A 51,265-nucleotide genomic window follows, 5' to 3' on the forward strand; every position below is an offset into this window, starting at 1 on the left:
TGGTCTAGGGGAGCTCTACCCCTGCCTGGGTGCCGCCAAACAGCCGATCGTCGCTGTTTTTGGCTGCTCTACTGAGAGGCAGGGCTGACAGCCGAAATGGCTGCCGTCAACGGAGCCTTGCCACCCGGAAGTCCATCCTTCCTCTACATCTTTATTTGTCCATATTGCTGGTGCTTTTTGGAAAAGTGCTTTCAAATCCTTCAAGCTCTCTTCTTGCAGAGGTTTCACCCAACTAGGTAACACCTAGTTCAGGGGTCGGCAACCTCGGCTCTTTTATGACTCGTGGACTTCAACTCCCAGAATTCCTGAGCCAGCTATGCTGGCTCAGGAATTCTGGGAGTTGAAGTCCACGAGTCATAAAAGAGCCGAGGTTGCCGACCCCTGACCTAGTTGGATTACCTCGGGGACCACCTGCTGCCGGCATCAACTCCCCTCCGCCCTGTGCGTGCCCACAGAGAGGGCCTCCTCAGGGTGCCTCCAGTCAGGGAATGCCGACTGGTGGCCCCCAGGGGGAGAGCCTTCTCTGTGGGCGCTCCGGCATTATGGAACCAACTGCCGGTGGAGCTCCGGATGGCATCAGACCTCCGAACTTTCCGTCGTGGCCTGAAGACCCACCTATTTGAATTAGCTGGTCTGGCCTGACGGGGGATTATGGGTTTTAAATTGTTGTTTTAGAATTGTATTATTGTTTTTAACTGGGCATTGGTTTAATCTTTTTTAACTTTTGTAGTGGTATTTATATATGCCCTGTGAACCGCCCTGAGTCCCTACCAAGGAGTAGGGCGGTATACAAATTAAATAAAACTTGAAACTTGAATTATTTGCAAGAAAACAACCGAACTCGGAGAGCACCAAAGACTAAACAGCTCAACCTTGAGCTACAAATAAATTCTTTTCTGCTAGACCAGTGCTTTTCAACCGAGGCAACTTTAAGATCTGTGGACTTCAACTCCCAGAATTCCGCAACCGGCTGGTTTAGGCCGATTGTTAATCTCTTATTACGATGAAACGCTGTGAACAATCACAACCGGATTCCAGCAGCCCAATTGAAATATGAGGCTTGGGCCCCTGATCTTGAAGTCGGTTCTCAACTGTGCTGCTCCATTCCCGGGCAAGTTCATTTTTGAGAGGAAAGCCGACGGCTTCAGCAGCCGGAAGCTAGAGAAACAGCCCGCCGACGTCAACCCACAGCCTTGAAGCGCGAGGATGACGGGAATGCAGCGCCTCGGAGGCGGCGAGTGCGCATGCTCGAGGGGCGGACCACGTGGCCGTGCGCCTGCCTGCTGGGAGCAGAGAGGGCCGGGCCTGCAGCGAGCGCCATGGCGGCGGCGGCAGCAGGAGGACGAGGAGGAGGAGGAGGAGAAGGCGCTTCGGCGGGCGAGCGGGACCAGGCGGCGGCCTTCGAGAGCCCCATCTACGTGACAGGAAGCCCCTGCGCCTTTTCTCCCCACGAGCGGCGCTTGTTAGCCCTCTCTGGGCCAGACGGGCGGCTTCGCGTGTGGGAGACGGCCAGCAGCCGCCTCCACCACGAGTACGTCCCCTCTGCCCACCTCAGCGCCGCTTGTACCTGCCTGGCCTGGGCACCGCCGGGCTTCGGAGGAGGCCGACCGCCTCCTAGCAAGGTATTGAAAGGGTGGACTCGCCAAGCGCGGACATTCTGGCTCGCGTTTTAAGGGCCTGGGCCTCCGTTCCCGGCCATGTGGATGCGCCCGTGCCCAGCAGCGAGGCGGGGCTTGTCACTAGGGCAGGGGTCTTCAAACTTGGCCCTTTTATGACTTGTGGACTTCAACTCCCAGAATTCCTCAGCCAGCTTTGCTGGCTGAGGAATTCTGGGAGTTGAAGTCCACAAGTCATAAAAGGGCCAAGTTTGAAGACCCCTGCACTAGGGGGGTGGGGGCGAGAGGGAAGGAAGTTTGTGGGGAAGGGGGGGGAAAAGCGAAGCCTCTTCTCCTAATTGGGATTAAATCACAGCAAATCCGTGCGGGCTTTCCCCCCCTCCCCTCCCTTCGCGTGCAGTTGGAGCCACGTGCAATTTGGGGCCTCCTGCTTTTCCTTAAGGACGGAGAAGCGCGTGAGGACGGAGCTGCCCAGCTACTCTTTCCCCCCCCCTCCCCGATGGCCTCGCCTTTCTGCAGGCGCCTCCGTTTAGCAGCCCCCCCCCCCCGTCCCCACCGGGATTCTTCAGGGCCGAAGCAAGCACGTGTGTGCGCTCGCTCGCTCGCTCTCCCGGCTCCGCCTCTCCCCGTCACATGGAGGCCGAAGAAGAGAAAAGGAAGACGCTGCTGCTTTCAAACGTGCCTCCGGGTTCACGCCACTCGTTGACTTGGTGGCCTCGGCGCTCTCTTTCTTAAAAAAAAGGGATTTTAATTCTCCCCCTTCCCCAGCCGGGGTTGCTTCGTGCAAAATTAAGCAGATAAGAGCATCGATCTTAAGAAAAAAAGAAAGCCACGTCGAAACCTGCCGTGGGCCTAGTTATTTGCGCGTTCCCAAGGACAAGCTGCGCTTCCGATCTAGTGGCCACCTCTGTTCTTTCCCACTTTGTTTATAACTTTGGCATCCAGACTCTGATTGATGTGGCACGTAGGTGCTCACAACAAAGCTCCATTTTGCAGTATTTGCAGTTTTAGTGCTGACCACTAGAAGTGGGTTTTGTTTTTAGACGAGTTCCTAAAGGCATCTTTAGGCTCCATTCCAGCTGCAACCCTAAGTGACCTCTTCAGTTACTCCAATTTAGGGGGAGGGATTTAGAGTGTAAAGCCTATATATCATTCTGAGTTGGCTACCTGACTCTTTGTGATGCGGAAGCGCATGCACGCACCCATATTCAGATCTACTTCAGTTGTGCTCTTTTTATTTTTTCATAAAATATATGGTACTTTGAAAAGTATTTTACATTTCTCCACTCTTATCAGACTTGAAAAGTCTATAGAGTTAATTAGAGTATTTAGAAGTAATGTATAACATCTGTTTATAAATTCAGACAAAATGCTTTTGAATATTTGTTAAGCTTATTAATCACAGGTACTCTTTAGTTATTCAAGATCCTTATGCATCTGTTTTTATTTCAATAGATATAAAGTGGCAAAATAAAGTATTTCTTAAAGTGAGATTGTGGGAGTACTGCTGTTATGTTGAGATTGCAATCCTGTATGTGTTGCTTGAAAGTGAATGAAAATGTGTAGATTGTTACTGATGAGAGAAAAGCTTGCTAGTTTATCAAAGGGGACTTAAACATGTTAATAAAAAGGAGCATTTGCTCAGTAAACATTCCTGAAAAGGAAAGGATTGTAATGAAAAGAGTGCATGTTCCTGCATTGTATCCCAATTTTTGTCACTTGAACTTTACCTATGTATTACCACTTTTTTTTTTTTTAAAAGTGTTGCAGATCTTAAAAGTTTATCCAATTACTGTGTCATTTCAGGCGTGCAGTTTGTTACTTGTGAAAAAACCTTCATGTGCAAATATTAAAATCCAGTGTTCATGTTCACAACTTAATACAATTTTCATTATATTTAAGTCTCAAACAGTCAATATGTTGCCCTCCATTTACTGTTGGATTGTACTTCTTACAGCTATCAAAACTAGGAGATACTGTAAAATGTATCATTTTAATGGAGAAAGACCCAAGAAAATTCTGTGGAAATGATGTCAAACATCTAGATAGGGTGCCCAACGATAGACAAGAGGAATCCCAATTGCTGAGGCAGCCACTGCAGAAACATGTCTGCATTGTTCAGAGATACATCGGGTAGCCACGTGGAACATCAGAGGAGTGAGTCAGTAAATTAGATGTCAAATGTGAAATGATCAGATTGAAGATTGATCTCCTTGGTGTTAATGAGCTACACTGACATAATATCAGGAAAACAAATGGAGAGGCATTTATTGTAAGTAGAAAATTTGCTAGAGCAGTGAAAAGCATCTCACCTGTCAGTAACACAATTATGACCATCAGAATTTGTGCTTAGCCCCTCAACTTCACAATTGTCCAAATCTATGCCCCAACAGCAACTGCAGCAGAGCTTGAAACGGCTTTTATGCCATGGTCCAAGAAACTACAAAACAAGTGCCCAAAAAAGACATTGTTTACATCCAGGTTGACTTTAATGCAAAAATTGGCAAACAGATGGACACAGGCATCACTGGTTGGTTTGGACTAGGTGAAAGAATTGTCAAATTTAGGATCTTGAATACATGGTTCAAACAGCACAATCACCACTTAAGTATTTGGACCTCACCAAATGGACTTCACCAAAATCAGGTTGACTATGACCCATGCCATATCCAAGTGTTGATTGCGGTTCAAATTAGCTATTGATGGTAAAGATTAAAGTAAAATTATGCAGCATCAAAAAGGCAGTGCCTCCAAAGAAGTTTGATGTCTCCAAAATCTGTACTACGTATATAGTTGAGGTGAAAAGGAGGTTTGATCTATTGGACACTGTTGAGAAGACACCTGATGAACTGTGGCAGGAAATTCAATCAACCATTATTGGAATTGCAGAAGAACACATACCACACAAAAAGCCAGAGGAGAAATGCAAGTTTTCTCCCAAATAAAACCATCAAGAGAAAGTAAAGAAAACCAACCAAGGTGGCAGGCAAATGGGAAGAAGTAAAAGACTAGTCAAAAATAGCCAAGCACCATTTATTGCCCATAAAATCTTAATTAAAAACAAGGGAAAGAACTGTTGTACCAACAAGGCATCAAGAACAGAGGGCAAAAATACACCGAAGAGCTGTACACAGGTAGCAAAGAGGCCTTCCCTCCAGACGATGAGGAAAGAGAAGTAGACGTAAACCCGCCATCCTTGAAGAGATAGGGTCTACCTATGGTTGTGAAACAACATTTTGGGCATTATTTAAAATCAGAATTGAAAATTTATTTCAAATTGTGGTTTCCAGTTTTGATATGGAGGTAAACTAAAGTAGAAAAGCCATTGAAATGAGCAAGATGTGGAATCAGGAGACCCTGAATTACTTGTGTAACAGTCAAACTGAGTTTGGGAGATATGTTTGAAACAGATTCATGTTATGCCTTTTAGCTTAGAGGTAAAGTTTTGAGAGATTTGAAGTGTTGGTATGTTTGAAGCAATGAACATGTTGATCTAAGATCTTTGAAATGTAGGGTTTTTTTTGCCGAGATGGTTTGGAGAAATTACAAAGTATAATTCTTGTGGTTTCCATAGTTTTTAATTCCAAATGTATAGTAAACTATATAGGAGCTCAAGAGTTGGAACTGCAAGTCAGAGATAGAAGTAATTTTAATTTAAAACATATAGGAGATGAGAAATATATTTGCAGTGATCAGTGCAGAGGGAGATGGAAATAAAGGGGGCTGGCAGACCTGTTGTGAACAGTAGTAGGAAGAAGTATTGTCTACAAAAGATACACTTGGAGAATTAATAGGTTCCGAAAGAGAAGTGATGATTCAGTTAGATACAGAAGAAAAAGGAAGTTTTCTAACAACTCATTAGACTGCTATTGTTGCAGAAAGAGGTTACTGTTACTAGAGCAAGGCACCTTAGCTGGAAAAAAATGATTTTGAGTATTTTGAACTGTGCCTAAGTACTATTAATAAGGCTATTATATCAGATTAAATCAATACTTATGGTCACTGATCATCATGCGTGATGAATGTTCATGTTTGCTCAGCAGATTTGAAGGTTCTTTATATTAGCTGGATTTTAACAAGATAAAGATGACTATTGAGCTTGGATTATGTTGATAGAGCAATTCAGCACTCTTTTCAAAGCATACAAAGGCATGAGGATTCTATGTTTATACTCCTGACAATTTTGAATATACTTTTGTAAAATTCTTATTTAATATCCAGACTATTTTAACTCTTACAGGAAGGTCCTCAAAGGAAGAAGAGGAAATCTGAAGTTGTAGACACAGCTGAACAGTTAGATCTTTTGGCTATTGGTACTGCTGTTGGCGGGATTTTATTGTACAGCACAGTGAAAGGAGAATTACAAAGTAAACTGGTAAGTATGACATAGTGTTATTTTTCTGTTAAGAGATATTTGACTTAAAGTTGTTAAAGTAAAGCTGAGATGTGCAAAGTTCTTTCAGTTTGGGGATAGTGTGATTTTTTTAAATTGTCTGACGTTACAGAGTGATGGTAACACTAGCAAAGTGGTTGAAGTTACTTATTTCAGTTTTTATAGTCCTCAATGTGCTAGGAGTATTGCAGTGTAAAAAAGACACTCAAGATATTTTTCTGTCTTGAGTTAGGAGACGTAAGATATAAAATTGGTGCTTTCAGAAATAAAGCATCTAAAGATGGTGACTTTGCCTCTTAAAACCTACCTACAGTTGCAAGAAAAAGTATGTGAACCCTTTGGGATTACGTGGAGTTTTGCATGAATTATTTTATTTATTTGGCCATAAAATGCGCTCTAAACGTCATGTAAGTCACAACAATAGAAAAACACAGTCTGCTTAAAATAATACTACACAAACATTAGCTGTTGTCATGTTTTAATTGAACATAAGATGGAAACATTCACAGTGCAGGGTGGAAAAAGTATGTGAACCTTTGGACTTAATAACTGGTTGACCCTCCTTTGGCAGCAATAACCTCAACCAAACGTTTCCTGTAGTTGCAGATCAGACCTGCACAACGATCTGGAGTAATTTTGGACCACTCCTCTTCACAAAACCGTTTCAGTGTAGCAGTATTCTTGGGATGTCTGGTGTGAATCACTCTCTTAAGGTCATGCCACAGCATTTCAATCGGGTTGAGGTCAGGACTCTGGGCCACTCCAGAAGGCGTATTCTGTTCTGTTGAAGCCATTGTTTTGTTGAATTACTTGTGTGCTTTGGGTCATTGTCCTGTTGCATCACCCATCCTCTGCGGAGCTTCAGTTGGCAGACAGATGGTCGTACGTTTTCCTGCAAAATGTCCTGATAAACTCTGGAATTCATTTTCCCATGAATGACAACAATCTGTCCAGGCCCTGAGGCAGCAAAGGAGCCCCAAACCATGATGCTCCCTCAGCCATGTTTTACAGTGGGGATGAGGTTTTGATGTTGGTGTGCTGTGCCTTTTTTTCTCTCCACACATAGTGTTGTGTGTTTTTCCCAAACAACTCAATTTTGGTTTCATCTGTCCACAGTATATTTTGCCAGTAGTGCTGTGGAACATCCAGGTGCTCTTCTGCAAACTTCAAACGTGTTGCAATATTTTTTTTGGACAGCAATGGCTTCCTCCGTGGTGTCCTCCCATGTACTCCATTCTTGTTTAATGTTTTCCTTATTGTAGGTGTGTCAACAAAAATGTTAGCATGTGCCAGAGATTTCTGTAGGTCTTTAGCTGACACTCTAGGATTCTTCTTTACCTCATTAACCTTTATGCGCTGTGCTCTTGCAGTCATTTTTACAGAATGACCACGCCTAGGGAGAGTAGCAACAGTGCTAAACTTTCTCCATTTGTAGACAGTCTGTCTTACCGTGGACACATGAACATCAAGGCTTTTGGAGATACTTTTGTAACCCTTTCCAGCTTCATGCAAGTCAACAATTCTTGATCGTAGGTCTTCTGAGAGCTCTTTTCTGCGAGGCATGGTTCACATCAGACAGTGCTTCTTGAGACCAGTAAACCCAAAACAGGTGTGTGTTTTTAAAGGGCAGGACAGCTGTCAGCAACACATCCAATATCATCACACTGATTGGAGTCAAGGTTGGCTCACTCCTGGCTCCAATTAGCTCTTGGAGAAGTCATTAGGCTAGGGCTTCACATACTTTTTCCACCCTGCACTGTGAATGTTTACATGTTATGTTCAATTAACACATGACAACAGCTAATGTTTGTGTAGTATTATTTTAAGCAGACTGTGTTTTTCTATTGTTGTGACTTGCATGACGTTTAGAGCGCATTTTATGGCCAATTCATGCAAAACTCCACGTAATCCCAAAGGGTTCACATACTTTTTCTTGCAACTGTATGTGGTAAAAATGGGCTAGTTTGGGAGGGCAATTTTAGGGGATTTAAAGATGGTTGTAAGTCGAGGACTACCTGTAAAGCATTTTGGTCAATAACTTTTCTTTTTACCTAGAATGGGCATGACAGTAAAATAAACTGCATACGGTGGCATCAGGACAATGGTTGTTTATATAGCTGTTCAGATGACAAACATATTGTGGAATGGAACGGGCAGACATGTAAAGTGAAGTGGTGAGTCTGGCCGAATATATAAGTGTCTCAGAATTTCTGTTTTGCTATCATCAGATCAGTGTAGGTAGAATTGAGTAATGTAAAGAATGAGTAAGATGTTTCATCTCCAAACATTAAAATGAATATTATTTGCTTATAAATAATATTTAAATTTACAAAAACAATGGGAAAATAACATTACGGATATTATTAAGAAACATTGTCTCAAACATAACAGCAATCCCATTAAGAGACTGCCTCTCAGTCTAACCCAAGGTTAAGAATCAGGTTTTAAGGGCTCATTTGAACAAGGCCAGGTTAGGGGTAGTACAGACTTCGGTGGGGGGGGGCTGCGGTCATAGAGGCAGGTGTTGTGACAGAGAAAATCTGCTTCCTAAGTCCCATCAGGTGATAAAGCTTAATTGAAGAGAAGCATGCCAACTCGGTTGGATAAACTGGATCAGCGTATATTACAGGTACTGTAGTCCCTCAGAATTGTTGAAATAGATTAAATCAGGAAAGAAATAATTCATGACATTTGCCACCAACAAAGAAAATTCCTATATACTTCCATTTTCAGAGAAATAACCATTCGTTGTGATTAATCCCATATATATGGATGTTTTTGAATTAGTAAAATTTGATTGCTTTGTCATTTAAAGTGCTTGAATCCTAACAATTTTTATTCAGCAGCCTAATTCCTTTATTTAAATTTAGATATGTTTTCAACCCAGTGGAACAATTAACTAAGCTAGCATTATAATATAATGAATATGCAAATATCATCCAGTGAGCTTCATGAATATATCTAATGCTTTAAATCAAGGTGTAATAAATATTTGCTCATAGTTTACCTTGTAAGGGGAAAATACCTTAAAGTTGTAAGAGACAAAAGCCACATTGCAGATAACATCTTACTGAGATGTAATATAAAATCCAGTACTAAAACCTGAACCCATTGTTAGGTATATAAACCTCATCTGTTTATGATCTTTACTTTTTGTTAGCAGTAAAGGAAGGAAATTGTATAGAAACTATCGTATAGAAACTATTCTTCGAACTACTGGTTATTTATGAGGAATAAAACAGTAAACAAAAAAATTGCATAAACAAACTGGCCTATTTCATTTATTAATTTCAAAAGATCAGTCTCCAAGTACTTTCAAACAAAAAACAAATAACCTGCTGTGATGATATCCAATTGGTTTCATTCACTTCTGATACCTAGTGAGGATAATTTTCTCTTGGCTGTCTGAGCAGGCTGTCTTCAAATCATAATTTAATAATCTGAGTACGAGTTAAAGGTTATAAAATAGCACGGCAAGTACACATTTGAAAAAGTCCAGAATTACACACATTTTTCTTTAATTTCTCAAATGTTAAAATAAGAGTTGGTTGGACAGAATATCTTTTAAAGGTAGTGAAAGTAGACACATCATAATATTTTCCAAACCTCTGGACATAAACTATAACACAAAGTGAATTAAAATGTTAAATAAGAATCTAGATGTTAGGAATCCAATTAAAAGACTTTGGTATTCCATGTATTTTCAGAAATGTCTTAAGGCTCTACAAAGTTCACATTGAGAACACTAACCTTTAGTTAAATGGAGTGGGTGTTTATAAGAGTAATTTTATGAATAAGCATAATTTCTAAAACAGTGATATTGTGTACATGCTGCCAAAATTATAAATGTCCTTCTTACCGAAACATAATGGAAAAGCAGCTTAACACGTACCTTCATTCTTTGGTTGAATTTTTCTGGCTGCTCAGAAGTTACCAATTCAAGGAATATTTTGGGTTTAGATTCTAAATCAAAATCTTAGTGATTTAAGACATTCAAGTGCTATTTTCCAACTTATAGATATATATTTATATATTATTTCTTTTAGCCTTTATTAAATAAGCCTTCATTACAGTAATTTTTAATTTATTTTTTAAAATTCCTTAGTAAATGGAAAGGAGATAACAGCAGTGTGAGCGCATTGTGCATCAGTCCAGATGGAAAAGTACTACTTTCAGCAGGTCGAACTATCAAACTGTGGGACTTGGAGACCAAAGAAGTCTATAGAGTAAGTATTCAGAGGCACAGTGAACCTAAATGATCCTAACTCCTTAATGAATTGCTTTATTTCATAATATTAGCATAGTTGGAGACTGCTGGTCAGTTTGCTGTGATGATACTTTTAAAATGTGGTTTCAGCTGGCTGACAGTTGAATGAGGACATGAAATTCCTTGGCTGTGTCTGAGCACTGCCCAAAGCAGTACTTGACAACCTTAATCTATACTATTGCTGTATATATCACAGGAATGATATCTGACTTGCTGTTTGTTAATAATAAAAGAATTACTAATTCTTGAGCCCACTACTTTAGAAAAGATAATTATTTTTACCATTACAGTATTTTATGTTAACAATGATTATGAATATACAGTAGTGGCCAAAATTGTGGAAACCTTTTGGGAAAAGTGTACATTTGAGGTTTGATGGCTAATAACACCACTTTTTTTGGAGTAGTACCAAAAAATTATATATCAGTGGAAAGATAATTTAAGAATGTAATGCAACAAGGTTTGTTCAATTATCTGTATTCTATGAAAAGTTATAGCCAAATAACCAGAAAAAGGAAGCACATCTCATTTTTTCTATGGTGATAATTTTTGTATCTTATTTTTTCTACATGTTTCACTTTTCTTTATAACTGCTATTCTAATAGCAAATCCTTCATAAAGGTTATTGCATTACATTCTTGATTAAATTATCTTTCCATTGATATATAATTTTATGGAACTACCCAAAAAAGTGTGATTGGCCATCAAACCTCAAATGTACACTTTTCCCAAAAGGTTTTCACAATTTTGGTCACTACTGTAATGCTTTCTGCATATACCATATCATTGGGTAAAAATGTTTACCAGTTTCTTGTTATTGTGAGACATTTGGTGAATTTTTAAACCCAAATCCTGCTTAATGTTAACTTCCATGGAAATCTGAAAGAATAATTGGTAGAATCAATTTATCACATTATTGACTTAGTCTAATGGAAATCAGTGTTCAAAAGTCTTGTTGCAGCCCAGTAGAAGTAATTGCCTTTTTTTGTGGTAGAAAATAAATTATCAATTTCACTCTTCATTTAGCTCAACAGAAAACTTAAATTCCTGGTTGTGATTATATTTAAAAAGAGTTCCCTTCCATCCATGCTGCTTTTTTATTCTGAAACTCATTCCTTAAAATGAGTTTCTTGTGTGACTCTATTTGGGGGCTAATGGATTCTTGTCAGGATATAGAATCTCAACTTTGGATTTTTCTATGCATTTTAAACACTATGTCTTCCTGATCAGTTTAAATGACATTTCCTCTTCAGCATTTCACAGGACATGCTACAGCAGTTTCAGTGCTTAGGTTCATTACAATGTGGCCTCCAGCTGAAAATCAACCGTTTGATGGAATTACAGGCCTCTATTTCTTGTCTGGAGCAATGCATGACCGGTTACTCAGTGTGTGGTATGTATTTTTTTCAAACTCTTAACAATCACTGTTTGATAATAATCTTTAGTCCCAAAGTAGGAAATAAAAATATGATATAAATGAGGTTTGTGGATCATTGCAGTGCATACGTATAATATAAAATTAACCCACAGACTTGCATATTTATTTATTTTATTTATTTATTTTATTGGATTTGTATACCGCCCTATTCCCGTAGGGCGGTTTACAGGGCAGTTAAAACTATGAATACAAAAAATTAAAAACAATTAAAACAATTAAATTCAAGCCCCAAGAGTAAATCTAAAACCCAGTTAAATTAACAACCCCACAGTCTGGACCAAACAGATAGAAGAGCCAAGTTTTCAGGTCCCAGTGAAATGAGCGAAGGTCGGGGGCAGTCCTGAGTTCTGTGGGTAGTTGGTTCAATAGGGCAGGCGCACCCACAGAGAATGCCCTTCCCCTGGGAATAACCCGCCGGCATTCATTAACCGGCGGTACCCTGAGAAGGCCCTCCCTGTGGGGGCGCACAGGACGATGGGAAGATGATGCTGGCAGCAGGTGTTCCCTTAGATAGTCCGGACCCAAGCCATTTAGGGCTTTATAGGTCATTACCAGCACCTTGAATCTCACCTGGAGGGCAACCGGAAGCCAATGCAGCTCGCAGAGAAGAAGTGTTACACGGAAATATCGGGAAACTCCCATCACAACTCGCGCGGCTGCATTCTGCACCAGTTGAAGCCTTCGGGTGGTCCTCAAGGGCAGCCCCATGTAGAGGGCATTGCAGTAGTCTAACCGGGAGGTCACGAGCGCATGAGTGACTGTACGTAGAGCATCTCGGTCCAGATAGGGCCGCAACTGGCGCACCAGGCGAATCTGGGCAAAGCCCCCCTGGTCACGGCTCCTATATGATCTTCCAAACTGAGCCGTGAATCCAGGAGGATGCCCATATCATTGTAGAAGAGAATTTCTTGGTTATTCTGTGAATATTCTGTAAAAATGCAGTGCCATGCAGTAACAATAGCAGATATATATTATTATTTTATTTTATTTTATTATTTTATTATTTTATTTTTTATTTTTTATTATTTTATTTTATTTTATTATTATTTTATTTTTGTTTTGTTTTATTTTATTTATTTATGGGATTTTTATGCCACCCTATCTCCCAAAGGACTCAGGGTGGCTAACAACGATAAAAACACAAAATACAAACATTAAAAGGTATTAAATCAAATTATCCCATAAATAGTCCAATTAAAAACACAATAAAACAAAATTAAGAAAACCTCCCTTCCATCAGTCCAGGTCGGCCTGTTGAAAAAGCCATGTTTTAAGGTCGCGACAAAAGGAACGGAGATCCGGGGCCATCCGGAGTTCCAAGGGGAGTTGATTCCAAAGGGCAGGTGCCCCCACAGAGAAGGCCCTCCCCCTGGGGGTTGCCAGTCGACATTGTCTGGCCGACGGCACCCTGAGGAGGCCCTCCCTGTGTGAGCGCACAGGGCGATGGGCAGTCGTTCCTGGTAGCAGATGGTCCTGCAAATTATTACTTTAGCATAACAATACCTCATGGCAGTCTTAAAAAATATGGTGAAATAAAAACAGTTTACCAACCTGAAGGTCCTGCCTCTTCAAACATGGTCCTTTCATCACAGCACTTCTCATGATGTTGTTTCATTGGGCCACCAAGCCTTGCATCTCTTTGTTGCATTGTTTGCATTTTGCACGCATATACCTGCTTTACCCGTAGGTAGAGGAACTTCATTAAAATATTCCCAAACTGGGTCTTATACCATTTTGCTCTTCAAGGGAGGAATAAAGCACTTCAGGCTATATGGAGAAAGATCACGAGGTTTATAAGCTGCATAGAAGGTTTCACTTTCATTTTTACTGCTTGCCCTTCCTTCTCACACTTAGAGCCTGGTACATATTCATTTTTCTTCAAACAATCATGCAGTTTGTATTGTGCATAGATTTGCAAAACAATGGGATAAAGGAATGTTCCTGAACTTTGTTTTATGATTTATTTCATGGTCATTGTGAAATTTTGTGAATGCATCAATGCAGCGCATGTTATCTCAGCTTGCAGAGATTGGATTCATTGAATGAGTTTACAAAAAATGTAAATATTGCAGAATATACAGCCTCATGCTTCATAACTAAGCTCCATTTCATGCTGAATGAGCTAAATTATTAATGTATCTTAAATAGAAACCTATCATTGGATAGATTTTTACTCCAAAAGCATTTTATTAAAATAAATTTGATAAAAATAAAAAAAAATCTGATTTAAATAAAAAAAACTGATTTTTAAAAAAAATCATCGATTATTATCCACCCTGACCAGTGCACTTTTTGTGCAGTTGGTTGGCCACTGTGGAATAGACTGCTGTAGTAGATTGGCTAGAGGTCCAATCCAACAGGGGATTACTTACGTTCTTTTGCTCTCCAAAATCATTTTTATTTATATGTTTGCATTTTTTAAAACATGTCCTGCTTTCCTCAAGGCAGGTGAGATCAGACAGGAAAGAAAAGAAAGCTGTAATGAGTTTCACAGTAACAGATGAACCAATCCATATGGACTTGACAGTATCAGAAAGCAAAGAACAGGTAAGAAATGTACCTTATTTTTTGAACATTGATCTTCTGGTGCAACAGTTGAAACCACTTTAGATAACTCTGGAAGGTAAATTAAAAGCTGGTGATTTTTAAAAATCTGCTTTAACGGCAAAATTAAAATGAATTAATGATCTCTGTTTTATGCCATCTCTAGTTTTGGTTTTCTTTTTCATAGAACCATATTTCTAGATGATCCCTAATTTTTGGTATTGATTTTATATATAGGTAGTCCTCAACGTACGACCGCAATTGAGCCCAAAATTTCCATTGCTAAGCAGCAGTGAATTTTGTCCCATTGTTATAGTTGTTAACTGAATCGCTTCTTTTGTTAAATTGGTTGTAAGCGGACGACTACATGTAATTGGTTTCTGTTTATAGTTCTCTTAATGATTTCTTCCATGTTAATCAGTATATTCAATTTAAAGTTCAGTTATCTTTTGCTTTCTTTTTTGTTTTTATATGTTTTTATTCTTTTTTACTTTATTTTTCAAACTTATTTAATTTTTTTAAATATTTTTTTTAAAATGGTGAAAATGAAAAGGATACAGTGATCACACATAATGTCATGGTAATATGGTTTGTGACTTCCTGGCTTGGTGTGATAAGTAAATCATCCCAACAGAAGAATTCATAGTCCCTTTTTAAATAAATACTGCACAATCATAGTTAGTTTATACATTGTGGCTTTTTATGTCTGAAAGGGAATAATGGTTTATATTTCTGTTTTCTCATGTACATTGTCCAAAATTTGAATAATGCTAGGAAGAATGAAAAGGAAGTTAACCAAGAGTTGCCCAAAGAATTTGTAGCTATAAAAATTCTTTACTTAGCTTTACATATATCCATCTAAACTGGTACTTTTTTATTTATTTATTTATTTATTTTAAATTTTTTATTTATTTTTTTTATACTTCCATTGAAATGATTCATAAAGAAAAGTGCTTGAACCTATAATTAAATCAGGCATACATAGCAAATTCTGTATTAGGAATATTGCATCACATCGATATCCTATGCTATTTTCCCCCAAATTGTATTAATGTTTGTAGAAATGGGCAACAAGCGCAAGACTACTATAGAAACAAGTCCAAATTATATGAGTTAAAAAATCTTCAAATTTCTTACATTGCTAGCATAAAAAATAGTTTTGCATTTTTTTAAACATTTGTGGGGCCAGTAAACACAAAAAACCATCATGATTAATGATGTTCATTTTTAAATGTTAAAGTATATTTCACATTTTAAAAAATATGACCTGAATCCATTGATTCTCCAAAATGGAATATTCACATTTTTCATTCCACAGCTGAGATATATAATGATGATTGTCTTGTCATTTTGTTAATACTTCATAAAATTATTTGCTTCTGTTCAAGCCTGTATAACTAAAAGAAGCTAAAATTCCATACCTTGGAGGCTGCTATAGAAATCAGATTTTACTGTTTAAATCGGTGTATGTTTTAATTGCATATATTATCAGGTATATATTGTAGTTTAGTCAGATTTAAGATTTAGTGTCTTAAGTAAAACAATATGTAGAAAACACTTCTTTTAAACTGCGGGGCTCAAACATTCCAGTGGGCGTGGCCACTTCCATAGCATCATTAAGTAGAAGGAGGCATCTTCCACCTCATCCTGAAAGATACAACAGTGCCATCTTCATTCTCTAGTCCCAAACAGAGCTCCAGTCAGTAATTTTGAAAAATGCCAGGGAGGATGTATGCTAGTGGCATTCGTAGAACTAATTCAGGGGTGGGGAATCTTTGCTCTTTTACAACTTGTGGACTTCAACTCCCAGAATTTCTAAGCCGCTGGTACAGGAATTCTGGGAGTTGAAGTCCACAAGTTGTAAAAGAGCCGAGGTTCCCCACCCCTGAACTAGATAATGCTGAAGGTTGGCTGCTTTGCTTTGCAATAGGAAAGGTTTCCCATTTAATGTAATGTTGTGAGATGGCAAATCTCCTGGACCCAAGAGAGGTATCTGTATTGATAGCTACAAGTATTGCATTGAAGAATCTAGTGTTAGTTTAGGGTCTTAGATTGCATGAAGTTGTCACTGGAAATGAAAATATTCAGCTGTTTCAGGGTTTGACAAAGGTTTCCATGTCTGTATTTTAAAAGGGGAAATTTTGATTGAAATCAGTAATCATATATTTAAGCTGATTTATTTTAAATCTCATTCTGTTTAAGATAAATGGTTACTTAAAGTTGGATAAACTGGATTATGGCATATTTTAACTTGATGGTGATTTTTTTTCCAGCCAGTGAAAATAGCTGTGGTATGTAGGGATGGACAGCTGCATTTATTTGAGCAAGTTTTGAATGGGTAAGTTAGGATTTTAAAAAGAATTATATGTTTAATCTGTTTTTAAAAACAAACAAGCCTCTAGAATTACTGAGACAAGTTCCAATAGTAATAAAATTTACCCAATAATAATAATAACCATTCACTGGTATATCTAAATATTTTCCAAGCTAAAGCAGATGACCTATGGGTTTCATTCTTTATAAATCAAGTGTGGAATTCCATTCACATAAGGATCTTTTTTTCTTTCTTTCCCTACTGCATTCAGTAAGTGTCCTTCTGATACCTGTAACAGAAATTCTGGACTCGCTGTAGCAGGTTTTTTTTTTTGGGGTGGGGAGAGGGGAATAAAAAAGGCATCTTTTTTCTCATTAGATTACAGTTCCTCTGAAACTGGATGAAACCTTGTAAAATTGGATTATTTGAATTTAGTAAATTGTCAGATTTATCATTTTGGCCCAATGACTTTATTAACATATTAGAAAATAGTAGGCATAGTGTTCTTCTAACATTCCTTTGTAGAGTTCTTCTAGTTCCCAGGTTCAGTTATGATTTTCAGAGTGTTGTTAGTGATACAAAATCTGAAGATTTCTTAGTTACAGTGTGATCTTAGCCTAATTTTCAGCAGTGTGTGTGTATAAATGTATATGTGTGTATGTGTATGTTAACCAAGTTCCCATACAAATGCTTTATATAACTTGTTACATCATACAATATTAGATTGTATACCAACTTAACTGAATTTATATAAGCTTGTATCTAAGCTAATAACTGGTTATTAAATATATAATAATAGTAAGTGAAACCATTAAGGTACACAGTATAAATGTTGCATTGTTTATATGTTCAACAAATTGTTTTTCTTTAGGTATTGCAAAAAGCCCTTGGCATCCAAATGTACAATCCAGATAGCAACTCCTGGAGAAGGAAGTGATTCCACACCAAAGCCAGTCCCTATCCTAGCAGCTGCATTTTGTTCAGATAAAGAATCATTGCTACTTGTGTATGGGAATTCCTTACATCCTGTTATTGAGAAAGTGGTATGTATGGCTTTCTTAAATTCCAAGCTAGTATTTTAACAATGTAATTTTAAAACGCAAATACTTTGGCCACCTAATGAGAAGGAAGGACTCACTGGAGAAGAGCCTAATGCTGGTAAAGATTGAGGGCAATAGAAGAAGGGAATGACAGAGAATGAGGTGGCTGGATGGAGTCACTGAAGCAGTAGGCGTGAGCTTAAATGGACTCCAGAAGATGGTAGAGGACAGGAAGGCCTGGAGGAACGTTGTCCATAGGGTCGCAATGGGTCGGACACGACTTTGCAGCTAACATTTTTTTTAATTTGAAGTTCTAGATAAAATTCATTTTCTCTAAGTAAAATGCATTCTAAATAAAATTCTATATTTTCTGTGTTATCTTCAAGAAATACTGATTTCAGAATAAAAAAATCAACTGCACACTACAATTAAATGTTGTTTAATAATTATATTTTACTAAGACTATTAAGGCAGAGATTAACTGTTTAAACCACTAAATGTGCTTTGGAAAAAAGAACACCCACAAAGCTATTAAAGGGTGTTTTTTTTTTTGGTCACCCTCTTTTAGACTTTGAATACTACAGAAAGACACATCTGCTTTGTAAGGGACATTCAGAAGACTCTGACCCTGAAAACAGAAATGGCTGTAACAAAGGTGAGATTTGAAATCCATATTTGTTCCCTAACTAGATATATCATTTATTATGAAATGAGATGGAGCTTAACAGGATTAAAATATAACAGTATCCCAGATTTTTGAAAATACAAGTGTTTTGTAAATGAGTAAAACCTAAACCAGTTTGCCTCCTTTACTTCAATCATATCCAGCAAATTCTGTGCTTGGTTGAGTTAATCCAGTTAAGCATCTGTATTGCATTAAGAATGCATACAAGATAGTTTCATGCTTGCTTTACTCATATTTTGTTTACCTGCATGTTTATGTGGATGAATAAACCAGTGCTACAAGTTAGCTGCATGGCTTAAGATGTGCTAATCCATGGAACAGAGAATGCTTACAGATCCTTGGATGTGCTATGATGACCACCTTATTGGTTTCACTCATCACTGAATTTCTCTGATGATACCTTCTCTTGGCTGGCTGAGCACATTGATTGGATGGAATAATGGGTAGAAAGGAATTGCTGTCTAAAGTACTTTGGTTTGCTATTATAGAACATAATTCTCTTTTTTCACAATTTTCTGACTATATAGCAAAACTTCAATGGATTATTTTGTGGAAGGAGTATCTCTTGAACTGAAAATGTACATTCACTCTTTGGACTGATTTGTCAACAATTGACTTTTCTGTTATTTAAGGGTGAAGTCCAAAGTCAGTTTTCTTGGTTCTGTCTTATCACGATTTTAATGTACTTATTTATTCCGCAAATAACTTGTAACATTTTTAATAATATACACAACACTGGTCATTTCTAAAGAAAATAGGATGCAGGTCCTCAGCAATTAGATAGCAAAGATGGAATGTTAGGGACATTTATTTTTTATGAAAACTATGTTCATTTAGATTAATTGGCTGGATTTTGAAAATATTTTCTGTAATATACATAGTACGTAAATTGTGTCCAGCAGTGGGATTCAGCAGTCTTTGTGTATTGTAAAATAGCTGCTGCAGGCTCCTAATTGAATTCCATAAGTGATAAATATAAATGTCTTGTGCTTCTTTGAGAATAAAAGAAAAGGCATAAATATTCCAGGGAGTTTATTCTTTCCTAATGTTTCAGTGCAGATTAAATACAGGTACTCTTTGTCTTACAACAGTTCGTTTAGGGACTGTTTGAAGTTACAATAGCACTGAAAAAAGTGACTTATGACCATTTTTCACTCTTATGACCATAGTCACATGATCAAAATTCAGATGCTTGGTAACTCTCTCATGTTTATGATGACTGCAGGTTTCTGGGGTCATGTGATTGCCATTTGCAAAATTGTCCCAAGCAGGGTCAATGGGGAAGCTAGGTTTATTTTTAACAACTGTGTTACTAACTTAATAATTGCAGTGATTCACTTAACTTTGGCAAGAAAGATTGTAAAATGGGGCAAAATTCACTTAACAAATGTCTCATTTAGCAACAGAAATTTTGGGTTCAATTGTGATCATAAGTCGAGGACCACCTGTACAAGAAAATAATGGAAGCCCCTGTAAATTTTGCTACAAAGGGCATACAAATATTCGGAAAGATGAGGCATATTTTCATCATATTTTCAACTTTTTAATCAATATACAATTCTACAGAATTCCATCAGAGTTTATTTAGCTTTTATCTCTTTATTTATTGGAACAAAACCCTTATTTGAACTATAAAATATTGATCATATGTTTTGGAAGGTGTAGTGTACAATTGCATCCTCAATTATTACCACAGCTTGAGTTCGAACATATGTGTTTGTGTGTAGTAAAGGTGTCAGTTGATGATGAAATGATAGCAGTTTGGTATTTATGGATGCCATAATTGGGCTTTTCTCAAATTTATGATTATGAAGAAATGTGCACTCTAGTAAGGGAATTTTTTTGGAAATTTCTCTAGGATTGTAAATTGTCACATATATATGAACTACCTATTCAGTGCATTTTTTTAAAAAAAAGGTTTGAGTTTTAATTAAATTATTTATTCAGATGTTTGAGCTTGATTAAAAATATGAAATACAGAACATAGTGCTACTTGGATACATATAAATATCTTTCTTCCCTTTAAAATCAGGTGAAAACTCCTATAATCAACTCAGAGGTCAAAACATTAGTGCCTGGGATTCCTGGTCATAGTTCAGCTGTGAAGTCTTCAGTATGCAGGGATAAAAATAAAAGGAAGACAGATGGCAAAGAGGTAATTGTTCTCCATACACTATTCTGCATTTAACCTAAGCCAATTGTTGAATATTCAGTCCTCTGCTTTGTTATGTTGCATACTGTGAATTAGCACTTAGTGATTTTTTTTAAGTATAATTAATTTTCAGGCTGTATTCTGAGAATTTTTAGTTTCCTCAGAGAGGAAATACAGACTTTACAACATACTGATTTTCCTGAAAAAAAGTATTCCCACCACTGGAGAATAATAGGTGCATTCTAAACATTGTGTTTTTTTCATGTAGGCAGAGGCAAAATCCAAGGATATAATTTCACATGAACAAAATAGGTGGCCCAAAATATTGAGAGAAACTTCTGTGCCTGTTAAGTCAATGCCATCCCTTTCTCCAGTGGGAAGAAGGACATTATTCCTTTTTTTGTCTTCTGTTAGTGGAAGGAGATCAGTAGAGTAAGTCTGGCTCTAGATCCAGTCATTGTTTAAAGTAAAAAATAAAAAATACAACATACATAAGAAAGGTGCTATGTAGATCAATAACTGAAGAGTCAAAATTAATTATTCTGTTAGTGATGGGAATGTGCTCTGTGATGAAAATGTGATTTGTGGCAGCAAAGCTTGACCAAATCTCTTCCCTTTGTATGTATTGGATTACAAGTCCCACTATTTATAGCTAGAGTGAAGATTGGATAAAATTGTTGTACATCTACCGTTGCTCTTGTTTTTGAGGATTGGTTTTTTTAAATTCAGAACGTTTAAGCTCAATTATCTCTGACTCCAGATTTTACTATGCCCTTACACATTGAAGCACAATAAGTTATTAATTTTGTTGCATGCAGTTATAGTGTTGTAAAGGAGAGATGCTCACCTCAGGTGGCACAAAAATGCTAACTTGTGGAAAAAAATTGTTAAAAATTTCTAGGAGAGTATTGAAGATCGCCTTAGTGCTATGGATATTGATGTGATGAAAGTAAAACAGCCATCCGGAAGCCTTCCACAGACCGATAATTTTGCAGTGCTTTTGGTTCAGGGTTTGGAAAGCAGTGATCCTGTGATTTTAAATGTAAGTATCAAAAGGAATATGATGACTGGGAAGGATCTCTATAACATCGCAAAATTATCAAAACTTGAAACTTCATTTTATTTAGAGTGTTGCAGTATTTTGTGTCTTTATGGCAATGTAGCATATACTTCAGAATAGCAACATAGAAATCTTTTGATAAAAGAATTTTGAAGGTCTTTGCTTCTTATCTAAATGACCTAAATTAGACTTACATTTTCAAGTTCAACTATATGGCCACTTTTTGAAGGAAAACAATGAAATTAAATGTTATATCTATGTTAGGATTAAAAGCCATAAGCCTTGGTAGTTTTGGCATCTTCTGATAACATAGTTCCATCATTGACCCCTTTCTTTTTTTAACAGAAAGTGCTTCAAACCAAGAAGGAAGCAGTAATAAAGAAAACAGTAGCCAGAATTCCTGTATATTCTGTTATTCCACTACTGCATGAGGTAAAAAATTTAATACTGACTACTGTAATTCTAGCTTTTCTAGTGTACCTTTAGTAAAATTTTAAGCTTATTGTTCTAATTACATAATAAATAGAACTGATATATTTGTAATCCAGAGAAAAGAGATTATCTTTGATTCTCCAAATTTTTGGCCTGCTTGTGTCTTGTTTAAGTCAGCCTTGAAAATCAACTTTTATGGATGTTTACTTGTTTGTTTATCACAAGGTAAACATTTCTCTAGTCTGATGTACTTAAGTGAATTAAGAGTCATCGTGGGGGAAAAAAACCTCTATTGTATAGAATTTATTTAGTTTATATACTTTTTAAATATTAACATAGTAGAATTATTATTATCACTAAATTGTTATCCACTCTGTTACGTATTTGCTATATATATTAATTTTTAGCCATTTGTTTCCTGTATATATTGTGTGCCTTTAGCCATGTATTTGTGTAAAAATCTGCATGGGTATATTTAAAAGAATACAAGAAAAACCCTTAACACTGGCCATAGAGGCAGAAAGCTTGGCTCGGGTAGATTTCAGCTTTTGCTGCAAATGGAAAAAAATTGCAGAGTGCAGACCTTTGTGAAGACGCAACAAAAGATGGTTACCACATGAACTTCATAAGTCAGTGGCACTCAAATAGAAAAGCATAAAGAGATGTGCTTAACTGAGACAGGCCAAGTCCTGTGGAAGTTGTAAAAGTGAATGAGAACTGTACTACTTAGATCAATCACACAGAATGAACAACCATGCATGATGTATTTCCATCTTACTTCTTCTGGAACTCAGACTTGAGTTAGCCAAATAACATTTGAATTTGTGTGGGTGTGTGTGGGTGTGTAGAAAGATTTAAAAGGTTTTAGTTTTGTAAATGAATACTAGAAGTTCTAACACTGAATTTATTTTTGGGTATTTTGTTTTTCTGGATAAAAAAGAGCTAAAAGTAGCACTGAAGGTATTACAAACACTCTTCTTTATGACCCTTCATGTGATATTATCCAGCCCAGATGTGCAGTATCTACGCGTACAATATATTCTGCCACATGTTATTGCAGTTTGTTCTGTTCTTGAGTGGTTGTCCCAGCACACACAGATGAGAAGGCCCTTTTGATAGGAAGTTAATTAAAATTGAGTTCATCGTACATTACTCAGATCAGTGAAGAACAACTTGTCTCACTCTTCCTGGCTGTCAGATCTGAGTGCAGGAGTCAAATAAGAATTCGTACTTGAACATGCTTAATATATACACTAGGTTTGTCTATGGAGATTCTCAGTCATCCAAGTCATGGTTGTCCCAAAGGTGCTTTTTCAAGAGGCAACTGGACTTTCTTATTTTTCTTTGAAGATGTGATGCTTCTCATCCAAGAAGCTTCTTCAGTTCTGACTGGATGGTGGCGAATGGAAGGATTTATATTCCTTGCAGACAGCTGGTCATTTGCATTCTTCTAGAGAGTTGTTGAGATCACTTAACTGTCCTCAAGGTCACTTGAGTAGTGCAAATGGGTGTGGAACCTTCTTGGAACTGCTGAAAGGACTATGTTGTAGACTGGAGATAGATGTTGTATCCCTCCCCCTCTTTTGAGAGAGGGCTGTTCAGTTGGTACTCTCCTTTGTGAAAATGCAATCTCTTATTTCAAACTTACCGTAAATAGAAATCAAATATCATTCCACTATCTCAAAAAAATATACTACGTTACAAGCAATCATGTTGAATGAGCCTAATGTTAAACTAAAGGTCTTACGTGAAATGTAAACGATATTGAATCTTTATTCAGTGATGTCAGTCACAGAAATATGATCTGATTTGCTTTATGCATTCTTGGCTGTATGTCGTCTGATAAAATACACTTTTGTAGACATAACAGCAGTAACATGTATTGCCAGCTATTCTAATGCTGCATAACGCAACGGCGTTCATAGTGAAGTTTAGTCAAATATTTTGTAATAGTTTAGACTGAGAATTCATTTATCTGTATTTTGATGAAGAATATAATTTATTTAAAAATCTGAATGCATCTCAGTCTTTACATTCTCTACTTCTGTTTTAGCTCACAAAAAGGCTACAAGGACATCCATACAGGTAGGCATAGATTACCTAAAATTCTGTCTGATAATAATAAATAGGGTGTATGGGGGGGGTTGGTTGTAGCAGGCTGGGTTATTCATTTGTAAACCACATGGAATGGGGTACTCTTTGTAGATTGTTTAATTTTGACTAGTACATGGTTCAAAAATGACTTGGGGAAAAAAATCCTTGGATTTTGTGGAAGTGCAGCATTTGCTGTTCATTAAACCAGATTAATTTATAGACTTTTGCAGGAGCATAAAAAAAAGCATGCTGCTGCTTTAAGAGTTGCATATATTTTAAAAACAGGATTTCTTAAGATGTAAATCTGTACTGGATTATATAATTGCAGATTAGAACTACAACATTAGCTTTATACCTGAGATTCTAAAAGGTTAAAAAAGATAAAAGTTCATATAGTCCTATGTTGACATTCATCCTTTCTAGAAAAATAAGAATGACTAATACTCTATTTTTGCTACCTATGAACTGTATAGCTGATAAAAGTTATGCCCATTATCTATAATAATATTAATCATTAATGTGTGAGTATGTATCCATCTTTGTATCTTTATAGATGTTGTTTAAATTTATCATCTTGACATATGAAATATTTTTTAAAAAATTTCTCACTGTCTTTAATAAATGAAGGTCTTTGCTGTTATTTTCTAGCGCTTCACAAATGGTTCGATGGTTAAAACCTGTTCTAACTATGCATGCCTCCTACCTTTCAACGGTAAGTACTCTGATACACAGGGCTTTTTACCCTTTTGGTTTCATCTAGTAGATGCATGAAGGGAAGGTATTTCCAGACTAATAAAGGAGAATATTTGTAGCTTAGGGTTGAAATGAAAGGTCCTTGGTGCTCTCTGAGCTTGGTTGTTTATTTTGCAGATGTTTCATTACCCAAACTAGGTAACATCAGTCCTAGCACTGATGTGGTATCTAGTTTGCACAATGAAATGTCTGCAAGAAAACAACCAAGCTCAGAGAGCACCGAGGACTCCTAATAATTTTCATACCATCCAATCATGCTTATTAATGTGACTGTACTGTACAGGCTTGCTAAAGTAAAGGAGAATTGATTCAAATCTGCTAGAAGGACCAAACACAGAGGAGAGGAAATTAGATTTCATGAATTGTCTTTTACTTCTGCATACCATTTTCTCCCCCCTTCTTATGTTGAATTTATGCTTCTTGAATTCTTTTGTTTAAAGTGAATTCCTTTCACAGTTGTCGTTGTATAACACATTTCGTTCTTGTTCCAAAGTGAACTTTATGTTAAGTGCATAACATGGCAGTGTAATTTTTACCTCTTAAGATGAAAACATTGACAGATTTGAAGTAGGATATGGGGTAAGGTTTAGTTTAATTGCTCGGAGGACACATTTAAAAATTATGCAATAGGATAGGTGATTGCTAAACATGGCAGTCTTTAAGCAAGGGTTTTATATATACATATAAATAAAATAACGAGATGCCAGGCCCAGATGGGCTACTCGCAGAATTTTATAAAAGCCTACAAGATATACTAAGCCCATTAATGCAGGAAGTATGTAATGAAGTATTAGTAGAGGCCAAACTACCAAATACATGGATAGAAGCCAATATCATTTAGATTTCCTGGGATATATTTGCTACTGCCTTCTTCTAAGTTTTTTCCCCCTAGTGTATTTTAAAGGCTTTTTAAAGGCTTGAGATCTCCTGGTGGTATTTCATCCAAGAATTATTTAGACTTAATTTTTCATAGCTGTGGAACATAGCAAGGATGGCTGGGTGTTGTTCCCTGCTGTACCCCATAAAATAAAACTTCTAAATAAATTGCTTATGGCTTTGCCATAATGAAGAAACACCATCTGAACAAGACATAATTAGGAAAATTTTGGATTGTGCGGAAATGGACAGGCTTATATTGAAAATGAAAGGGAAAGAAAATACAGAATATTTTCAAACATGGGATAATTTTTATAAATGGCTAGAAAAATGGAATAGAGTAGAAAAGGAAGTTGTATTACTATTAATGTCAAATATGTGAACCCAGACAACACATTGTTTATTAAGAACTAAAGATTTGTAACCATAAAAACTTAATAAAATATATTTAAGCAGTCTTTAAGTAAGGGTTATATATAAATATAAATAAACCTTCGGTATGTTTAATATACAAATGGCCTAGGACTACATTTGCATAGTTCTCTGTTGACTTTTCTCTTTTTTCTCTTTATCCCTATCACAGCTGCCAGATCTGGCCTCCCAACTTGGAACATTATACGAGTTAATGGAAAGCAGAGTAAAAACTTTGCAAAAGTTGTCTCGCTTGCATGGCAAACTATATCTTATTATCACCCAAGTAAGTTAAAGTTGATAATTTTACTCCATAGAAAGTATTGTTGGGAACATAGAACGAAGAAGGTATGTTACTAGCAACAATGAGATCTTCTGTCAGATGTGGGAGGGTTTGCTGGTGTGCCAGAATTTATGACACACAAAAACCCTGATGATTCCTCTCAGAGTGATTTTGGGGAACATGATCTGTGCTTCTAGCAGCCTTACTTAGAAAGCTTTTTGTGTATGATAATTTTCTATAGATTAGTGCATAATTTTCAAATATAGAAGGTGATTCCCAACATTAAGGGTAGCTTCCCATTGACAATTTGAGGCTGCAGAAGAAATTCTGTGAGCTTGATAATTCAACAATTTTCATTTAAGGTAAACCAGTTTGGGGAAAGAAAACATTTATGTTAAGATAGGGAACTTCCAATCTTGTAATTGGGGCCATTGCATCAAAAGCCTTTTATCCTACTAGAGATTGGTATAATTTTGATTCATTAGAGTATTACAGATTTACTGAGAATACAGTAATGGAAGTGCACAAAATTTACTTGTCCCAATCTTCAGGGATGGGGTTATAATAAATTTAGAAATACCTTCTTTTCAGGTGGATGCTGAAGCACAAGAGCATATATATTAATGTTCTCACAAGGCTACCTAATTATATATTTATTGATAGAAAGGCAGAACATAAATCTAATAAATAGAACAAGCCTGTAATGATCGTTACTTTGGAAAATAAATAGATTAAAACATTTTTATCTTCAATAGCCATGGTTCTGTGTAATTTAGTAGTAGCTGCTGTTCCTCTTCTTGATACCAAAATTGATTCAGTTCAGCTCTTGGTAGTGAAATATAAAACTAGTAGTTTGTTACAGATGTTGCAGAGTCCTATTAATGCAGAAACAATTCGATTTTTTTGAGTAGAGAAACCATCTGTTAATGCCAGCAAAAAGTAATCACTTAATATTTGGGTTGGAGCTTCAGTTATCTTTTTCTCTAGGTATTTTCCCCCCTGCAATGTGTACTTAGAACAGCACTGGACAGAGTGGTTGCACCATCGCTTTCAGTTGCATCTAGATAAAAGTTTTAGTTAGAGCCTATTTTGGTTCCATTTTGTATAGAAGATAATGTGGGTTCTAATCACAGACATTAAAAAGTTTAGGTCAAGTGACATTAGTTTGTACTATGCCTTCATTACTTGCTACAGACTAATAGATATTTTAAGTTTTGTTTTTGGAAAGGTATGTTTGATACAATAGTGCAGACATGTCAAGCACAAGGCCCGGGGGCCAGATCCGGCCCGCGAAGTGGTTTCATGTGGCCCGCGAAGCCATCCTGGAAACAGTGATGGAACGGCCCCCACTGCCTTGGCCTTGGCCCAGAGACCCTCCTGCCAGAGACCCTCAGATCTGTCCCACTCCTGCCCAGGCCCCCATAGGCACCCTTGATGCGAACGATGTAGAGCTGGCCATGCCCACCCAGTAGGTTATATGCACTCTAGCCATGCCCACCCAGTAGGCCACGCCCACTCTGGCCATACCCACCCGGCCCCTTGAGAGCAACCACAATGCTGATGCGGCCCTCAATGAAATTGAGTTTGACACCCCTGCAATAGTGTGTAATAATATTTTTACTTAAAATATACAAATATTGCTTTTACAATGTTAGAATTTAAAAGGGGGGCAGAATCAGGTATTACTAAATGTGAGAAAAGGTAATTTTTTAAAAAAAATCATTTTATTTTATTGGAATTAAAAGTTTTCATTATTTGACAAATTAACAATATGTATCATACATAGTTAATGATATCTGTCTGATGTAATGTAATTTGAATTCAACACAAGCTGTGTGTCCTAGCTACAATCTTGGTTGATACCAAATACTCTTTTTTTAGGTGGCTGCATTAGAACAGGTTCAGGATGTGCCTGATATTGATCAGACTGCAAAACTGGTATATGAAGAAGGTAAGCAAAAGAAATTTGGTACTAATGAATTTGGATCAATTAGAAAATCAGATAGTATATCAATAAAGGAGAATATTTGTAGCTCAGGGTTGAAATGAGGGGATCCTTGGTGCTGTTTTCTAACAAACATTTCATTACCAGGTAACATAAGCAGATAACCAGGTGACATCAGCAGCACTGATGTAGCTAACCTTGCAGATGTTGTTGACTAGTACAGAGGTGATTACAAGTAGCCCTTGCTTTTGACCACTTTGTTTAGCGAGAGTTTGAAGTTAAAAGTGGTTGGGGCGGGGTGGGCGAAACAGCTTTCCGACCAACCCTCACATTTACAGTTATTTCAGTGTCCCATAGTCATGTGATCACCATTTGAGCACAACCGGTGAGCTTTTATAATCATTGTAGTATGCCACCGTCATGTGACCGCCATTTGCAAGCTTCACAATGAGATTCCAACAAGCAGAATTAATGGAGAACATGTGGAAGTAAAATTGAAAGTTACAATCGTCTGATGTCTTCCCTGACAGCCACAGTGATGTGCTTCCTGATGGTAGCAGAAGTGAGGTCATAATTCTGGTGTGGACACATGATTTTCTAAGGAACACAGTACTTGGTGCCAGCCCCAGTTGTGATCAGTACCTATAGAGGCAATTCCTGCCTTGGTTAAGAATTGAATTCTGTTTCTGTCTTTAACTCGAATTTGTATGCAAGCTGGAATTCATACGTAACAAATGGGCTGCTTATTGCTAAAATGGCAGGCGAAGTTCTCCTTCCTTAAGCTGATGAACCTCTGAGGCCATGCAACGTTTTCATGAACTGCTTGGAACCTCTGAAGACAGGCTGTGTATTAGAAAGGCATAGTTTCAGTTACCTGTTTTGCCTTTACCTGCAACAACATTCATAAGATTATGGGAAGATTCTTTGATTCATCGAAGCATATTGAACAGGGAAGATGTTGGGGGGGAAAAGGCTAAAGTGAGAATTGAGAAATTAGATGATGGGAGGTACCAGAGGGAATATTTAAAAATTAAACATTTGTTTGAATATGGTTAAAGAAATAGAAAGGTTTTGAATATAAATGAAGATTAGTTCAAGAGGGATGAACCCCTCAAGTAATAACTTCCCATCGCCCAGTGCGCTCACACAGAGAAGGCCTCCTCAGGGTACTGTGGGCTAGACAATGTCGGCTGGTGACCCCCGGGGGGAGGGCCTTCTCTGTGGGAGTGCCAGCCCTATGGAACCAGCTCCCCCCTGAGCTTCGGATGGCCCCAGATCTCCAGTCCTTTTGCCGTGGCCTCAAAACACTCCTTTTCCACCTGGCTGACGTGGACTGACAGGGATTTTAATTATGTTTTTAATTTTAACTGTAATTTTTAACTTATTTTAATTTTAATTTATTCTACAGGGGCCATTAATTTAATTTAATTTTATTTTAACTTCTATATTATTGTATGTTATTGTTGTTAGCCGCCCTGAGTCCTTCGGGAGATAGGGTGGCATATAAGTCCCATTAATTAATTAATTAAGTAAGCAAGCAAGTAAGTAAGTATGCCTTCTTTCTTTTTTTCTTTTGTGTTTGTTGGTTTTTTTGACACGAGAAATATAAAAATGTTGGGATGGTTTACATAAAAGAAATGTTTGCTCTTTTTTTCCAGATTTTTCTTGAGAAATGTAAAAATGTAATAGCTTATATGAGAAAAAAACCAAACCGTTAAATACTTAAAGTGTAACTAATTTTGAGAAACTCTTAACCAGTAAGAATATTTTGAATATTGTGGGAAAAACAAATTTAAAGAAGAATGTAAACAGGATTTATGATGAGGCAATTAAGAGGATCAATGAAAAGAAGCTTTACATTGATGTGGTTATTTGCAGAAACATGAGAAAAATGTTTATATTCAATTGTCATTTAAATAAGAACTGTATTAATTTAAGGTTGGCAAAAGAAAGTTATTGGAAGAAGAGGAAATCAAGTAAAGCTACTATATGGACTATAGAATTATAGAAATTAATTGTTATTGATTGTTTTTTAAACACTAACCCAGACAACACAAATATTAAGGTGTATGTTAAAAATTAATAAAACTTTTTTTTTAAAAAAAGAAAGGCATGGCTTCAGGGGTCCATGAAAACATGGCATAGTTTCAGTGGTTTATCAAGTCAAGGAAAGGACAAGGGTGTCTGCCACTTTTGGTAATAGGCAGTCCATCCATAAGAAGAATGTTCTAAATCCAGGACTGCCTGTAAAAAAGATGAAGGTTGTAAGCCGAAAGCAAGAGAAACGCAGGCTTACCTCATTTACTAAATCAAGGGCAGTTTTATAATGCTTAAATATTCAGTTAAAAACTGTGGAAGCTTCATGACTGGCTTCTTTTGGGTCAGTTGCTACTCTGCAGAAAGCATCCAGGGGCTTTTCTGCTGTGTTTCCTCTGGGCTATCACCATACCCAAATTGACATTGTAACATACATGCCCTTCTTCAGTGGATATTTGCACCGCCGGGCAATTTCTAAATATTATACAGTATATAAATTTTCCCTGTCAACAAAAGTGCGTATAGTCAAGGCTATGGTCTTCCCAGTTGCAATGTATGGCAGTGAAAGTTGGACCATAAGAAAGGCTGAGCGCCAAAGAATTGAGGCCTTTGAACTATGGTGCTGGAGAAGTCTCCTGCAAGTCCCTTGGACTGCAAGGCGATCAAACCGGTCACTCTTAGAGGAGATCAACCCTGACTGCTCTTTAGAAGGCCAGATCCTGAAGTTGAAACTCAAATACTTTGGCCACCTAATGAGAAGGAAGGACTCACTGGAGAAGAGTCTAATGCTGGGAAAAATTGAGGGCAAGAGAAGAAGGGGACGACAGAGAATGAGGTGGCTGGATGGAGTCACTGAAGCAGTAGGCGTGAGCTTAAATGGACTCCAGAAGATGGTAGAGGACAGGAAGGCCTGGAGGAACGTTGTCCATAGGGTCGCGATGGGTCGGACACGACTTCGCAGCTAACAACAACAATATAAAATTTAAAAATATATTTAAAGAAAATTATTTTCATATGTTGAAAGGAATAGTGCTATACATTTATCTCAGAAAACAAAATGGGTTTGTTGGAATATATTTCTACTCTCTATCCCATGTTGATATCGCAAAGATTCAAAAAAGCATGGGACAATCAGTCTTTTCAGGATCCTTGAGTTCATAAGGATATGACTTCTTATGAGTTATTCCATAAAAACAAGATATTGGTACTCCTTACAACTATAATTGGGGCTGGGAACGTGGTCACTAATCAGACATCACATGATAATAACGTGATTTTAATGCCAGCTTTGCCATTGACTCTGTTTGTCAGAAGCCGGTTGTGAAGCTGATTGCAAAGGGCAATTGTGACTGTGAGATGCTGCAATAGTTAAATACCCACTGGATGGAAAGTGCCCAAATGTCAATCTTCTGATTGTAGGGATATTGCAAAGTTGTAAAAGTGAGGACTGATCGTGAAGTTACTTTTGCAGTGCCGTCATAATTGCAGGCAGTTGCTAAATAGGGCAATTATTAAGCAAGGTCTACCTGTAGGTAAACTTATGAGATGCATTCCTAAAAAACTTCTCAAACACATTTTTGGTTTCAGTAGACGATGTTTATTTTTAGTCACAAATATTGAATGTTCGTGTTTTCTATCGACAGAATCATCGGACGATGGTTCAGATGACGAGATGGTTGCAGAGAGAGATTCAGATGTAAGTAAAGTTCAGTGATTTTCTTTCCGTACGTAAGAAGTCACACATGAGTATGGTGAATGAATGTTTTGTTATGCTCTCCTTCAGGAAAATTGGGATGAAGATGAAGAGAAGGAAGATGAGGAGAGCAATGAGAGAGATGAACAGTCGGACAATGAGCAAGAGATGGCAATAGAAAAAGAAATCAATGGAGAGTCAGATTTGGATCCAGAAAATGAAAGTGAAGAAGAATAGCATACTGTTTAAAGAAAGAAAGCTTGTTGGAGCCGGCTACCCAAATGTGTCACTTCTGGATTGCCATGCTGGAAGCCACTTGGGTCACAACAAGGAGTGCACACTTAATACCTAATATATCTGATGGCATATTGGAAAAATGTTGCCAAACCTGGAGTGCATAATGATGCCATCCTTCTTGTTCTTCAGTTCTAGGGATCACAGTGAAACAATTTTCTTCCACATAGCAAGCAAATTATTTCTTTTAATTGGATATTCATTTTACAGCTCAAGTCTAATAGCTTATCAATCCCCATTGGGTGATGATCCTGTTGCAGCTTTGTTTTAAATTCTGATGGATTGAAGACCACTCTTCTTAAACTGCTTTAGTTAAATACTTTCCTAGTTGGCATCTTGCTACAATTTTTTGGAAGAAAATAAATATTTTTGTAAGACTTCAAAACATTACTTTGAATTTCTTGGTAGTTCTTCTTCTTTCCTCCACAACATCCCATTCTCTCATAAGAGAATTATTTCATACCTTAGCAATGATACATTGCAAACCAGGTTTTAAGACTAAACTGACTTTTTTATATGTGTGTGTAAATCAGTCATTTTTCATGTACTTAAAAAAAGACTCGTGCTTAATCCTAACTTTTTGGTTTTTTTGCGCTTGTATATAAGTTTACTGCTGACCCAGAGAGTTCTTTGGTGGGAGAAAAATAATGAAAACGGGGAGGGCAGAGACTTGTGAATAACGTTACACACAAACCTATACATTTATTATGAATTTTTAATCTTGGGAAGAATGGGGTTGCTGTTAGCTCAGTTAAACTGAAGTGATATAAACAATTGGGTAACGTTTTTCAGCCATTCACCCCGTATAATGTACAGTTTAATTTGTCTATAATTGGAGCTGTTGCAACCTAATGCTGCTCTCCTTTGTAAAGTGAATAAATATACATTGTCTTTATCAAGTATTAGTTTGTGATGTATGGAATATAATGAAATGCATGTAGCTGGAATTTTGTACTGAAGATGCAAGCAGGCCCTTCTTTGCTACCATGGAGCGAGTTTGGAATAAACTAGTTTTTTAGAGCTGCCTTGTTACATTGTAAAAATGGTCGTCACTTACCAACGGTAATTGGAATTGGGAACCCCTTTCCTAAGTAACACAGCTGTAAGGCTTGACTCTAGCAACTTAACAACAGCAGTTCTGTTGCTATTGCCGTTAGGTGAATCCCACACAGCTGCAGCATCTCTCAAGTCATTTGATGGCCATTTTTACCTTCGTCTAGCTTCCCCATTGGTTTTGCTGGTGGGAGGCCAGCTGTGAAGGTTGCAAATGCTGGTTATGTATCTGGGATACTGTGACATAATTGTGAACCAGTGGCCAAGCACCTGAATTACAATCACATGACGGGGGGGGGGCATTGCAGCAGCTGGAGCGTTGAGGACCTGTTATAAGTATCCCTTGTTCAGCCCCATCACGACTTTGCTGAACAAGTGGACAATAAAGACTACTTGTATTTTGTTCTTTTGCTGCAACTTGCATTCGTTCATATTGTTTGAGCTGCAGCATGGGTTGGATGGGTTCCCATATAGTGCAAAGTGAAACCAAAGAACTGCAAATACAGTTTTAACTGAATAAGGCAGAGATGCTTTCCAAATATATCAGCATGGCTGGCTGAGGACTTCTGGGAGTTGAAGTCCACAACTATTAAAATTTGCCAAGTTTGGACACCCCTGAGATATATCATAAAAACTTCCATGTCAGCCCATCTTATAGCACTGTAGTAGTATTTTTAAACAGAACGATGTCCCCCTAATATCCTGCATTATTCATTCCTTGCCATTCAAACTGGGAAGATTGTAGTCCAAAGAGCTTCAAATAGTTTAAATTTTTTGTTAATGTTTATTATAGCACAAAACAATGAAAATAAAGATTAAAAAGGGAGATTTTAAAAAAAGATGAAAAAGTGGGAAAGTAGAAAAGTTTTGATTTCTGCTTAAATACAATAAAGTACTACGTTATCAATAATTACTAGGAGCCAGTTGTATATCTACACAATTATTAAATTGTGAATATCATTTTTTTCTATTTCAAGCATGAAAACTAGAAACAATATCCCAACAGAAGCAAGATCAAATAAAGTATCTGTTTAAAACAGTTTACACTGCATTCCTAACCAAATCCCATTTTTAATTTTTTCCCCATTATGAGAAGTAATATATGTTTATTTACATTTACTAATCTTTCCAAGCTATATTAACAAAATCATTATACTCTTTTAAATTTAACCTTATAATTTTTATGTTCATTTTAAAACTTCATCTTTATAACTAAAATTCTAATGCATCTTTTTAATGTCCTTTTAACATTCAAATTCACTCAATATTTTGTTAGCTAGGAATTACTAAAGTGTTTTATTCTCTGTATGAAACCCATTTTCCAATCCACTTTATAAGTACAAAACAATTCATCAGAATTCTCTTAATTACATCTGTCAAATCAATAGAAAATCTCTCTTCGCTCCAATTGTCATACTGAATAAAATCTTTTTCTCCTTCAGAATGTCTCTTAAATAAACTTTTTGTCAAGAGATTCTTCAATATGATTTTTAAATATGTTTATAATTTCAATTTTGAAGTGGAGATCCCAAACCTGTACTCTTAAGAATTATAGATTTACTGCAATCTTTGAATTGCAGTGGGGCACTTGTAATTAAACCATCTTCATATTAGGCACTGTTGGAGTCAGGTTTATATTCCAAAATTACAGTTACATCCTTTGCAGGATCAAGTAGTTTGATAAATGTCTTCACTTAGTTGCATCTCTGGATCACTCATCTTTCTTCCCATTACTTGGCTAATTTGTTCCTCTTGCTCTTTCTTTCATGACTGGAATATCGTTGAAGTGAATTCTTTTGTTTTACACTCCTCCAAAATAATTTTTGCAGTCTGGCTTATGTTCCTTTATGCTTCAGCTCCCTCTTGTGGTCAAAATATAAATCATTTATTTTTTTTAAAAGAAACTTTATGGGTAAGCTGGCATCTTCTGGTCACTCAAAATCCATTAAGATCAGAAGATTTCAGCCTCCCACAACAAACAATCCAAAACCACAAATTATAACACCGAAGGTCAAATAAAGGTGGCAAATTCATGAAAATGAAAGAAAAAAGTATTCCACACTTCCTTATTTTAGCTCACCTCTGGCAAACCTTTAAATCCTTCAACAATAATGTCCCCAGATTAGACACTTTTGAGTTTGGGAAATATATTAAATAGAGGTAGTCCTTGACTTAGCAACCACAATTGAGCCCAGCATTTCTGTTGCTAAGCAAGACATTTCTTAAGTGAGTTTTGCCCACTTTATGACTTTTCTTGCCACGTTTGTTAAGTGAATGACTGCAGTTGTTAAGTTAGTAACAACATGTCTGTTAAGTGAATACAGCTTCCCCGTTGACTTTGCTTATTAGAAGGTTGCAAAAGGGGATCACATGACCCCGGGACTCTGCAATCGTCACAAATATCTGTCAGTTACCAAGCGCCTGAATTTTGATCATGTGAGCACAGGGATATTGCAACGGTCGTAACTGTGAAAAGCAATCGTAAGTCATCTCAGTGTCATCGTAACTTTGAACAGTCACTAAATGAACTGTTGTAAGTCAAGGATTGCCTGTAAAGCGTTTAAGAAATGAAAGGCACAGCTTATTGTCAGTTTGAAAAATAAATGTATGCTTTTTCAACACCTCCCCAGTTTATGAATGACTCATCTGGCTGCTTCTGAGTGTTGCTTCTCTTCCCTAACTCGGGAGAGTCATATAAACTTAGGGAATTCAGTTTCTTTCTTTGTAAATTTATAAGACACAAATCTAATCCAAGCAGGTGACAGTACTGAATTGACTTTGGTAGAAGTTGAAAATTTCAGGAGGGTCCAATTTAGTTAGTATTTAATTGGTAAACACTAATTTATTTCTACGGAGATTCTCAATCATCCAGGTCATGGTTGTCCCAAAGGTGCTTTTTCAAGAGGCAACTAGACTTTCTTGTGTTTCTTTTGAAGATGTTTCGCTTCTCGTCCAAGAAGCTTCTTTAGCTCTGACTGGATGGTGGGAAGGATTTGTATTGCTTGCAGACAGATGGTCATTTGCATTCGTTGGATGTAAACACTTGGATGTTTACCTGTGTTCTCAGGCTCACCTGAGTAGTGCAAATGGGTGTGGAACCTTCTTGGAACTGCTGAAAGTACTATGTTGTAGACTGGAGATAGAAGATGTTGTATCCTTCCCCCTCTGTCGAGAGAGGACTGTTCAATTTTGACATAAGTGGTCTCCTTGACCTCTCTTTCGCTGGTACTCTCCTTCGTGAAAATAGATGTTTTCTGCCCTGTGTCCCTTCACTGTTGAAGGCAGGTGCAGGCTGTTGGGGTTGAGTCTGTGTTGTCTGTATCTCAAACTGAAACTCAAATGGTTCCTGCAGTCTGCAATGTGTTCTGGAAATCCGTTCATAGTCCCACACCCTTCGAAGGGTGTTCATTCCAAAGTGCATCGCTAAATGTCTGTGGAGATTCTCAGTCATCCAGGTCATGGTTGTCCCAAAGAAGCTTTTTCAGGAGGCAACTGGACTTTGTTGTTTTTCTTTGAAGATGTTAATTTAGTTAGTATTTGGATGGGAGACTACATGAATTCCCAAGATGATTAACAAGAATGAAATATTTAAACATAATGACAATGTTCAGCCATTTCTGATTGCTGTAATAAAAATTACATGGATGTGTTCTGTGGCATGTAAGAGTTGAACTTAAGAAAATCTTTATCTTAAAAAAAAAACCCACCTAGGATGAAATATAATAATTTGCATTCAGAAATTGTCACACATTCACATCCAGCATTGTATTGTATCCATAAGTCTAATAAGGAGGTAATGGGAGAAAATATTTGGTTGTATTCATACATTTGTATAATGTATCTTGCTTTCTAATGCATGTATATGATATATACATCTGTTTACTTTGAATACATTATGACACATCATTTTGTGTGGTTTTCCTTTTGGGACATGTTTTTCCACTTGTTGACTTTTGGGGAATTAGTTTTTAACATCCAGGTTGGTTGATGTCGAATGGGTGCTCTAAAATCTTATTAATGCATTAGAAATATAATTCTAAAAATGGCCATTGGGTGTCACATATGTGCTGCAGAATAATAGTAAATAATTTGCAAATGATAACAAGGTGCCGGTAACATGATGTACATTTGAACTGGTTCTTGCAATATTAATATTGTTTTACATTACTGCTTCTTGATTGCTTTCGGAATACATTGTGATAGTGCTAAGCCCATGAGAGGTCCTGATACTGCTGTAAGTCGAATCACAAGTGGTACCTGATCAACTTAAAATGTTGACTTGTTAATATTGCCATCACTGTGGGAAGAATTTTACATTTAAGAGCATTACCGTACAAATATTTGAACGGGGGGGGGGGAAGCAAAACAAAACAATGTTCATCTAGAAACAGAATGGAAACATTGTTTTCGATTCACCTTTTCTTTATTGGTTTACAATCCATGTTCCATAACAGGATTTTAAATTTAGCTCTTTCTCTAAAGGCCAGAATGCTGCCTTTCTCCACAGAGAGTACCCCCAGCTTAACAAGATTTATAGTTTCAGAGTCTGGTATATTCAAAACTTGAAGAACTAGCTCAGGGATCAGCAACCTGAAACAGTGAAAGAGCCACTCGGAACCGGTTCCCTCACAAAAGGAAAAACTGGGAGCCGCAAAAAATGTGTGCACATGCGCATACATGCGCGCATGCGCAGAACAGGGTTTGACTGAAGAGTGGAGCCAAGGCGAGATATGCACCTACCCTGCATATTTGATTGGTTGAACTTTTTTAGTCCCACTCTTTTTTTTTGGACTGCACATGTCAGAGGACTGGGAGCCGCAGGAGACAGCTGAAAGAGCCGCATGCGGCTCCGGAGCCGTGGGTTGCAGACTTGTGAACTAGCTTCTCCATGAGTTCCTGCTTGCATACTTTGAGCAAAAAAAGATCACGATTTGGGCACAGCAGTTTTTTTTCCCTATAATAAACAATTAGCTACAACCTTTTGTACTTAACTCGGGCATCCACAGATTCCTCATCCCCATAGGAACATGGGAATTGCACTATCCACAGGGTCAGACATTTTTCTGGCTGGCCTTTTCTTCCCGTTGTTTTTGTGGTGCATGTGTGCGTGCGAGTCAGTTTTGACTCCTGGCAACTGCATGGACAAATCCCTGCAGTTTTTTTGGTGAGGTTTCAGAAATGGTTTGCCCATGCCTACTTCCTAGGGCTGAGAGAGAGGGCCTGGCTCCAGAGGCAAGAGTAGAATCAAGTCTTCTGTTTTCCAGTTGGGTGGCTTCACCACCACACCAAACTGGATCTCTGTTCCTGGTCTTAGCTTTTTCCATTTTATTTTCCACTGGGCATTGAAAACTCTTTCTACCTAATCAGTACTATTTCACAACTCATGTAGGCATTCATAGACATCACCAGCCCTTGTATTTCTGTTGCCTTTCCCTGTTTTCTCCTCCGTTCTCCCTCTTTCCACCATCCTCCCCATTTACCCAATTTATATCAACCAGACCAAAGTCTTATTTTTGCAATTACCTGCCTCATTGCAGATAGACAGCCTGGATCCCATATCCCCCACATTGTATATATACCCTGTGGGTCATAACAGGGCTAATATTTCTTCGGGTATTTGTGACAAAGAAATGGGTTTTAATTTGCTTTTGTTAGTGCCATTGATCATCTGGCATCTGGAATTATTGTCTTTTGTTTTGGGAAAGGCTGCAAAGGTCACAGGACAACTGAAAGCAAGAGGATTTGGAGATTATATCTTAGGCTTACCCATATGTAACTGAGTGTAGGAGTGTTATGTCCTCTTTCCTTACTGAGCTGGATGGGGTTTTTTTTTGAAGTACACAAAGTTTGGGAAATCTATCTTCTCATGTATCTTGAGTCCAGTCCCATGAAGCTGTTTTTAAACTGATCAGACAAAATGATGGTGGAAAATGTGATCAAATATTTATTTATTTATTTATGGGATTTATATCCCGCCCTATCTCCCGAAGAACTCAGGGCAGCTAACAACAAAACATATAATAAGTACAGAAATTAAGATAAAAATAAAATTAAAATCATCTGTGCAATAAATTAAAATTAAAAACTAAAAATAAATGAAAAATTGTAAATATAATTAATTAAAATGCCTGTCAGTCTAGGTCAGCCTGGTGGAATAGGAGTGTTTTGAGGCCGCGGCGAAAGGATTGGAGATTTTGGGTCATCCGAAGCTCAGGGGGGAGCTGATTCCATAGGACTGGCGCTCCCACAGAGAAGGCCCTCCCCCTGGGGGTCGCTAGCCGGCATTGCCTAGCTGACGGTACCCTGAGGAGGCCTTCTCTGTGTGAGCGTACTGGGCGATGGGAATTCGTTCCCGGCAGCAGATGGTCCTGCAAGTATCCCGGGCCTAAGCCATGTAGGGCTTTAAAGGTAAGTACCAGCACCTTAAATCTCACCCGGAGGGCAACCGGTAGCCAATGCAGCTCACGCTGGAGGGGTGTAATATGGGAGTATCGGGGTGCTCCCATCACTACCCGTGCAGCTGCACTCTGTACCAGCTGAAGCCTCCTGGTGGTCTTCAAGGGCAGCCCCATGTAGAGAGCATTACAGTAATCTATGCGGGAGGTAACAAGTGCGTGGGTGACTGTACGTAGGGCATCTCGGTCCAGAAAGGGGCGCAATTGGTATGTTAGGCGAATCTGGGCAAATGCCCCCCTAGCCACGACTCCAATATGATCTTCAAAACTGAGCCGTGAATCTAGGAGGACGCCCAGATTGCATGCTCTATCAATGGGAGGTAACATCTCTCCTCCTATAGCCAAAGATGGAACCTCTTGGACTAAACGAGATAACGGTATGTAGAGCCACTCAGTCTTGGCCGGGTTGAGTCGAAGCCTGTTTTAAAGCATTCTTGCCACTTAATAAATTAGTAAGTTCACTTTTGGGCTTTTGGTTATATTTTAGCATACCTTTTTGTTCCACACACCTCTTCCTAAAGGTCTGTCAGAAGCATGGCTTTTTATGAGATGGAATCCAGGCACTGGCTGGGAATCCAATAATTCAATCCTATCTCCAGAATCAGACTAAAACTTCGTTCTAACTTTATGCTAAGAATCTATCAGGCTGACTGTTTTGCTCTTCCTTTGCTTAGTCAAGACGATGACTAAGGTCACACATTGTTTTAAACTATGATTTGCTTAACCAGTTTTTGTTGAGTCAGCTGCAGTTGGATGACTCTTATTTTGAAAAGTATTTGATCTGTAGTATAGATCATTTTAGCTCTTTTATTTTTCCCCTTATTTTTAAAAAATGAATGCTTTTAAAAATTGCTTTGATGATCTAAATTGGATTTTAAATTGTGTCTCTCTGTATAGGTAGGCCTCAGCATAGGACCATAACTGAGCCCAACATTTCTGTTGTTAAGTGAGACATTTGTTAAGTGAGTTTTGCCTCATTTTACGACCTTTATGGCACAGTTGTTAGGTGAATCACTGCAGTTGATAAGTTAGTAACCTGGTTGTTAAATGAATCTGGATTCCCCATTGACTTTGCTTGTCAAAATGTTGCAAAAGGAGATCACATGCACCTGGGATAAAGCAACGGTCATAAGTATGAACCAGTTGCCAAGCATCTGAATTTTGACCACAGGGCTGCTATAAAGATCATAAATGTGAAAAATGGTCGTAAGTCACTTTTTCAGTGCCGACGTAACTTTTAGGAATACCTGTATTGAGTAATGTAGGACATTAAAGTTAAAATAAAAAATCAGACATACTTTTAAAACTTCCTATATAGGAATAGGATAGAGGCAACGCATAATATTTAGTGTATAAGAAGCAAAATTCTTCACCAAGATAAAAACTTTACATGGAATTTTCAGGTGATAGCAGGGATCCTGGATCTTACTTCGGGATCTGCCTGCTCTGAGAACTAATGAATAAGAAAGTATGTATTTGGCTTCTGTAACTGGCAGTAATCAAAACCTATAGATTACATTGACTTACTTTTCTACAATTACTCAAAGTTTGGAATACCTTCACTTGCTTAGTCATTAGAACAGGACAGAGATTGAACCCCAACAGGGAAACTACCCTGTTGCAGAACCTAAGCCAGAAGCCAAAATGTCCTACTCCGGAACTTTATTCAGCTTTATTCAGAAATGCCAGTATCTTCACAAATAAAACAGACTATGAGTTTTTCTGTTATTTTTACCTGTCAGCCAAGTCTTACTCTACATATATTGCGTGCACGAAGAACAAGGGAACAAGATGTCAGACCTGGAATTAAAGAATCTTGCAGAGATTCTTGTGGAGACTTCAAAATTGCTTGAGCTTCTTTTACTCATAGATGTTCAATTCAAAGGCATTCTTTTTCTCATTCTTTGCAGCTGCTGATGTTCTGGTGTTTTTACTTGTTAGAGCAGCACTTACCTTTTACCTGCATCTGTACAAAGAATCACATGTTCTCTCTTACCAACTAGGTCCTTTGTGTGCTACCTTCATGGAACTCTAATCTTCCACAACTGGTTCATCTTTTGCTCAATTTAATACTCTCCTGTTCTACAAATATTGCTTCCCCCACCCCCATTCCTCATAATCTAAAGGCATCAGATAAAAGAAACAAACAAATAAGAAGAGGATTACTCTGCCTAACAGATTTTGCCCCTTTTCCTTACCTCTGAACTGATATTTATTTTATGTAAGTGCCTAATTCCCTGGTGCTTCTCTTCTGAGTAGCACCATCCTAGCTGAATAAATGGGACTCTGGGGGTGTACATAGCTATAAACCACATGGTGTCAACCTTCAACCAAATTTGGCTGCAGCCATTTTCACTTCATTTTCGGTTGCCCCAGTAATGGGAGGGGGGGAGATGTATTCTTTTAGTTTATACATAACAATAAATTGTTCTGTGGGAACCAAGGTCAGGTTACCTAAGTTTTTGGCGGGCTGAAGCTATTGTTAGAAAGCCCACCAAAGTAGTTAATTGGGGATTGTGATTTATGACACACTACTGGGATGGGGAGTTCAACTTGTTACTTTGTAACCTTGCGGGGGAACTTTCAGTCTTGGTTTCACCTTTGTTCGTGCTGATACTATGTAGCCATTAAATGTGTTCTTTGAGGAAAGCAATTTCCTCGGAGTTCTTATTTCTACTGGTCTCATCTATTGGAAACACGACACATGGGAGAGACAAATGCAATGGGATCTCTGGTCACAAGCAGACAGTGTCCCACTGGTTTTATAATTACATAACCTGAAATCACCATAAGCCATCCAGAATGAAAAAGCAAGGATCTTAACTTTCTTCTGGGAGTGGGGGATGGTAGCAGGGTAGGTTAATCTTCCCTTGAATACTTCTGTATTCATCCATCATTGTAATTATGTGCAAATCACTTTTTTATGGATGCAACCTACATTGAGACTGACCACAAGGGCTTTTATTTTAAGAAGCTGCTACTGACTAATTCATATTTATACTTGTTAGCTTAATTTGTCAGGAAATCATCCTGGCTAGTGCAGAGACTCTGCAGGTGAGAGTAGGAAGGTGAGCAGATTCCTTTGGGATCTAAAAATGTTAGATGACCGGTGTAATGTTTTCAAAGCATTATTTAGTGTCTGCACTACATTCACATTATCAGGTGGTTCTGCCAGTGCAAAATCCACATGGGTTTTCACATGGAGTGTGAATCTCAGCTTCCTTCCAAGTATGTCCGATCTTGGTAGTAAAGTCAGGGCTTGCTTCAAATTATTTTAGGAACTGCTCCACCCTCCTTTTCTTAGCACAATGATGTTACTTTAAGAAAATGTAATAGGGGAAATATTTTAACAGATAATATTTTTTAAAATCCAAGATATTAGTCAGGCTAGTAAAACTAAAACAAAATGCAACATAGCACACTTGATGCACATTCAAAGAGCTAGGGCTTTATATCCAATCCATCCACCGTCTATCACAACTTTTTTGACCCTCTTCTGTAGTCGTCCCTGCTTCCCATCCAACTTTTTTGTCCTTGCTGTTGGAATTCACTCAGATGACCATCTCCACCTTTCCCTTTATTGTATACCTACTCTTCCAGGTGCAACTGCTCTATAAGGTACACAAAATGTACAGAATAGCACTAGTGGCTGCTTGAGGTGTCCTTCCTTCCTTCCAAAGGAGTAGAACACAACACAAATGTCAATACTGATAGGCTTCCCCGAAATTCTAGATTTCCCTTAACATCAGAACACACATGATTATCTTCATGTTTTCTATGCCCTTTGAGTATTATTGTTCAGTTCTATTTCATTTCTTCAAAGTACAAGATAAAGAACACCAGATGACATCCCCCAGGGTTAAGTGTTCCTTCACATGTAATCAAATTAGGCAGCTACCCATTTACTAACTCCGATAAAATAAAAACTCACTTTATGTGTCTCATAGAACACGTGTATTTTTTTTCTTTCATTTCCCTCACCAATTGTTTTGCTTCTGTTCGTGGAATAACAACTGCAGCACATAGGCTTCTTCATTCATATGTCTGTAGATGCTGAACTGTTGGTCTACTTTCCATTATATCTTTTTCTTATATATATTACTGGCAATAAAAGTGAGTAGAATCTATTACTATCAACTTTCAGCCTGAGGGTGCTCACCCAGTAAATCCATTCTTAATATTCTGTTACTGACCAGGGAGGGCAATAAGAAATGATTTATAACCATGACAACAGTTGCTGTGAGAGACTGGGATCAACAAGGATCTCTTTCATGCCTGCATCAATGAGTTTGGGATAAAGAGCTCTTCTATCCAGCTGGAAAGTCCATGTGTGCCACTTTTACATTTTTATCAAGGTAAGTTCTGTTGAAACGGTCAGGCACACGCTCCCTAAATAACTTTCTTGGGAACAGAGGCTTTGTGACGGCATTAGAGCTGTATCATTCCATGAGGCTTCTTGATCCCCTTGATTTCTTCTGCTGCCATGGCCATAAGGGTAAGGGAAATTGGGTTGTTGAAGTGGTTGCTCTTGCAGAGAGAAAACAGTTACTTCTCCAGTTAGATCCAAGTTCAGGAGAAGGGGGATTTTCAAATGTGCCTGTTTCATGTGATTATTATCTAAGGTCATTAATTTAAAGTCAGTGTGTTACTCTGAGGCATGGAAAAGACTTGGATTCATATTAAAATGGAGGAGGCCTGCTCAGCATTCTGATTTCATAACATAGAAGTATGCAGAAGTATGGAGGACTATTGAGGAAAATTAGGTTCACTAGATTGGGAGGGATTTGGGAAATCATCTAGCACAATCCTTGAATCAATGTGGGATCTGAACCTCACACTGTCTCTACAGCAGGATTGGATAGTGATAGTGATGGTAGTGATGAAGGTCTGATTCTAGTTCCAGACCTACCATGTCAGGTTAAATGATATCAGAGGCAACGTTTTTAGGGAAAGGAAGTCTTACTCATTGGGATGCTACCAATTTGTGGGCAGTCCGAGCAGCTACTCATATGTTCTTGCTGGCTGTGAGTACCTTGGATTGCTATGCAGATCCCACTTGCCACCCCTCCCTTCCATGTTTCTAACAGCAGTTCTCTAGAGCAAAGTTTCTCGACCTCAGCAACTCTAAGATATGTGGATTTCAACTCCCTGATTTCCCCAACCAGTTCACACATCTTAAAGTTTCTAGAGTTGAGAAACACTGCTCTACGGTCTGAGACAGGAGATGTCACAACTCTTTCTAGATTAGCCAGGGATTGAACCTTGTAAATGAAGCACAACTTTGAGCTAACAATTCTGCTCGTTAAAGTGACAAGCTCGGCTGTAAAGGAATGGAACTGAGAATGAAGCAGAAAGAGCTTTCTCTTTTGGAGGTGAGGCAGTTCCCCAGTCTGCTGTCCCTTCACAAACCTTTGAAAACCTGGCATTGCTGATTCACTTCTGGGCCTGCAAACAGCACGCAGCCATGGGGCTAGTTAGCACTCTGTAGCCCTTCCCTCACCTTTTACATTTTGACTATGTTATCCTTGCTTTTCACTGTTTTTATTATAATATTAGGTGATTTCTAAATATGATAAATAATAAATAAATAATAAACAAATTTCTTTGTTAGAATAGAGTATGGACCCCATTCTGATCTTGAACACAATCTAGTCTCCTTGTAAACTGAAATGCAGATTTTTACACATGGACTGTACAGCAAACAACACTTAGCAAACTTTGGAACTTCCCCATGCATTACAGTTTGAAGTCTCCACTTTGACTGGATATTCTTTGGTCCTACAAGGAATGTTTTCCTTGAGGGGAAATTACACTATAGAAAATAACTGTTTTTGAAAGAGCTTTGTAACACTCTTTTCCTTCCTCCTTTTCCAAATAGTCCTTGAATAGACTGTGCCTGACACTTGGATTTTTATAACTCTGAACATGTCATGATTTGTGGACCTTCTCTGTCTAATTTTTGGTTAGATATGGCTGATCGTGTCATGATGCAAGGTAGATTACTGACTGGCATTGCAGTTCGGATCAGTATCTACCCAGCTCTGCCTTTGGGGTGTTTATCTGATTATAGAGTTGTTGTATTTTGTCAGCCTTGTTTATGAAACCTGGGGAAATTAAATGTTATTGATTGCAAAGCCAGAAGTAATTGCAAGATCAGCAAGAAGGAATTTAGTGAGAGATTTGTCAAAGAGGGAGGCTGCAGTAACTAAAACATAAACTTTTAATTGAGTGTGCCAGGAACTAATTTCATTAAGATCAGACATGGTGGGCTTAAATTTCTGTGAGTAAATCCAGGATTGGGATGATATGGTAGCCTGGAGGTAGTCTGATGCATTTGTTCTCATTGCGAAACATTTTATCTGCTTTCCTTAGCAATTTCTTTCTGTACAGAGATTTGGGTTGTATTTTAAGGTAAATTTCAATCTCCTGATGTTTGGGGATGATATCTCTGGGTGGGGGCAGGCGTAGCCATCTTACCCTGTGCAGCTTCGACAGGTGTCTGGCAGGGGGAGGGAAGCAACTGGTCTACCACCATGCTAGCACCGCCGTGTTGCTTCTGCAATCCATGCACAGGTCCTGCTCCACTCCTTGCATGGAGCACCCTGCTCCCGCAGCTCTGCTCCACCCTCCCGCACGGAGCGTCCTCCTATCGCTGCCCCACCCCCTGCACAGAGCGCCCTACTCCCACCACTTCCCCCCACCCCCAAGCGGTACTTTCTTTCCAGCTCTGATGTGTCACTTCCTCTACTGCTGTGTGGGACTAAAAATAAAGTTCAATCAATCAATTCCAACTTTGGGAGATCTTTATTTTTCCCATGGGAAGTTGAAATTGATTGCTTGATTGAACTTTTTTTTTGCACATGGCGGCAGAAGCCTAAAGCGAAAAGGTTCTATAAAACCCGGGGAGAGTTTGATACAGGTTGCTCATGGACAGGACTGAAGGCCTAGGACTGGGGTGACGGCACACATGCCCACAGAGAGGGGTCTGCATGCCGCCTGTGGCACTAGAGGGAGCTAGAAGGCACTAAAGATGAGAATTAAAGGGGAATACACAAACTCAATTTACAAATATAAAATAAAGCAAGATGTTTTAACATTGGATATAACAAAGGATATATTTTTGAACAATAGACCCAGCAGTTAATTTTAAGAGTGGCTTCCTCTACAGATAGTGTTTAAAAGCTGTTATGGAAGGGGAACAAGTTTCACCTGAAAAGACTGAGACTGATCTGAAAGTGGATTTAAAAATATGACCTACATGGAAAAGATGGTATGCTGGACACACACACACAAACACACACACGAACACACACACACACACACACACACACACACAGAGAGAGAGAGAGAGAGAGAGAGAGAGAGAGAGAGAGAGAGAGAGAGAGAGAGAGAGAGAGAGAGAGAGAGGCTAGTGTTTTACTAATTAAAAGGGACATACTAATAGCAAACCAAGAAAATGACCTGGATAATTTTCCTATATTAGATTTGCAAAAGAGGCTTGTTAAAACTTTGAGGAAATCTGTGAGAAGGAATAAAGAAAAATGAAAGTGAATCAAGTTCTGGGACATTATTTGAAGAGACTAAAAATCAAGATTGCTAGAAGTATATGGGAATAGAAAGGTGATTTATTTCAGGTGTCCCCAACCCCTGGTTCATGGACCGGCACTGGGCCACGGCATACCAGCAACCGGACCACACAAACAAGTGAAGCCCCATCCGCTGGATGCAGGCAGCATGCAAAACCATGACCCCTCTGGTCTGCAGAAAAATCTTTCTCCTCAGAACCGGTCCCTGGTGCCCAAAACGTTGGGGTCTTCTGGTTTATTTGATCAAGGTTTAATACATTAGTTATCACTGATAATCCTTAATGGACTTTTGCTGACATAAGGACTGAAATGGTGAGGCTTTAGGGATTTGTTTATAGATAAGAGATGGGATATGGGAAGAAGAGATCATTTTTGTAATTTAAGGGAAGATGATAAATTACTAAAATGTTTATATTTGTGATAAAGGGGAAATCATTCCTTTACATTTTTCATTTCTTTACCGTATTCTTATTTTTTTCTGTTTTTCTATTTTTCTCTGCCTGGTGGGAAAATATTAATAGTTTTAATAAATATAATAGTAAAAAAGATAATAAAATTAAAGAAAGGAAATAGAAAGAATAAAAGTTTCAAGAAAGCAAAAATGAACATAAAAAGATTCCTTGTTTCAAATTCCTTCAAGAAGACTGTTTTGTAAGAACAGCATGAAAAAAATGATTCCAATTACTCTGTTGAATTGGCATTTTTATTTCTGTCTTTATTTTTAAAGCCTGGTTTTATTTTTTCATATCCAGTGACAAATAGTTGTTCATATTGTTCTCTATAATAATTTCAGACAGGTTTTCTTCCACAACTTTTTCTATAGCAGCTTCTTCTAGTTTGGCAGTTTCTTCTGGGAATATAAACACACAAAAAAGTTGATGAAGTCGGTTCGAAATCCCATTGCCATTCTTCAACAATACCTCTGAACACTGTTATAAGTTGCTTATTCTATTAGGTCTCCAAATATTGAAAATAACTTTTCTTTCCCATGAAGATGCATTTATTCTTTAAAATCTTAATATTCAACATCAAATATTCCAACTTGTTCTGAAGCCCTTAATCTTGTCTTGCTTTTTGCTGTTCATTTTGAATTCATAAAGCTTTTAAAGATAACAGTTTTATTTTTCTTATATTAAGGACTGAAGGCACTCACTCAGTGTTTAATGTCCTTTGAAAGCACTGACTGCAACTGGAGCAAAGATGGCAGATTCCTTTGCATCCTGACCCTCCCAACCTCTGAAGAGCGCTGCTTTCCAATCTCCTCAGGAGGAGCAACCGTACAGAGTGCCACATGGGCAATCTGGCATCTTCTCTTTCTCCAGAGATGGTCAAAGGAGCCAATTGGTCTCCATGTTCGTAGCTGCAATTTTCAGCTCTACGAAACATGGAGCCATCTTCAGTCAGTCAGTCATTTCTTCTTCAAAAATCAAAGTGGTTTTTTAAAAAATTCTTCATTTTATTTCTTCATTATATATAGTATATAGCCAGTTATTTTTAGGTGACTCTACGCAGTCTTGATTGCCTATTCCTAGTGTGTGTCCATTATGTTAATTAGTGGTGGTGCATCAGCTTCCTCTGTTCCTGGAGGAAACCGATTATCTTGACCCGTACCAATTGGGTTTCAGGCCCGGGTACAGCACGGAGACGGCATTGGTCGCGCTGATGAATGATCTCTGGCGGGCTCGGGACAGGGGTTGTTCCTCTGTCCTAGTCCTATTAGATCTCTCAGCGGCTTTTGATACCATCAACCATGGTATCCTACTGCGACGTCTCAGGCGGTTGGGAGTGGGGGGCACTGTTTTACGGTGGTTCTCCTCCTACCTCTTGGGCCGTTCACAGTCGGTGTTGACGGGAGGGCAGAGGTCCACCCCGAGGTCTCTCGTTTGTGGAGTTCCTCAGGGGTCGGTCCTCTCTCCCCTCCTGTTCAATATCTATATGAAGCCGCTGGGTGAGATCATTCGTGGTTTTGGGGTGGGGTATCATCAGTACGCTGATGATACCCAACTTTTTCTTTCCACCCCAAACCAACTCAGTGATGCCCTCGACGTGATGTCCCGTTGCCTGGAGGCGGTTTGGGTTTGGATGGGCAGGAACAGGCTCCGACTCAATCCTGCCAAGACTGAGTGGCTGTGCGTACAGGCATCTCGAGTGGATCCACCTTTAATGATGGGGGGTGAGGTGTTACCCCCCGTCGATAGGGCTCGCAACTTGGGTGTCCTCCTGGATTCGCGGCTCAGTTTTGAAGATCATATAGGAGCCGTGACCAGGGGGGCTTTTGCCCAGGTTCGCCTGGTGCGCCAGTTGCGGCCCTATCTGGACCGAGATGCCTTGCGCACAGTCACTCATGCGCTCGTTACCTCCCGGTTAGACTACTGTAACGCTCTCTACATGGGGCTGCCCTTGAGGACCACTCGGAGGCTTCAGCTGGTGCAGAATGCAGCCGCACGAGTTGTGATGGGGGCTCCCCGATACTCCCACGTAACACCTCTGCTCCGCGAGCTGCATTGGCTTCCAGTTGCCCTCCGGGTGAGATTCAAGGTGCTGGTGATGACCTATAAAGCCCTAAATGGCTTGGGTCCGGGATATCTGAGGGAACACCTGCTGCCAGCATCAAGTTCACTTCGTCCTGTGCGCTCCCACAGGGAGGGCCTTCTTAGGGTGCCATCGGCAAAGGATTGCCGGAGGGCGACACCCAGGGGGAGGGCCTTCTCTGTGGGCGTGCCTGCCCTCTGAAACCAGTTACCCGTAGAGCTCAGGACTGCCCCTGATTTTCGTTCATTCCGCCGGGACCTGAAGACCTGGCTCTTTGAGCTTTCTGGCCAGGACTGAGAACTTTTAATTTTTAACCTATTGTAATTGGGGTTTTAATTAGAGTTAAGGGTTTTAGATTTAATCAAGGATAATTTAATTTATTTTAATTTGTTATTAACTTTTGTATTGTTACATTGTCTTAATTGCCTTGTGAACCGCCCTGGGTCCTACGGGAGAAGGGCAGTATATAAGTTATAATAATAATAATAATAATAATAATAATAATAATAATAATAATAATAATAATAATACATTGGATTTACATTTTATGCTTACTTTTTGTATTACCAAAAAAGACAGACTAAGCAAGTTTAGGATGTGACCTAATAATTATATTTTTTTCTCATTATTTATCTTTATCTTTAATGTTTTTCTCTCTGTTACTGCAAGTGTTGAAAGTGGGCTGTTTATACAGTCCTGGAACTATATAAGGACCTGAATAATCTTAATGTGGCCACTGTAAAATGCACTTTAGCAGCTTAAAAGGCAAGAAAACTCTAAATTTGAAATAATCAATATTGGACGAATCATAGTAAAATTATGCAAAAATATTTTGTAATGTAGGGTTCTCTATAAGCTGTTTACATTGGATTGGAGGTGCTTTAGCACCCATGTTTAGAAGGCATAAGTCAGTGTTTTTCAAACTTGGCAACTTTAAGATGTGTAGACTTTGTGCCGTTTGGGAAATTCTGGAAGTTGAAGCCCACACATCTTAAAGTTGCCAAATTTGAAAAACACTAACGCAAATGGATGCCACCTTCAACTTGCCATCATGGAGGCAACTAAGAGAGAAACTAAAGAGACTGGGAAAGCAATAAAAGGGAGAATAAATTTAAACAATTGTGAGATAAAAGGCAATTACCTAGGCAATTTATCATAGGCACTTTATTGTATAAAAGGCAACTCAGAAACCTAGGAACAATCATTCCAAATAATTCAGAGATATTCCACCTTCATGAACTCATTTTCAATGGGGGGAGGGATAGAAAACCTTTTTGCAATTTCCAAGATTTGATACTTACCCCAAGACCTG

At 38.2% G+C, this 51,265-nt stretch overlaps 1 protein-coding gene across 1 annotated transcript; it reads left to right on the plus strand.

Moving 5' to 3' along the window:
* Nucleotides 1–835: 835 nt before the first annotated feature.
* On the plus strand, nt 836–33,347 carry WDR43 (WD repeat domain 43). The gene is made up of 18 exons (XM_083352682.1): nt 836–1,622; nt 5,857–5,991; nt 8,065–8,183; nt 10,115–10,235; nt 11,530–11,669; nt 14,159–14,261; nt 16,532–16,596; nt 17,444–17,615; nt 18,181–18,267; nt 20,330–20,452; nt 21,351–21,491; nt 21,855–21,941; nt 23,995–24,026; nt 24,684–24,747; nt 26,248–26,361; nt 28,240–28,309; nt 31,984–32,036; nt 32,124–33,347. Exons 1-18 carry the CDS (start codon nt 1,245–1,247, stop codon nt 32,268–32,270), a joined length of 2,151 nt encoding a protein of 716 aa, XP_083208808.1. The 5' UTR covers nt 836–1,244; the 3' UTR covers nt 32,271–33,347.
* The last annotated feature ends 17,918 nt before the right edge of the window (nt 33,348–51,265 follow it).

Source organism: Vipera ursinii, assembly GCF_947247035.1.
Source record: "Vipera ursinii genome assembly, chromosome: 1".
NCBI classification, from domain to species: domain Eukaryota; kingdom Metazoa; phylum Chordata; class Lepidosauria; order Squamata; family Viperidae; genus Vipera; species Vipera ursinii.

Coding starts and splice junctions, on each gene's coding strand:
- WDR43 (XM_083352682.1), top strand. CDS start 1,245: ATGCTCGAGGGGCGGACCACGTGGCCGTGCGCCTGCCTGCTGGGAGCA. Junction 24,027..24,683: donor CTACAAGGACATCCATACAG/GTAGGCATAGAT, acceptor GTTATTTTCTAG/CGCTTCACAAATGGTTCGAT. Junction 28,310..31,983: donor AAAACTGGTATATGAAGAAG/GTAAGCAAAAGA, acceptor TTCTATCGACAG/AATCATCGGACGATGGTTCA.